A 70,779-nucleotide genomic window follows, 5' to 3' on the forward strand; every position below is an offset into this window, starting at 1 on the left:
AACGGGGCCATTTTGGCCCTGATTGGGCCCTTTTTGGGGTGCTGCAGCGTGCGGGAGCTCTCCTGCGCACTGCAGCGTCCCAAAATGGGCCTGATCTGTACCAAAATGGCCCTGTTTTGAGGTGCTGTGGAGCAGAGGAGTGCTCCTGCGTGCCGCAGCGCCCCAAAATGGGGCCAATCCGTGGGAGCGCACAGCTCCGCAGGGGAGCACGCACAAAGATTGCACGCCCCCCCACTGGCCAGGTAATTGGGGGCGTGGTGTGGGGGGCAAGGGCGGGGTATCCCCCGCCCCCACCAGGGGTCAGGCACCCCTATCTGGTGCAGGGCCTTAGAAAAGCCACTGTCAATGGAGATCCAGTGGGCTGACAGCATAAAGCAGCTTTAGATTCCGTCCCTGAGGGCCTCCGTAAGTGGTGAAAAGCAAAATGCCTTCGGGATTCAGAGCTTCCTTTTTGTCCGGCTCATTCAGTCATGGCCGGTGCGTTCATTGAGGCAATGCTGGCAGCCACCTTGAGCGCTGACCAGGGGCGAGGGCGCGCACTGCGGGGCTGGCGGTGGCAGCGCTAGCAGCTGAATGGGAGGGCTGGGAAGCCACTCCCCTCTGCCACCCCGGCCACCTCCTGTGCCTGGCCCGCAAGTGCCCGGCCAGGAGCATGTGCTGGTGACGGCAGTGTGGGGCAACTGAGCAGGCAGCCTCCAAGCCCTCCCACTCAGTTGCCCCATGCTTCCGCCACCGCCGCCAGCACACAGCTGTGGGCCAGCCAGGCACAGCAGGTGACCAGGGTGGTGCGGGGCAACTGAGCAGGAGGGTGGGAGGCCACCTGCGTGCCATCTCAGCCGCCTGCCTTGTCAATGGGGTGGCCGACTTGCAGCGGCACGCCCTGCATGATGACGTCAAGCACAGTGACATCTTCACGCAGTCTGGGTGTGCACGTGCGCAAAGCGTGCACGCACGTGGGGAAGCAACACCCCTGAAGCTGCCCTCCAGGTGCAGGTATCTGGCCTCAGGTGCCAGAAAACCTGGCACCGGCCCTGCATTCAGTCGTTTGCTGAGTTGCAGCCCAAGGCTGGGGGGCGCAGTGAAGTCACATAACTTCCCAGCACCGTCTCACAGTTCCACACTGTTGGGAACGAAGAAAGAGAGCCCTTTTTGGTGACAGTAAATGTTTCTGTAGCACGGCGACAGGGACAAAAGAAAGACTCCTTCAAATCCATTCATTTCCCAGCAGTTTTCATTGACTGTTTTGTTCGCTGCTCTTCAACCATTGAGAATGGGGTCCATAGAGTGTGGCTACAAAGAACAGACCAGGGCGGGGGGAACCCACCCCAGGCTGGCAACTGCATTCAGAATTGCAGGACGGAACATTAGCGGTGGGCTCAAGGCTTCCACCTCAATAAATTCCTTGATCTTTAAGCTACTACCAGACTCTTCGTTAGTTTGGCTGATGAATATGGTGACCCCCTCCCCCCCTTGGGAATTAGCAACTATGTGGACCTTTTAATGAGTAATCAAAGGTAAATTGCAAGAGACAAAAGCAGACCCTTAAACTTACCCAGTATTCCAAAGCACCTTAAACTGAACGCACTGGGCTGACTTCTATACCCTTATGACAATTCAGCCTGCTTACTGTTTATATGGAGTCAGGGCTTTTTTTCTGGGAAAAGAGGTGATGGAACTCAGTGGGTTGCCCTCGGAGAAAATGGTCACATGGCTGGTGGCCCCGCCCCCTGATCTCCAGACAGAGGGGAGTTTAGCTTGCCGGAGGGCAATCTCAACTCCCCTCTGTCTGGAGATCAGAGGGCAGGGCCACCAGCCATGTGACCATTTTCAAGAGGTTCTGGAACTCTGTTCCACCATGTTCCTGCTGAAAAAAAGGCCTGTATGTACTTAGATGTGCCACCTACCCCAGCCTGCAAAGCTGAACAAATAGATAACCAAATTCATTGACAGACCTCTCCTCCTCCCAAAGGCCTGCCCAAACAGTTGATGTCTTGCAAAGTTTCCAAAAGATGCACAGGTTTGGAGTTTGGTCAAACTGCAGGGTGGAAGAGCAACACACACAGCTCAAACATACTAGCATGGAGCATGGGCTGTGTGTGTTGCACTTCGCACTCTTGTTGAATGTGACACGCACAGTGAAGAGGGTGTCCTTAAAGTGGTACAGAGATCACACACAATACAGGGGTGGGGGGTCTGAGAGATGTTGGGATTATGGTGTTTGTAGGTTACAACCTTGAGACTTGCAACCAAGATGAAAACAACCAGGCAGCCAGGTTGGAGGACGGAGCGCAGTGCTGATGGTGCGCTTCCCCATTAGAAGATGGGCTACCACATTTTGCACTACCAGATGCTTTTGAACCATTTTCAAGATTGGTGAGCGGCACGGAGGGCAATCTAAACTCCCCTCTGTCTGGAGATTAGGGGGCGGGGCCACCAGCCATGTGACCATTTCTCCGAGGGCAACCCCCTGAATTCCACCACCTCTTTCCCCAGAAAAAAAGCCCAGCTTCCTCCCAATGTACCCTCAGCTGTGGTGCTGCTAGAACTCGGACTCACTCAGATTTCAACATTAGCATGGTACCAAACCATTAAATTCAGATTGTCACTCCGTCAATCTAACACTTTACCATCTCTACTGCTACTAGTAATAGCCGATTCTTGGTTCAAAATCTGGTTTAGCCCAATTGATTCAAAGCTTGCTATATTAAACCCAAGCTTGATTCATAGGGTTTCACTGAAAAAATCTCTGCAAGATGTACAAAACTGATTATTTAATAAAAGACTAGGCTACTTTAAAAGTCAAAGCTGATTGGAAATGCGCCCCAATTTATTTTCACCTATCCTATCAGAAAATGTTCAAACTGGCTAAATATTTTTTTCTATTTGACCATGCCAAATATTGACGTTCTTTTATGCTACTCAGATGCAACGCATTATCTTCCACTGAGATGTTTTAGGAGAATTCCCGTGAGAAGCACTATTGTATTCATTGTACAGACCAAGTTGATTCAACTGCCCACATTATTTTTAGCTGCCCACCCATACAATTTACCCAGTAATCAATATATTACTCCCCGATCTGAACGTCTACAGAATACTTCTGAACAGCAGAAACTAAAGATCTTGCTGTCAGGCAAAAAAAAAATGTGCATGTGATCTAGCCATATTTATCTATGGAGTTATAAATTGCTTGTAAAATACTTGACATATGTCTTGTATGCTGTTAAGTTACACGGAAAGAGTCCAGTAGTGCCTTTAAGACTAACCAACTTTATTGTAGCTTAAGCTTTCGAGAGCCACAGCCGTCTTCATCAGATGCATCGTCTGCTTTTAGAACCACAGCTCTCTCCGTCAGATGCATCTGACAAAGAGCGCTGTGGTTCTTAAAAGCCGACGATGCATCTGACGAAGATGGCTGTGGCTCTCGAAAGCTTATGCTACAATAAAGTTGGTTAGTCTTAAAGGTGCTACTGAACTCTCTACTCCTTTGCTACTACAGATTAACACGGCTAGCTCCTCTGGATCTATGACCAGGGAAAGGAAAGGTTCTGAGGCTCAAGCCCAGCCAGGAGGCTTCCCATTACCAGGGCCAAATGCGGGGCGTGGAGACTGGCCCCTTTGCTCTCTGAAGGAAACTCTGCACATGTTCAGAGCGGCTCTTTTGCTTCGCCTGTTCCAAGGCTGGGGGGGGGGCGACCCTCCTCCCCCGTCCAGCCCGAAGGCGGGGCTGCATGGAACTCGCGGGCCAGCCAATCGGCGGCGGCCGCCTCACAATCGCCCGCCCATTGTGGGCGGAATGCGGCGCCGCCGGCGTTCTGCTCAGCCCGGCGCTGGAGCTGCTCTGCCGGCGGAGGGCGCGCCGCAGGGGTCGGGTTAGGTAGGGCGCCGCGCCGCGGGGCTGGGTTGAGGCTGGGAGGCGAGAGGGAGGCGCCGGCTCCGGCCGAGCGGCGCCCGCAGCACCTGAAGGGGGCCCCGAGGGCTGCGGCGGGAGTCCCTGGTCCGGCCGGGCTCGGCTCTTGCGCTGGCAAAGGGATGGGGAGCCCCCCACCCCCGGGGGCTTCGCTGGCCAGCAGCCCCCCTCCGCCGCCTTCCCTCGGCCCGTGGATTCGGAGAGGCAGCGCCGTCGAGGCGCCCGGCTCTTGACGCCAGCAAGAGGCCCCTGCCCCGCGGGGTTTCCAGGCTGAATGTGGCCGGAGGGAGGGGAGGAGGGCGGGGCGGCTGCCCAGGGGCGGGTGGGGGCCGCGGCGCTGGAGCAGCAGGGGCGGGTGATGGAAAGTGCCGTCAGGTCGCAGCCAGCTTACGGGGACCCCGTCGGGTTTTCGAGGCCAGCTACGTTCTGCCGTGGTTTGCCATTGCCGGCCTCGTAGCGACCAAGTCTCCCATCCGAGCACTGACAGGGCTCATCCTGCTTAGCTTCCGAGATGTGACAAGATTGGCTCGGCACACAGAAGGGCCCAGGGCACACCTTGGCCACACCCGCTTGGTTTTTTTTAAAAGGAGAAGCTAGTTTAGGCGGTCAAGGGAAAGCGCTCCCAGAGGGCAGCTGTCAGGCAGAGGAGACCTTGATCTGCCAGGGTCTGGATTTAGGAGAGGGCAGCTTTTGTGGAAGCAAAATGCACTCCTGGGGACTCCAGAGAGAGCAGGTACAGAGGAGGGGCCTGAAAGATAACTGGAAGAAGACCAACCTGTGCATTCTCTCCGTCCATCCTGATGCAACCGAGGCCAGCGATGTGAACCAATGTGCCTTTGCAGAGGAGAGGGGGGGATGGGATGGGAGAGTTAAGCAGGGGGAGAAGTGTGGCTGAGGGAGAGATGAGGAGGGGGGTAAGAGAGCTAGTTTGGTGTAGAGGTTAAGAGCGTGGGACTCTAATCTGGAGAGCCGGGTTTGATTCCCCACTCCTCCACTTGAAGCCAGCAGGGTGACCTTGGGCCAGTCATGGCTCTCTCAGAGCTGTCTCAGCCCCACCCACCTCACGGTGTTTTATTGCAGGGATAATAATGGCATACTTTGTAAACTGCTCTGACTGGTCATTAAGTTGTCCTGAATATAAATCGAATGTTGCTGTTGTTGTGAGACATGCAGCTATGAGGGGCAAATCGGGTAGGTTAGGCGGAGAGAGAGTGACTGACCCAGGGCCATCCAGCAAGCTTCCATGGAAAAATGGGGATTCGAACCTTGGATGGTATCCCAGATCCTAGTTCCCATACTGTAACCACTACACCACCTTGTTCCATTCAGAGACTGACTCTCTGACTGTATTGCAGAGCATCTCAAGCACCACTCCAGGGGCCAGGATGAGGTTGGAAAAACGGCAAAGGGGTGAAAAATTCCCTTCCCACAGCCGTGTTGACTAAAACAGGGCTAGAAATTCAGTCTCAGAATACTGAGGACTAGTAGGGGTGGGAAAGCTGAAAGGCAGCCTGCTCACATCTGCTGATCGTGCCTGAAGGCACATAGCAATGTGGGACTGAGCCCAGCTCATGTGGGATAATACTTGCTTCCCCATGGAGGCTCTGTGCTCCAGTTTAACATTCAAACCTGAGCTTTTCTATTTATTCCCATGACCTCATACCCTAACTGCCCAGTCTCCAGTTTTCTCCTGCTTTGTTCCAGTCTTTCCCAAACCTGGCTTGATAACATTCTTTGGGGGAAAGATTGCAGTGAATACATGTTAGTACTCCATGTGGACTGGAAGTGGGGCGTTACTGAAAGTCCTACTGACGTGGGAGCCGTTTCCCTTTCCCTAGCCTCCCTGTGAGCCAAGCTACAAGTGACGAACTACACTTGCCTGGCAAGTGAACAGACACGTGTATTCCTCCCTGTTCACTTGCCATTCACTTGCTCTCCACTTGATCAAGTGAAGAGCAAGTGAATGGCAAGTGAACAGGGAGGAATACACGCGAGTCTGTTCACTTGCCAGGCAAGTGTAGTTCATCACTTGTAGACTCTCAGTCTCCATTCTCTCTCCCACAAGTAGTGGGCTTAAAAAAAATAGTAACTGATGTATCGCTAAGACTAACCAACTTTATAGCTTTAGAGACCCACAGCATCAGATGCATCGTCAGATGTATCTGATGAAGAGAGCTGTGGGTCTCGAAAGCTGACGCTGCATCTGAGAAAGAGAACTGTGGGTCTCAAAAGCTGATGATGCATCTGATGACGAGAGCTGTGGTTCTCGAAAGCAGATGATGCATCTAATGAATAGAGCTATGGTTCTCAAAAGTTTATGCTACAATAAAGTTGGTTAATCTTAAAGGTGCTACTGAATTCTTTACTACTTTGCGAGTTAGACGAACACGTCTAACTCCTCTGGATCTATGACATATCGCTGTAGCATTAAGCTACAGCAATACCCGATTTGCTAATTTTGAGCTATTCTCGTAGGACACTTACCAAATGGGATTGAGAAATCGTTAAAATATAAATCCAAAGCCACCCCAAAGAGTTTGGGGCGTGGCCGTGGGGGCTGAGTCCAGCAGAGGGCAGGTGAAATGGTGCTTGGCTGATCGATTCCCCTGTAAAGGCTTCTGCACACCCAAAGGTCATGACGGCTACCTGGAAGCAGCCAGCGAATCTAATAACAAAAGGGTGTGTGGCACCACCATGCCACCCTCTCATTATTTCTATGGAAACCCCGGTTCTGAATGGGCTGGGTAGAGATTTAACCATCTGTTCCACCCCCTAATTATAAATCAGAGGGGGGAAACGTGGATTGGGGCGACTTCATACTCATGCTCTCCTCCTGAAAGCGCTGGGGGGGGGAACCATCTGGTATGTTTTTTCACAGGCTTAGTAGAGGAAGAGAGGAGAATTTAGGAGGAGGAGAAGCAGAGGGAGGGGGGCTTGGTATGTTTGGATGGGGAGTCGAAGGGGAGGGTTTGTTTGACCCCGGCAACTTTCGATTTCTTGTTCCTTTCAGGTCTGGGGTTTAGCTTGGAGAAGAATTAACCCCATTTGCTCAGCTGAAAGGTCTTTAGACACCCTGGAAAGATGAAGACACTGGAAAACATGGTTATTGTCATATGTACTGCGGTATCTTCTAGATTAGGCTGCTCCAATGCTCTCTGTGTGGTGGTTCCTGAAGATGGTTCAGAAACTTCATCTGTTCTGGAGCGCCACTGCCTGATGACTGACTGTCAGAAGTCAGCTGGTTGATACTCCTGTGTGGAGTCAGCTGTGTTTCTGAGCCAGATAAAAGTCTTCTTTGCCTCAGGGAGCACCTTTGCCTGTATAAATCTTCCAGAAACGTAAACCCAACAGGTTCAGTCTCAGGTTCCACCTTATATAGAGGTTGTCTGGTTTTCCACAAAAAGCAGGACCTTTTTGGTTACAGCCCCAGGACTCTGGAATACCCTTCCAGAAGATGTCTGCTTATCTTTCTCTTCCTGTTCAGCAGACAAGCAACAACCACCTTGTTCCCTCAGGCTTCGGGGGATAAACTCCCCCCCCCCATCCTGGGCTGTATTGCCTTTCTATTGCTGCTATGGTTTGAAAACCAGCCAAACTGACATCAAAAATGATGTTTCAATTGTTTTGATTGATTGATTTAAAATGTTTATTAGCCATCTTTCTACCATGCAGGAACCCAAGGTGGCTTACTATATAAATAAAATAACAGTCGTAAAATGAATAAAGCAAAGTTTAAAATCACAGTTTAAGATGGCCAATAAGCATAAAAACAGTTAATTAAAAACAGTCCTAAATAAAAACATCTTCAGCTGCTGCTTGAGGTTCAGAGCTGTGCAGAATCCAGCATTCAGAGAATCTCCCCTTTTGACTTAAAAACAAATAAACGTATGCCCAGCCCTTGAGCTTGCAGGGAGAAGTCTGAATGTATGAGGTCAATGTCTGGTGAAATCCCAAAGTCTCCACCTGTATTCTTATATCTTGCCTGTCCATGTGAAAAGTAGTCTGTGTTGCCGTTTTGTATGGAAAATGGAGCGTAGAGTGGGGGGCCACTTAATCCAGCCCCTTTACTTCCTTGTTTTGCTGTCCTGTGTTGTTAGTGAGTCAAGATGAAAGGCACAAACACTCCTATAGAGTCCCCATATATCTGGTTTGGCTTTAGAAGCCAGCTGAGGGGTTGGACTTACTAGCTAGTGGGCGGGGCTTTCTTGTTTCGTATTGCTTTTCCGATGTTGCAGAATTTCCCAGCTCAGAATTTCGGTTTATTTGTTTAGTGCATTGATTATTTTTCCTGGAGGTTGAGGGGAGAGGAGTTATGAAACTGGAAGGGCAGGAATAAAAGTGGTGCCAGAATAGCAGCACTGTATGTATTGAGCCGGCTAAGTGGAAGCCCCACCGTGTGGGTCTTGGTTCTGAATTGAGGAGGGTGCCCCATCTTCCTTTCTCTTGTAAAATCCCTTGGCTTCAGGTTTGTAGCTGGGTGCATGACCCTGGGGGATCCTTTGGCTTGTGTGTTCCCCTCCGTTTCCCCCCTCCTTCTTTGAACAGTGAGAGAGTTCAAGATTTCATCTTTTCTTGCAAGTTGTGCCAAAACGATCAGCTCTGGTTCTCCTTCTTCCCTGTAAACCAGGACTCCGAAAAAGTTCCAAGATCTTCCTTTGGAACCCTGGTTTTCAGGGAAGAACAGTTGTAACTCTGTGGAAAGGATGGGAAAGGAAGGCCCCTGGCTGCTGATTCCACACTCATTCGAAGCATGGCTTGCTATTGTCTCTGAACCATGCCACCGGGGCCAGCATCAGTACATAGCTAGATGGGGCAGTTGCCAGAGCCTCTGTGGGGCCCATTGCTGATGATGTCCTACCCACACGTTTCCTCTGATGCCTGGGCATGTGGGTGGGAGGCAAGAAGGAGAGCCTAGAAGTGAGTAGATTTGAGCACTCATTGCCCAGGGCTCCCCCAAACTTGGAACTGGCCCTGTGTGTTGCTGTATGATCCCTTGGAGCAAGAGAGGCAAACAGTAGCCACATTTTTAGCTGTAGCTGGAAGAGAAGAGACTATTCAGCCTCTATGGTCCCAACTCGAGCTCCCCCCCCCAAAAAAGTCATGCTGGTACTCTTGATGTTCTTCCCTCTCAGCCCAAGTCCTGAAGGCACTGGTACTGTATAATGAGGAGCTGCAGCAGGTACTCCCTAAAAAAGGGGCCCTGTTCCCAACAATATGGTACACACACACACCCTGCCGTGTCCTTGTGTACTTTGTTAGCAGAAGTTACATAGAAATCCCCCAGAACAGCCTTTGGGTGTTCCGAAGTCGAATGATTTTTCCCCCCCAATCCATAGCGCAACAGAGGATCCCACTCCAGGAGTGAGATCTCAGAGTATACCGAGAAGGAGAAAGAGATGATGGCCGAGATGGAGCTGAGGAAGCTTCAGCAACAGTTTCGGATCATGGTGGAAGGCCGGAAGTCTTTTGGGGTCAAGACCCAACAGCACCTCTTCAAGCAAGAGTAAGTGGGGTGGGCTTTTAAGGGGGGCTGCCCTGTGCAAATGGCCTTGCTGAATCAATCAGGCTAGAATCCTCTCGTCCAGCCTGTGGCCAGCCAGGCGCCTCTTTTGGTGCTTGCAAACAAACAAAGTATGTTGTCGAAGGCTGTCACGGCCGGAGAACGATGGCTGTTGTGGATTCTCCGGGCTGTATAGCCGGGGTCTTGGCGTTGTAGTTCCTGACGTTTCGCCAGCAGCCAAGACCATGGCTATACAGCCTGGAAAATCCACAACAACCAAACAAAGTATGGTCCAAGCACCTGGTATTCCAAGGATACTGTCTCTGTATATGGAGGTTCCATTCTGCATTCAAGTCGCATTCCACTTCTTTTCCTGGTGTCGTCCCATCCTTTTTATAAATCAGATTTGTGACTTTTAAAAACAAGATCTAATAGCCCTTGAATGACTTTTCTTTATGAACTTGTCTAGTCCTTATTTTTAGATCTAAACTGTCACCATACAGCATGTGGCAGTCAGTTCTATAAGCAGATGTCATGGGTGGGTGAAGAAGAACTTCCTTTTTCTTGTGTCAGCCTTGCAAATCAGTTTCTAGCCCAGGAAAATAGTTACTAGTCTGCTTGTCTGCGCATACACCATTTTGGTACTTTGTGACAGGTCTGCTGGGTGAGGGAGGGGTGTGTGTGTCCAGTAGCACCTTTAAGACTAATCAACTTTATTGTAGCATAAGCTTTTGAGAGCCACAGCTCTCTTCGTCAGACGAAGAGATGCATCTGATGAAGAAAGCTGTGGCTCTCGAAAGCTTATGCTACAATAAAGATGGTTAGTGTTAAAGGTGCTACTGGACTCTTTTTCTTTCTTTCTTTCTTTCTTTCTTTCTTTCTTTCTTTCTTTCTTTCTTTCTTTCTTTCTTTCTTTCTTTCTTTCTTCTTCTTCTTCTTCTTCTTCTTCGACCTATAAGTCTGAAGTAGTAACTAAGAATATGAGCAAGGAAGGAAGAATTCAGGCCAGAGAAAGCCAGTCCATAAGCTACAAAAAGGCTACTAAAATTCTGGCTAAAATGAATAAATTTTCCAGTCTTGAATTTGTTAGCAATTTAAGGACTAAAATATCTGGTGTAAACTCTGTCCAGTGTAATGTCAGGGGTTTGATCCTTTTTTGTCTCGCCTTGCTGTCCCAGGGACATTCAAATAAAATATGGGTTACAGATTTGATAACACCCAGACCAGAGCCGCCATATCTATTTGAGAAAAGTATACCCAAAATGCGGCCTTCAGAGACTGCAGAAGGTAGTGCATTCAGTCTTGCAAGCATAATTGCTTGTCAGTATTTAGGAACTGCTAAGCCAAACAAATACATTGGAATCGGAAAACGTGTTCTTCCCTTTACTTGTTCCCATGTAAAGGGATGAACAGATCCTTACATGATGGGTGGTGTGAAGCGGATGGGGAGCTAGTGGCCGTGCTTGCTCTAGGCAGCTTGTCTTCGTGGTACAGAAAGGTACATACATTACTTTAAATGTTGGAGGGGGGCAGAGGCCCACCCCTCTTCCAGGCTTACCAGCGTTTCCCCAGTTGGTTGCCTGCAGGTGACTGGATGAGTCACTGTTTGCAAACCTGCACCAGGTCTATGGAGGGACAGATGGACTTTTAAATAAAATCTGCTGAAATAATATAACTCTCTGTTTTTTTTTAATAAAATTTTTTATTAGTGAGTGGTAAAACAATGAAAATTGTGCAAATTTGACACAAATAATCCCATTTTGCCCCCTGCTCTAACCCCCACCCTTTTCCTCCCCCCTCCCTATTGACTTCCAACAGCTTTCCAACCCCTAACCCTTCTTATTACTTAAATCTATTTCATTTATATTTCCCTACCAACTCTAATTCAATATCTCTTATTCTAAGCACATTCTTATTTTTACATAACCTCTATCAAACCTACTATCAATATAGTATATCTCAACTCAATATAACATACTAATATAATACAATATATAACAAAGATCACCCTATCTCTTACTTTAAACTTATTCTATTTCTTTTCTTTTCAACGTATACTCCATCAAATACACTATCAATATAGTATATATCACAGTAATATATTATATATATGTTGTATGCTATGCCACCAATGTAGCACAGCACACATCACCACACAACACAGCCACATATCATATTATATATAGAGTCTGATCTACTAACCCGTTGTTTTATGTCATATATCATGTATAGTATACCTCATCGAGATACCTGTTTACCCCTTCTCATTATCCCATATATTCAATGTAAAATCCCCTTAAACATTATATAAGCTTAGATTATAATTACATTCCCCCTAAATGGTAAGATCCCTTCTCTCTAAATAACACAACTCTCTGGAGAGTATGGGAAAGGAGGGACTGGAGTGCCTGATTCCACACTCATTCAAACTCTGGGTTGCTTTTACAGAATGCTTTTTCTGTTCAAAGTACTTGATGTGCATTTTCAAAGTAATCTTTCTACAGTGACCCTGAAAGATCGTAGAGACCAGTAGCACCTTTAAGACTAACCAACTTTATTGTAGCATAAGTTTTCGAGAGCCACGGCTCTCTTTTGTCAGATGCATTGTCAGATGCATCTGACAAAGAGAGCTGTGGTTCTCGAAAGCTGGCGATGCATCTGACGAAGAGAGCTTATGCTACAATAAAGTTGGTTAGTCTCAAAGGTGCTACTGGACTCTTTACTATTTTGCAATTACCATCCCCCTGACATACAAGTTTAAGTGTTCAGATGGACTTGCAAGTGTTTTGATGAATAGGCGTACAGTTTCCTCCTCTCCTCCTCTGCAGAAAACAAATCAGTGGCCTGAAACAAGAAAATGAGGAGATAAACTTACTCTTGGGTCTCTGCAAGTCACCCCGGAATGTTTTCATGGATGACCACAACTGCATGGAGCTAAAGTTTCTTCTGCAGAGCAAAGACGATTACGATGCTCTCATTAGAGCCACCAAAGCCTTAATTGCTGAACTGGATGACAAGGTAGAGGGTGTGAGACATTCGCCAGAGAAGTGCAAAGGGTGACAGCCGCACTGCAAATATACTAATCGCAGCATTCCTTCTCTCCCTCCCCTCTCCATGAGTGCACCACAGTTTTCTGGGCGCTGCTTTTGGGGGTAGAAGTCACTTTATCCTTTGTGCAATTCACGTGGCAATATTTGAAGGGAGGGACTTGCAACAGCCTTTAGCCAAAGTCCTTCCCATTTAGACCAGGGGTGGGTGGGTGGGTGCAGAACCTTTACGTAGTTCAGGGATTGTTGGGTTGCTTGTGTGTATCTGCAGCTCTTGGGTCCTTTGTGAATGTGTACAAGTTGTGCAGTTTATTCTTTTCTACGGCTAGGCAAGGTTTGAAGAAGCTTAATTCTACCATCATTCCAGAGTTGTGTTAGTCTGTTGCAGCAAAAATAAACGGGATCCCATCCTACCATAGAATGCAAACAATATAGCAGGTGGAAGCAAATCATAGAGAACTGGTCAGAGTAGGGTATGGTGGGATCTGAGTAGCTGAGTAGCTAGTGAAGAAGCAACTAGTAAAGAAGTTGCTTCTTTGTTAGATGTTCCGTCTGAAGCAGACATCAGTTGTTCACTCAGTTTGTAAGAAGGAGACAGATACGGAGGCCAGCCTGCCGCATTCCAGTGTTTTTGCTGTTTTTCTTGCATCTTTTTTCAGATCTGATTTGTGGCTTTTTAAAAACTTGAAATGCATTTGCAACACTGCCCTGTAATGGGAAGGTTTCTCAAGGCTACTGGCCCTTTAAATTTTGTTCCTTTATTTTACAACAAATTCCTCTCCCTTGCTTAAATAGTTACTTCCTGTTCATTGTCATTCTAGAGACAGTCTCTGTACAGGAGACCTCTTACAGGAAGACCCTCAAGGGCAGGGAGTCGCAATGTTAACCAAGAAGCATAGTTTTAAAAGACAGAGCCGGCAGAGATCGCTCCTCAGAGAGTTTGTTAATTTCATCTTCACCTCCTGAAGGCTCTGTTAATTTCACCTCCTTTTTGGAAGGCGAAGATGAAATAAACAAACCCTCTGAGGAACCATCTCTGCTGCTCTAGACACTTCCTGGCTAACATTGCATCTCCCTACACTTGAGTGTCCTCATGTAAGTGGTCTTGTGTAGAGAGACTCTGAGTTGATCCCCTTAGAGACTCATATGTGGCTACATGCATCCTCCCATTGGTTAAAACTCATCTTTAATCTGATGGGTCTGGTGCCCCTTATCCTTGCCGATAGTCACCGCTCAACTGGGCAAAGAGCAATTGAAGGAAAACTCCAGGAGCATGGCCTCTCCCCCCAAGTCTTACTGCATCTTGGGTACCATAAAGCAAAAGAACCAATTAAACAGTGGCTCTGGGATCATGGTGGCTCAGTGGTCAGATAGAGCACAGATACAGAAATATCCAATTATCCTGCAGTACGCTAAATGTTTTCAACCAGCAGATTCTCTTAGATCCCTTGAAATCTCCGAATACAGGAGAATCTCTACCCTTGCATGCTTCAACGTTCTCCCTTCTGCCTTCCTGAAAGGCAGATCCCATTGTGTCTCACTCCCTCAATGGCTCTGCCCATGCCATACAGGGAAAATACGGTCTATTGAACATGTTCTGCTGCAGTGCACATTGTGTAACAACATCCAATATAGCTCCAATCTTGTCAACTTTACGAGGAAGATCTGAACACCATTACGCCTCCCTCCTCCTTGCAGACTCTTCCCAGGAGATAACTAATAAAGATGCTAAATTTTGCCTTCCGGCGTGTGGGATATGCAAATGGCTGATAGAGCCTCAATAAGTTTACTCCTTTGCTAGAGGAAGGTATTGTCTCTCCATCTCCCCTATAATACGCATTCCCTGTTTTGTGCTTGTTGCACTGTCTATGCTTTCCCTGTTTCTATTTCTATTTTATTTTTCTTTATTTCTTCTTCTTGTTGTTGACTCTCCAGAGTTGATCATGTATCGAAATAAACGTTGAACTGAACTGTTGATTGTCATTAGCTCAGACATTCTTGAATTGGTTCTTAACAGGGCTTTTTTTCAGGGGGAACGCGGGGGAACGGAGTTCCGGAACCTCTTGAAAATGGTCACATGGCTGGTGGCCCCGCCCCCTGATCTCCAGACGAAGGGGAGTTGAGATTGCCCTCTGCGAGGGCAATCTGAACTCCCCTCTGTCTGGAGATCAGGGGGCGGGGCCACCAGCCATGTGACCATTTTCGCCGAGGGCAACCCACTGAGTTCCACCACCTCTTTTCCCAGAAAAAAAGCCCTGGTTCTTAATTACCATTTTTTCCTCTGGGTAGGTGCTTTAATTACTGCTTTTTTCCTTTTCAGCCAAAGCAGTTGCTTGTTAATTTTACTCATTTCTATCATAATTGCAGTGCTAGAATGTTCTAGCACAAGAGCAACTCAGGTCCGAAACCGGTTGGACCTTTTATAGCCCAAAGCCTTCATGAAAGATTGCTAGAGCCCCTCCCCTTGTGGGAGGAGTCCAGGGATTTAAAGGGACAGTGCTTTCAGTGGGAGCTATGCACTGTAGAATGGCCATGAATTTGTCCGTGCCTTCTGTCTGTAGCGGACGCAACAACTTGAATGTTTGGCAGCTTGTTTTAGGCGCCTCACGTCAAAGGTTTTTGCTACAACTTGTAGGATTGGGGCCTGGGAATTCATCCTTCACCTTCTCGCCCTTTGAAGAATCGATGAACCTCCCACTCTGACAACATGGATGTTGATACATATTCCTTCCTTCCTTCTTCCGTAAAGATAGCCGAGATGGAAAAAAAGATCGCCAAGCAAAAAGTGGTTATAATTAAGCTGAGGCAGGAGTTTGATGGGAAGTGGCTGCAGAGGCAGATACACCTCCTGGAGAACCGCCTCAGTCACGTAAGTCTCTCTCTACTTCGCAAGCCTGAGCTCCGCTTTGCACCTTCCCCCTCTCCTGTGAGCCACTGTCTGGCCCCTTTTGGAGGTGGCAATTAAAAACAACGACCTGTTAAAAACAAATTTAAAAACCCAGTTAAAGCTGCTGAAACAGAATCATCCCAAACCCTGTCTCCTGCCCCACTTCCCAGTTCCTCCAGCCTAAACAAGAAGGTAAGGCATTAAGTATGTCCCTCTTTTTGCCTGCTGCTAAGCATGGTTACTTACAAGCAAGCGACTGAGCTCAGTGGATCTTACTCCTAAGTCCGTGTGCCTCAGAGAGCTGCTTAAATGGCTGTCTAGGCCCAGTATTCTGGTTCTGAGTAGGCAAGCAGGATGCCTGTGGAAAGCATCCAGCTCTTGGAGAGCCAGGGGACAGATCTCTTGGGTGGAAAAGCTGATTTGCCTGTGGAAGGTCCCTGGACAAGCCCTGGCACCTCAGAGCCAAGCTACAAGTGACGCCTGACACTGGTTGGACACTTGTCAGCTTCCCTCAAGTTTTGATGGGAAATGTAGGTATCCTGGTCTTGCAGCTGTAATGGAGAGCCGAGCTGTAAACCAGCATGAACAGATGAAGTTGGCCCTTGTGGCAGGCCTTTGCGTCTCCAGTTGAGAGATCTTAGGAAAGACCACTTCTGCTGACCCCAAGAGACCTCTGCCAGCCACTGCTGAGCTAGAGGCACCAGTAGTCTGACAGTAGAAGGCAGCTTTGTACGTTTACCCACGGAGCCCCCCTTTGGCAAAGAGAAGGCTCTGGTTCAGTCTCTGGTACCTCCAGAGTCTCAGGTCCTAAGAGTCTCTCTACACGTTACTAAGTACCCAGGGACGCTCAAGTGCAGGATTGTATGTGTAGTCCTCAATTCACGTGCAGGCTGTTCTTAATGCACGCGAATGCTGATTTCACAGGAGCTCCCTTTGTGTGATTGCATCTGCAAGTGATTCCGAAGGGCAAAGCACTAATTCCACTGTTTTTGCTGCAAGAACAAGTACTGTAGGCTCCTTTGAATTGCCTGTTTGCGTTTCTTTAAGGTGTGAGAAAGTGTCAAGATAGACATTTCAATGAATGGATGTGGGGGAAACTCGGATACCTTTAGCAGTTGACATCAAATGCATAAAAGAATTCACGTGGAGCAAACTGAAGTGTGACTGTGCGAGCGAGGGCATGGAAAGTTGGAGGGGGGGGGGACACACGTGAAATGAGGTTCAACTTGAGCGTCCCTAGGTACTTAGTAAAGTGTAGAGCGACTCTTAAGTACATGCTCGATTTGCCTCATTTCCTCCTCCAGTTCCAGGCTCAATTTCCAGGCAGAGTGGGCCTTCAGATTGGGACCACAGCATGTGGGGAGAGGGGACCGAATCATTCCTCCAGCTGTTTTCCTGACTTGAAACAGCTAGGGGGGATGACGAGGTCATGCTGTTTGCCATGCTCAGAAAGCTCATCTTCATCCTCTAAGTTTCCCTAAATAAATAGAGACACACACACCCCACAGCTGTTTCAGGTCGGGAAAATTATGCAGGGGAGAAGCATAAGCTGCTTTTCTTATGCTGTGGCCCTGATCCAGACTGGTCCCCTTACAGACCTGGGAGTTGATTTCTGAACATGGAAATGTGCACATTTGATCACTAGGACCCAGAGAGGAGGTGAGGAAATCGTGCCGTATAGTTAGGCCCTGCAGCCAGCAGGTTTTAGGAAAGATCTCTCGGTCTGTGTCTCTCTGCCGGAAGAGCCACTGCTAGACTTGGAGGGACCAGCGGTCTGAGGGTCTCACCACACAAGACAAAATACACTCGAATTACGCGGGCAGTTCGAGTGTATTTTGTAATTCGAACGTATTTGAGTGTAATTCAAGTGTATTTTGTCTTGTGTGGTTTGACCCTGACTCACTATTCCCGCTTCCTGCTGTGCGTTCCCTGACATGACGCTGATGTACCGTTTGGTCCTCGGTCTGTCCAGGTAACGGTTTATTTTGACAACATCCTGACCACCAACGCCAAGCTCCGTGAAGAGATCTCGAACCTGCTGTGCCAGAAGTCTGTTTTTGACGGCATCTACTCCAGGCTCCACAAGAAACTGGAGCAGCAGAAGAAGATGATGGACGTGTCTATTGAACAGTCCACCATAGCCTGTGAGCAAAGGTATTTGTGGCGAAAGGAGATTTTTGCAGCCTGCGCCAAGACAGAAGGTGGCCCTACCAGTTCCAAATGGCTGCATGAAGCCCCAGAGAGGTTGAAAGGAATGCCCGTTGACATTGCAGGTGAAGGGTCCGCTGGGCAGCCTTCCCTGCGTTAAATAAAAGAAAGCCCTTGCAAACAGAAAAGTAGCATGTTGGGGTGGAAGGTTCTAACTCAGTCTTTTGCCTGCTGAGCTAATTCTCTATTGGCAGGGAGATTTTTAATGTAGGGATGTTCGAGAATGTCTGAAGTAGCTAAGCCCATTCCATCATTGCAACACTGTACCTGCTCATTCCATCCGGGACCAAGTATTATTGGACAGCCAAATAAGATGGTATAGTCCTGACAGGGTAGAATGGGTGGAAGATCACATTTCCCCATGATTGCTTTGGATAAAGCAAAAAACTCCTCCTTTCATCTATAAAACTAGCTCAGCAAGATGTGCACTGGGCTACACCCTTTCTCTTTGCAATGCTAACTTGTTTTTGTAAAAACGGTATGGCATGATCTGCATAGGGGAGTGTTTTAAAAATGGCACCCCATTTTTGTGAAGTGGTACAGCCCACTGGCTGGGGTTCTGAGATTATCCTAGGGGCTTTGCCTAAAGTAGCATGCCTGGGGGGAGCCAGAGCCCATGATGAAAGACAGAGCAGTGTTTCTTAATGACTGTTGATCTAAGTGGGTGTTAAGTATTAGGAAATGGCTCCGGCTAAGCACCTATCAGGGCTGGAAGAGATTAACACACACCTTTTCAGGCGAAGACAAGAAAGGGCTGGTTCGATTTTGGAACAGACCAAGGCACAAGCAGGCAAGCAGGGCGTGAGGGTGTGGGATTCCCAACTCTCAGGGATCTGATGCTGGGTGGTGGATCTACTGCCACGTAGGAATTCCTCTGTCCCTCCAAAAGTGGTGTATTTTGTGTGTTTATAAATACAGCAAATGATCTAGAATTGCTGTCTCTGGTGACCTTTCCTCCAAAGATCCAGAGGAGTTAGCCGTGTTAGTCTGTAGTTGCAAAACAGTAAAGAGTCCAGTAGCACCTTTAAGACTAACCAACTTATTTGTAGCATAAGCTTTCGAGAACCACAGCTCTCTTTGTCAGATGCATCGTCAGCTTTTGAGAACCACAGCTCTTTTTGTCAGATGCATCGTCAGATGCTGTGGTTCTCAAAAGCTTATGTTACAAATAAGTTGGTTAGTCTCAAAGGTGCTACTGGACTCTTTACTGTTTTCCTTCAAAGGGAATTAACCCAGGTAAAGCACCAGCCCCTAGATCTTCTCACGGCTCAGGGAAGTGGAGCACATTTAACAAAACATTTAAAAAGAATCGTTTTCCTTTGTTCAAAAAAATCATTGTTCAGTTAAGCATGGTGGACCTTTATAGCTGATTAAAAGATTTGTAACTGATTAACCCAACCTGATTAACCTAGAGCCCTGTAGCACAGAGTGGTAAGCTGCAGTACTGCAGCCCAAGCTCTGCTCATGACCTGAGTTTGATCCTGGTGGAAGCCGGGTTCAAGTAGCCAGCTCAAGGATGACTCAGCCTTCCATCCTTCCGAGGTCGGTAAAATGAGTGCCCAGTTTCCTGGGGGTAAAGTGTAGATGACTGGGGAAGGCAATGGCAAACCACCCCATAACAAAAAGCCTGCCAAGAAAACATCATGATGTGACATCCTTCCATGGGTCTGTAATGACGTGGTGCTTGCACAGAGGACTACCGTCACTGTTTAACCTAACCTGTGTGTCAGGGGAAGAGTGCAGCCTGTCTCTTTTCTTTTTGGTGAAATTGAACAGTGTTTATTTTTACCACATGGCTGGTAGACCACCTAGGGCCCAAATTACATTGGTTTGGCGAGTGACTCCGGCCTGCACCTTAAACAGTGGCTTGCGCTCAACTTTTGGCCCAAACGAATGCTGTTGATGTATGCAGGCACACTGAAGTGGCATGGGGGGCCGTGGGTGCAAGAGGAGGCGGGCCTCTTGCCTTCCTTGCTAATGCAAGAGCTTTCTAAGCCTGTAACATCTTGCCCACGTTTAGGGTCGAAGCCCTCGCAAGGATTTCAGCCATGAAGGAAAGGCGCTGCAAAGACATTGCGCAGTTCAATATAGAGTACCGGGAGCTGGAACGCGTCTACAACCACGAGACTAAGCTGAAGGCGTTTATGTTTATCAAATTGGTGGACCGTTCGGAATTTGAGGAGCAGGCCAAGAAGGAAGAAGGTACCGGGGGGGGGGCGGGGGGGGCTCTCTCATCTGCGTTGGTCTTCTTTGCACATGCAGATCACCACAACCCAGCGGTCATAGGCACATTTGCCACCTGAGGACTGCAACTGCAGTTTGTTGTGTCTAATGAGGCCCTGGTTCAGATCCTTACTCAGCCAATGAAGCTCATTGCCTTTAAGCCAATCGCCGTCTGGTCAGTCTAACCTGCTTCACAAGGCTGTTATAAGGATAAAAGGGAGGAGAGGAGAGCCACTTATGCTGCCCTGAGTTCTTCAGAAGTAGAGCGGGATAAAAGTGCAATAGATAAGAGTATCAAGCAATGTTATACGTCAGAACTTTGGCACCTCAGTGGACACTTTTCATGTTCAGACATTCATCGTAATAATAACATTTGATTTATATACTGCTCTGCAGGACAACTTAATGCCACACTCAGAGCAGTTTACAAAGCGTGTTATTATTATCCTCACAACAATCAGCCTGTGAGGTGGGTGGGGCTGAGAGAGCTCCAAGAAGCTGTGACTGACCCAAGGTCACCACCACCGCCAACAACAACATCATTTGATTTATATACTACCCTTCAGGACAACTTAGAGTATTTCATCTGGGAGACCCACATTTGAATTCGCAGTCTGCCATGGAAGCTCACTGGGTTACCTTGGACCCATCACACATCCTCAGCCTAACCTACCTCACAGGTCCAGAGGAGTTGGCCGTGTTAGTCTGTAGTCACAAAATAGTAAAGAGTCCAGTAGTACCTTTAAGACTAACCAACTTCATTGTAGCATAAGCTTTCGAGAACCACAGCTCTCTTCATCTGATGCATCATCAGATGCATCTGACGAAGAAAGCTGTGGTTCTCGAAAGCTTATGCTACAGATGCATCTGGCGAAGAGAGCTATGAAAACTTATGCTACAGATGCATCTGACGAACAGAGCTATGGTTCTCGAAAGCTTATGCTACAGATGCATCTGACGAAGAGAGCTGTGGTTCTCGAAAGCTGACAATGCATCTGACGAAGAGAGCTGTGGTTCTCAAAAGCTTATGCCACAATAAAGTTGGTTTGTCTTAAAGGTGCTACTGGACTTTTTACTATTTTGCTACCTTGCAGGGTTGTCATTGTGAGGATAAGACGTAGGTGGGGAGGAGAAGGCTGTAAGCTGCTTTGGGCCCCCATTGAGGAGAAAAGTGGGAGATAACTGAGCTTTCACTTAAAGTTGTAGCAAGCAAACAGTTGTATGTGTAAACCTGCTTCAAGTGTTAAGTCATCGAGTTACGAGGAACGAAGCAAAGTTCATACACGTGTGCATGGGCCCTACACAAATGTGCATGTGTGAAAGGAGTCATAGCGGGTCTAATGTTTTTATATGCATTTTTAAAAATGCAGTTGGTGAAGGTGTGTTTTTTTTTAAAAAAAAGCCCCCCTAATCTTTTGATTCTAGCAGCCTCCTGCGCCTGGACTCTGTGACACACCTTGCATTTCTTACAGCTATCAAGGCCCGGAAGCGGGCCAAGACCAAAGGCGAGAGCTTCGAGAGCTACGAAGTGGCCTACATGCGCTTGCTGAAACTGACCGAGAACGGCGACGTTGACCAGCTGGTGGATGACTTCATCGAGAAGGAGGAGAAGAACTTTGCCTACTTCAGCTACGTCACAGAGCTCAACAACGACATGGAGAGGCTGCAGAAGAAGATCGAGGACATCCAGGTCGGCACCTGCTTCCCCGTCCCTGCACCTGCTGTTCTGTCACCCACACTGGGCCTCTGGTTGGAGAACCTTCTGCAAGCCGGCTGAGTTCTCCATGTAATACCAGCGACAATTTAAAAGAGAGTAATAATCCTAAGCCATTTTAATAGACAAACGTGCCTTATTGCTGCCACCATGCAGCCAGCAGAGAGATTGCAAGACAGTGGATGTTTAGAAATGCCCAGTTATAACAGCTGTTATTTAGGCCGGGATGAGCTGAGCCATTTGAATTCCGCTTGGAAAATGTTCTTGGCAGGAATCCTGCTCCTCCACGAGCACACAGAGTCCACCCTAGAACTCTGGACTCCATTGAGGAGTCAGAGACAGTCTTGCAACAAATGCATGGAAGTCACAGTTGCATCGCCAAACAGGTGATGTCTTGATGACCTCATATCCTGTCACCTTGGCACATTTGGTACATAGAAGGGTAGTACGAGAATGCGATCGGTGAAAGTGTCAGCATTATTGTTTTCAAAGCAAAATGGCAAAGAGTCTAGTAGCACCTTTAAGGCTAACCAACTTTATTGTAGCATAAGCTTTTGAGAGCCACAGCTCTCTTTGTCAGATGCATGTTTTCAAAGCAGTGGTTTCTGGATACAGTACAGTTAGCAATCACAGCTAGAACTGGCAGTCAGGTAATCAGTTTCTGGGATCCACTTGCATTAAGGCACATGGCACCACCATCTTTGCTCGCTGTCCCAGAGCCAGTCCTGCTTACTAATATTACTCTGTTTTTTTTTAATTGTAAGTTTTTGTATCCCTTGTCCTAATGAAGCTAACAATGAACGAGGTCTTGTGGATATGTTTGGATAATGGTGGTGTTTCCCCTCATGTGATAAGAGAGGCTGTTTGCACTGCAGGATTGCCACTGTTGGTGGAACAGACCTGTCGTCCCTGAAAGCAGGATGCTCTGCTGAGCTATGGCTGAGATGAGTCCGCCTGAAGCCATGGCTGGATATTGATTTTTTAACCATGGTTACTCTTAACTGTGGTTTTATTTGATGCATAGATTTAGGCATCTTGGCTTGAACTCCAGCTGTGGCATCACAGGTGCCCCAGCTGCAGAGATACCTGGCCAGATCAAAGCAACAAAGCTAGCATTTTTCAGGACAAACCAGGATTTGAATGTATTGTCGAAGGCTTTCACGGCCGGAGAACGATGGTTGTTGTGGGTTTTCCGGGCTGTATTGCCGTGGTCTTGGCATTGTAGTTCCTGGCGTTTCGCCAGCAGCTGTGGCTGGCATCTTCAGAGGTGTGACACTGAGAGATCTCTGTCTTTTGGTGCTACACCTCTGAAGATGCCGGCCACAGCTGCTGGCGACACGTCAGGAACTACAATGCCAAGACCACGGCAATACAGCCCGGAAAACCCACAACAACCAGGATTTGAATGTTTGGTTTCAAACTCAAATTTAAAACAAGCCGTGAGTTTGTGTTCTCTCTCTCAGCGGATCTCCGAAAATGGAGGGCGTGTGATGATAGGTTCCCAAGGTGATTTATAGATAATAAAATTCACACAAACAGTTTTTAAACACGGACCATAGTGAAAAGGTCACGGAAACACTGAAAACCCAGAAAAACCGTGATTTAAAAGATCAGGCAGTAAAAACAACCATCAGTCTTAGGCCATTTAAAACAAGAGTCTCAAAACATTGAGAGCGCCAGGCCAGGCCAGTAAAACTAGAAATAAAATCAGCTCACTTTAGAACAAGCAGCTTTTCAGAACCAATTAAAACATCCTTGAAAGCAGCAAAACAACATCTTAAAACCGATACAGAGGACATATTTTTTTAAAAGGCCAGTCCCATAATAAATACACATGCACAGATGGATCAGATCAACAAAATGCCTTGGAAAAATAAAGCCTTCCGTTTCAGTGCCAGGGAAGCACCCAAGAGGAGGGCATTCCACAGGTGGTCAGTCTGGCACAACTGAGAAGGCCACACGCACGGATTGGCGTAGCATGTAGTCAGCTAACTGGAGGCAAGTCACTTATCTCAAAAAGCGTATTATAGTGTTGGCAAAGGTGCATGTTGGAAGTTAGCAGAGTTAATGTAGAGATTGCGCATTGGAATTAATGAGAACAGACATACACTCCAGTGTAGCTCTGTAGGTATACTTTACTAAAGGATAAAAATTAGGGTTCCATTGGAGAAAAATAATACATTGCTAAATTGACTACACCTTGCTAGAAAAGTAACTGAGAGAGTAAGAAAGCAAGCTGAGACAAAGAGCAATAAAACTTCAGTATATAGCATCACTTAATTGCCTCACCCAATAAACAGGTTGCCCAATAGAGAATCCTAATTCTACTTCATTATGCTTAGGGACTCCCATTTCTATGGCGGGAATCCAAATTCGAGGCCTAAGTGGTTACATGCAGATAAGTTTACTAATTCAGTAACACAGTTTAACTCTTTCATGACTGAAATGGAAACACTTGCTAAAGACCCAACAGTGGAGAAAGGCAAACGGGGGTGGGTGGGGGGGAAGCGCCTTCCAAACAAAGAAAGGCTAAGGAAGTTGGGGGGATTTTTTTCTTCCCCCCCTTTAATACTGGAACTTGCAGGTATTGAAGCTGATGCACAATACATTCAGGGCAGGTGAAAGGAAGTAACTCTTCATTCAAAGAGTAGATGACTTGTGGAATTCCCTGCCGCAAGAAGTGGTGTAACTGGCTTAAAAAGGGGGGGGAAATTAAAAAGGAAAAGGAAAGAAAAATTCACGACAGAAGTCTATTAATAGCTATTTTCAGAGATAGAAACCTTCTGTCTAACTGAGGGGCAACAACAGAGGGGCTTTGGCTTGTAGTCCTTCCAGGGCAATTGGGAGGCCACTGTGTGAAACTAGATGGACCACGCATCTGGTCCAGAACAGCTGCTCGTATGTAGCTCACCAGCCATTGAACAATGAGCTTTCCGATGCTCTCTCTGTTTGGTTTGAGCCGCTGAATTCTCAGGAGGTGCAGTGCATGGTTAGTGTGCCATCTTGGGGTGTGCGTCTCTATGGTATGGTCATGAAATCCAACATGAACACCTCAGCATTCCCACATACGTGTTTTGTTCACATGGCCACCCAGGGAAGTCGGCCACATTCTTAAAAGGCTGTCTGGATGAATGAACTGTGGCTGCTCCGCCATTGTCCGTGAATCGACCCGTCAGCTGTGTGCACTTCTGTTTTCTGCAGAATGAAATTTGCGAGCTGAAATCCCAGCAGAAGAAGGCTGAAGATCTCATTTATAGCTCCATGAAGGAAGTAGAGGTAAGGCTGGGGGAGAGGTATTGGTATTGTATCCTGCAGAGCCCCTCCCCTCACAAAACCCCGCCCTCCCCATGCTCCGCCCTCCAGTCTTCAGGTAATCCCAATTCTGAGGCTCCCATCCAGCTACACACGACAGAATCTGAATTGCCTTGACCGTTCTTGTCTGTCCAACAGGACAAGTTGCAGAAGACTATTGAAGATGCCAACATGTATGAGTACAAGTTGAAAGAGAACAGCAAGGTCCTCGACCACCTGAAATCGGCCGTGGACTTCCTGTTTAAGCAAACGGGCTGTGACGCGACCAAGATCAAGGAGCACCTCGGCGAGACCGGGGAGATCACCAACCAGAATCTAATGCAGTATTTCAGTGAGTAGCCCAGGAGGCTGAGGATCAGCCCCAGAGCGCAGGTAGCCTGGGCTGTGCACTGGATGAAAAGGGCACAGGGCGCTGGTACGCCGAGGGAGTTTGTGATCTGCACGCCAAAGGTCCTAAGTTCCATCCCTGGCTTCACTAGTTAGAAAGATCGAGCCACAGCTCACTTCCTCAGATACAGAAAAGAGTTCAGTAGCACCTGTAAGACTAACAAAATTTGTGGTAAGGTATGAGCGTTTGTGAGTCACAGCTCAATTCTTCAGAAGCTCATACCCTACCACAAATGTGTTAGTCTTATAGGTGCTACTGGACTCTTGTTCTTTTGTACTGCTACAGACAACTAACACAGCTACCCATCTTGACTGTAACAGTAGAAAAGAGCAAGAGTCCAGCAGCACCTGTAAGACTAACAAAATTTGTGGTAGGGTATGAGCTTTCATGAGTCACAGCTTATTTATTCAGATATAGTGAGCCGTGGCTCACGAAACCTCATACCCTACCACAAATGTTGTTAGTCTTACAGATGCTACTGGACGCTTGCTCTTTTCTGCTGCTACAGACAGACTAACGCAGCTACCCATCTTGATCTTTCTCTGCCTGAGGCCCTGGGGAGGCACGGTTGGTGTCAGCGCCTCCCAGTCCTGAGCAGGAGGGGCCAGTAGTCTTGACTCTATGTAAGGCAGCTTCATGCGTGCAGCTGATGAAGAGAAAGCATTGGGGGACCTATAACAGGTTTTCCCAATTGGTCCTTTCCGCAGGTATTGTAGAGAAGAAGAGCAACGACCTGCTACTGATCGAATCCTTTTTGCGCTACAGAGAGTTGGAGGGGGAGCTGGATATGGTCCCGCTGTTGAACCCATTTCTGGGAGGTTCAGCCTTGCTGAAAAAGCTGGACACCGTTAAAATAGCCCCGCCGACTGTTTCTGCAGATCCATTTGCAGACCTCTTGGAGCCTTGTAAGTAGCCGGGGTTCCCGCAGAAAGGGGCAAGAGTGAATCTCCAGGCGGCCCTAACCAGCAAACAAGCCCGAGGGCTAGGATCACCGGATGGGCTCTTTTGCAAAGAGAGTTCCTTGGCTGTCACAGACCCGATCCGTTACCGAGTCCTCCTGTCTCTTGCTCATCAGGTGCCTGCCCCTGTCCTGTTGACCAGACCTGCACAGGGACTTTTGTGCTCAGAACGTAATTCCCAGACCTCTGTGGGGCCTGTTTGGGTTTGGGACTGTGGTGCACAGGGAGAGAGGGTTAGACCCCCCCCCACCCCGGCCCATTGCTGTTTTCCTAACCTGAAACCAGGGCTCATTTCGAGGGGGAACGCACCGGAACACCGTTCCGGTAGTTCCTTGAAATCAGGTGGCCCCGCCCACCTCACTTTAAAAGGTTTTGGGCTGTTTAAGCCTCGATTGGGGCCCAAAACAGCTTAGATTGGGGACGAAACAGCCCGGATCAGGTCGTTGCCAGGTGGGGGACGCTTCCTACTCCTGGCAGAGACACGATCCTGGCCGTTTCGGCCCCACTCCTGGCCAAAACGGGCCCCAAAAGGCCATTTTTGGCTGTTTTGGGCCTGTTTTGGCCATGCATTGGGGCCAAAGGGGCCTGGACTGGGTCAGTGCTGGGCAGGGGAGGGTTTCCCTGCTCGACTCTGACCAGATTCGGTCCTTTTTGGCCCCTATCCTGGTCCAAAAGGCCCAAAATGGCTACTTTCGGCCATTTGGGCTATTTTCTGCCAGGATCGGGGCCAGAACTGCCAGGATCTGGTCAGTGCCAGGTGGGGGGACCCTCCCCTGCCCAGCAGTGATCTGGTCCCGGCTGTTTCGGCTGTGATCCGGGCCCAAACGGGGCCCAAATGGCCATTTCCCGCCCTTTGGGGCCCTTTTCTGCTGGGGTCAGGACCAAAACTGCCAGAATTGGGTTGGTGCCTGGTGGAGGACCCCTCCCCTGCCTGATACCAACCCAATCTGGGCTGTTTTGGGCCTGATCCAGGCCAAAACGTGCCCAAAATGGCCATTTGGGGCCTGTTTTGGCCTGGACTGTGGGCAAAACGGCCCTGATCGGGCCACTGCCAGGTGGGGGAACACTCCCCCATCTGGCAGCAGGCGAAGCCTGGCCATTTTGGCCTGATCAAGGTGTGTGGCATATGTTAATGAGTTATGCTAATGAGTTCCTGCAGTTCTTTTTCTACGAAATGACCCCTGCCTGAAACTGTCCTGGGGAGCAGCTCTTTGCTGCCGTAGAGAATTATGTATACTGATGGACTACACACAGGTTTTCCCAGTGAGGTTAATAGCAGCCATTTGGGGCCACTTCAGGTCAGGAAAAGTGCATGGGGGAAAGACGGAAGCCTGCTCTCCCGATGGCCGTGGTCCCGTTCTGGATCGGGCTGCCCATGCGCCTGTGCATTAAGTTTCAACAAGGAACTCCTAGCACATGCGTGGTTGGCAAGGATATGGGGGCAGGCAGCCCTGAGGCTCATTTAATGTGTAGCTAGGCCCTTAATCTTCCAGCAGGAAAGTCCCTCTTTTGCCCAAGCAAATGACTAAACCTCTGCCTGTGACTCCACATAAGGCCAATTTAAGACCCGCCGTGGCTTAAATCCTGACATAGTGTGGTAAAAGCAAGTGGCAGCTTAAATTTGGATTAAATTGCAAAGTTCTGTCTCTTAGAAAATGTTTTAAAAAATAAGCCTCAGATTGCTGATTGGCTCAGAGCCAAGCTACAAGTGACGCCTGACACAGGTTGGACGCTTGTCAGCTTCCCTCAAGTTTTGATGGGAAATGTAGGCATCCTGGTTTCACAGCTTGGCCCTCCATTACAGCTGCAAGACCAGGATGCCTGCATTTCCCATCAAAACTTGAGGGAAGCTGACAAGTGTCCAACCTGTGTCAGGCATCACTTGTAGCTTGGCTCTATCATAGAAGATTGAAAAACAACAGCGGGGTTGTGCAATAGCTTGTTTTTAGGGCCAACCACACTGTGGCAAAAGAGCAGGCAAGCCCTTTGAGTTCTCCAGGAGTTAGGCTAGGGGTTCAAATCCAAAAAACAAAAGGGGAAAGAAAGATGGGGGTCAAGGAGAGCAAAAGACACCTCAGGGCAAGATGGGGGAAATCTTTGAGGCTTTTGGAGTGCCAAGCCTTGAAAAGGAAAGGGGAGCAACCAATGTAATGGAATTGGATGTCACTGGGTTAAAGTGGGCTTTAAGGTGTACCAGAGGACAGAGAAGTTAAAAAAAAACCTGGGGAAGTCTTTCTATCAGCACAGTTGAAGATTAATTTTAGGTGGTGCTTTAGGTGTGGAATCCTTAAAAGCCCAACTGGAAGTAAAACTGCCTGGAGTTGGGGGCCGTGGGGTGGGAATCTGACGCCATAGGCCATGCCCACCCACATCTTCCCAATTCCTGATTTCTAATGGAGCTCCATTCTCTCTTTTTGCAACAGTGGAGGGGCCCCTGGACCACACTGCCTTGCGTGGCATAATATTAGAGAATCAGGAGAAAGAGAGGCTGAGGTCCAGAAAAAGCTCAATAGAGAGGCTGGACTCTGTGAGAGAGAAGAAGAAGAGCTCCCCAGTATAGGAGCAAAAATGCCCCGCTAGGAACTGTGTGAGTTTGTGCTGTTGTTTAACTCCCTTCTTGTTTTTCTGTCAAATGGGATCGGATCCCCCAGTGAGCTCCCACTTCCTAAAAAGTTGTGAATAAAGAACCCCGTTATCCCCATGGATTTGTGCAATCTGCTTCTTTTGCATCCTTGTTTGAGGATAAGGGTTATCTCTTTGGGGGAGTGGAAATATTTCTTGATGCATTTTCGGAAGCCTCCCGCAACAAACATTCTTCTTTGAAGAATCCAATGGGAGCTTAGAAGCTGGAGGAGGGAGGAGCCTTTTTTCCCTTGCCACACACACATACGGACTTCCACCCTGACTTTTAAGAGTCTGAAGCTGTTACTGATTTTCCCCCCCACTGGGTGGATCTTGCACAGTCAGGAAATTTCCTGCTCTTGGCAGGTCCATTAGCTGGGGAAAATAAAGCCACGTATGCTGGTGCTGCCTTGGTCTTTCCGTTGAGGATTCTGATGCAAGCCGGCTTGGGGACAGCCCATACCTCTGGGCCACAGCGCTTGCTTTGCATGCAGAAGGTCCGGGGGTTTGCTGCCAGAATTTCAGTGCAAAAATAGCTCACTGCCAGCTGCTCATTGCAGGCAGAAGTAGGATATCGAAGCTTGCAAAGCATCTGGGAACCGCACAAACACAGCAGTGGAACTCGACACACATACACGCCAGGGCAGTTACAGAGGCTTGAAGCTTAGGGTTGCCATCCTCCAGGCGAGGCCTGGATATCCCCTGGAGATCAGTTCCCCTGGAAAAAATGGCTGCTTTGGAGGGTGGACTCTGGGGCATTATACCCAGCGGAGATCCCTCCCCTTCCCAGGCTCCATCCAGTAATCTCCAGGAATTTCCCAAGCTGGAGTTGGAAGTCCTACTCAAGTTCCTGGAGCAGGGAGGTGACAGGCAAGTGGCTTGCTCTCTTCCATCTCATAATCCAGAATCTGCGATTGTCTGGAGCGATGAAGCAGGGCCTAGGACCGCATCTTGGACGGCAGATGCTTTCCAGGATCAGCATCTGGATTGGGCAGCTGCTGAGCCTCATGGTCTTGGGAGGGCCCTTGTGAAAGAATTGGGCCTGCCTCCCACTCCTTCCTCCCTTTGCATGGGAGCTGCAGGTTTCTCCTTGTCCTCTGCTAGTTAGCAGGCATCTAGTGCAAGTTAGCACTAGTGCTAGTGCTAGTGAGCACTAGATGCCCAGTGTTAGTTAACAGGCAGCAACTCTGCCCAGTGGAGCAGCTGCCAACCAGAGGGAGGGAGGCTGAGCAGTGGCTGCTGCTCCTGCTGCTGGCAGCTGTGCATTTACCTGGGCAGGTGAGCACGAAGCAGCGGTAAAGAGGAGTGGCTGATGCCGTTTGCTTGCCTGACCCCTCTAATTGCATTGCAGCCATGCCTGGGAGGTACCCTGCTGCACAGCGTTTTCCTGGGACCCTCAAAGCATGCCCCTCCCCAAACCTGCCTCATTGCTGAAAAATGGATCCCGGCAGGTCTTGATACCAAATTTTTCACTGAAGCAAAGGCGCCATTTGAAAGCGAGAAGGTACGGAATGTAATTATTCTGGGTTTACTAGCTGCAACGGGAAGCACTTGTCATTTTATAAGCTGCCCATGACCAGAAGCTGCTCTGAGCTCTTCAGTGAAGAAGGAGGATTTATAAACATGTCTGTAGTGGAGGCATGTTTTCTACAACCGATTGTGCTGCAGTAACGTAAAAAAGGCATGCTTCTCTCCAGAATACGTTTTACCTCGTTCAAACATCAAGAAAAGAATTATTGGTTTAAAGCCATTTTAGTAGACAAGCATCAAGAAAAAGGAATCCAGCCCCCCCCCCCCCCAAGATACAGAGCGGTTTCATTTCTCTCTCAGCAATGCCATTAGAGCAGCTTTCTGGTTCTAGAAAAGTTGCATGCAATGCATAAACTGCTGCAATTCCCCACCAAGCATTGCTCTCTCACCCATAGACACCAGGGGGCAGCACCTCTCATCAGAGTAAGCCTTTTAGCTTTTTTTCCCTGTCAGAAATACAAGAGGGAGTGAAAAGGTCTATTTGGGATTGCATCTCAGGGTGGCATGGCACATGGGACGTTCTCACACTGCTTACCGGCCATGGAACACTGCGCCGAGCTCCTGGAACAACAGTGTCTTCCTGACGCAATTTTGTGCGAGAACAGCTGTTCTCGCGTGAAATTGCACCAGGAAGACTCTGTCGTTCCAGGAGCTCGGCGCAATGTTTCATGGCCGGTAAGCAGTGCGAAAATGGACCTTATCCTAACTCCAGCCAGCATCTTACTGGGCCAATTGCTAGACTCAGTGGATGCTGGCACTGATCCGTGAGGAAGAAGCTGGTTTTTCCTGCTCAGTCCGCCTCAGGAGTCCTTCGTGAGCTCATTTTGCCTGCCCGCAAAACACAGTTCAGCCAATCACAATTTGGTTGCTTGGATTTCTCTCTCACCAACTGAAAAGTACTTTAATACAGATGCAACGTTAGAAACACATTTCTGCAGTTACAGCCAAGTTTCCTCTACAAAAAAGACAGACGAGAAACATGAGAATGACGACAACGTTCAGGTGGCAAACACCCCGGATAGGCCCAGAGAGGGGCAGCGGAAGCAGCGCCAGTCAACACGGGGCGCGCCTCTTGCTGTGTGGACTGCGGACTCCGACACCCTCCTGCTTCAATCCTTTTCTTCTCCGTGTGTGATTATGTGGACGATATTCTTATAGTCCAGGTTTCCAGTGACGTCTGGAGGGAAAGCGGCAAACATTTGGTCTACCTGTTACAAGAGAGAGATGAGGAAGGGAGTTCTTAAGTTTTAACTGCATTGTATGGGTATTGCTAGAGCTGCACACTGTAAACCGGCCTAAGGGTTGCATTGGATCTATGAACCTTTTGCTGATTAATTGATGGGGACTTTTTAATTGGCAGGGCTCAGAGCATGTGCATATAACTATTTAACTCTTAAGTTGATGCTGCTTCTGCTGTTGTCTCCTAATGGGTAATATATTCCAGAGGAATTATCTGTCTCAACAACAACAAAAGGGAGTCCTTGTGGCATCTGGGAGATTCATAGCAGCCAATGCTTGTGTGAACCACTGCAAAAGCTCACTTGGGGTCCAACCCACAGTAGCTTCTGCTGCAGCAAATACGTTCACCATGAAGGTGCCTCGAGTCAAAGAGGCCCTGTGGCTCAGGAGTGATGCAGTTTTACAAACTGCATGTATACGGAAATGTCGTGATATTGATTGTACTAACTCACTCCGTGTAATCCGCCTTGAGTCTCAGTGAGAAAGGCGAACTATAAATGATGTAAATAAACAGGGCTTTTTTTCTGGGAAAAGAGGTGGTGGAACTCAGTGGGTTGCCCTCGGAGAAAATGGTCACATGGCTGGTGGCCCCGCCCCCTGATCTCCAGACAGAGGGGAGTTGAGATTGCCCCTAAACTCCCCTCTGTCTGGAGATCAGGGGGCGGGGCCACCAGCCATGTGACCATTTTCAAGAGGCGCCAGAACTCTGTTCCACCATGTTCCAGCTGAAAAAAAATCCTGTAAATAAATAAATATTAATAAAAATTCTCCGGTGTGTGTGTGTGTGTGGGAGAATTCATAGCCTCTCATCACAAAACTTCATATCCCACAGTTCCTTGGAGGAAGGGAGAGGAACTGACTATTAAACCTATTCAGTGCCTGAAGTACAGACATGTCCTTGGTGGGAAAGGATACACTTACCTCGTCCTTTGAAAACCGTTCTCCTTGCGTCATGAGCATCTCTTTAATGCTGCAAACAAAGCACGGGAGAGGGGGTGAAGAGAAGTCTCTTGGGTCAAACAGTCTCTTGGGTCAAACAGTCACTATTCAATGCGCCTACTTTAAACCTGATCTGTGTGTATGTGGGATCAGTGGCTGCAGCAGGACACCATGGAAAAATAGGATACGTCGAGGAAAAAAATGTAGCTTCCAAAATGTGTCAGCCATCAGAGATGAATTTTGTGGGTCTATTCCAGTAACAGCAGAACATTTCCCTGGTGTGGGGAGCCTTCCCCCGATTTATTTATTTAGGATGTTTCTATGCTACCTCATTCTGCCTGTTCAGATAGCCAACTCAAGGTTGACTCAGCCTTCCATCCTTCTGAGGTCAGTAAAATGAGTACCCAGTTTCCTGGGGGTAAAGTGTAGATGACTGGGGAAGGCAATGGCAAGCCGCGCCGTAACAAAAAGCCAAGAAAATGTTGTGATGCGACATCTCCCCATGGGTCAGTAATGACTTGGTGCTTGCACAGGTGCTTGCACAGGGGACTACCTTTACCTTTACTTTTTAGGAAAGAAGATGCTCACCCCAGAAAAGCCCTGTCTCGGGACATCTTAGCAGACCAGCGTTGGGACGAACACCCCCTTCCATGTTACAAGCCCCCCCACCCCCGATGAATCTGCTGGGGCAGCGTGTACCCATCCAGGAGGACGACTTGGAGCTGTGCAGGGTTGGTTTCACACAAACAGAGCAGACTCATTTGGGATCTGGACCCACTGGTTGGACTGGGAGGGTGAGGACAGGATCCTATGCCTGTTTGCTATTTGAGTGACCACCTAGAGTTACCAACCTCCAGGCGAGGCCTGGAGTTCTCCCAGAATTGCAACTAATCTCCAGACTCCAGAGATCAGTTCCACTGGAGAAAATAGCAGCTTTGGGCTGCAGACTATGGCATCACATCCGTGCTGAGCGTCCTCCCCAAACTCCACCCTCCCCAGGCACTGTAACCCTAGGATCCCCTCAGGTTGAGTCTCCAGAAGACACTTACTAATTTGCTTTCAAGCCTTTGCCCTCGGGGTCGAAAACTTTGAATGCGTTCAGAATAGTCTCTTCCGGATCAGCACCTGGAATTTAGAAAGAACCCTGGGAAGTACAAGGCGTTATGGAGGCTTCCCTGAACGCCCCACAAATCAGGGAAGGGAGAGATTTGGCTGAAGCTGTCCCATCTGGGCCGAATTGCTAAGAGAGAAACCTGGGTGTATTCTTGGCTGGGGGTGAGAAGGGAACTGGACGCTGCGACAATGGGGCTTTCAGGCCCTTTCTCTGGTGGGAGGGGGAATGGTCAGGATGCGTCCCTTTCTAAGGGCCCCTACGGTGTCTCTGAAGAACCTAACCTGCCCTCCCCCTCTCAGAGCTCAAAGTTATAACAACAACATTCGATTTATATACCGCCCTTCAGAACAACTTAATGCCCAATAAGAGTGGTTTACAAAGTATGTCATTATTATCCCCACAACAAAACACCCTGTGAGGTGGGTGAGGCTGAGAGAGCTCTGAGAGAGCTGTGACTGGCCCAAGGTCACCCAGGTGGCTTCAAGTGGAGGAGTGGGGAATCAAACCCGGCTCTCCAGATTAGAGTCCTGCGCTCCTAACCACTACACCAAACTGGCAATTACACTTGAAAGTCTTGATTATATCCTTCCCGGTAGCCTTATGTGCCCTGAACTGGATGGTCCAGGTGGGCCTGATCTCATCAGCTCTCTGAAGCTAAGCAGGGTCGGCCTGGCTTAGTAATTGTATGGGAGACCTCCAAGGGAGACCAGGGTTGCAGAGGCAGGCAACGGCAAACCACCTCTGTTAGTCTCTTGCCATGAAAACCCCACCAGGACTTGCCATAAGTCAGCTATGGCTTGAGGGCACTCTCCACCACAGACTCATCTAGCAAGGGGGGGGGTTCTGAGGAGGGCTGAGAGGCAGGAGGGGTCTGGGGAGGATTGGCAGGTGGAGGGGCCGCGGCTGAGACGCAAGGTAGCCCTGTGAACCCTGCTGGAGCCAGGGCGCACTGCACCCCAGCTCCACCGAGAGTGGCGTGGCCCTGCTCCAGCGGGGCTCAGAGGGCAGCAGGCGCTTCGCCTACGCCCCGTTGCCCCATCCCCGCCGAGAGCGGCGTGGCTCCGGTGGGGCTCCGAGGGTGACGGGTGCTTTGCCTCCACCCTGTCCCCACCGAGAGCGGCATGCTGCACCTCCAGCGGGGCTCCCAGGGCGGCGAGGCCCATGGAGAGTGGCGTACTGCGGCTCCAGTGGGCCTCGCAGGGTGGAGGACGCATTGCTCATGCCCCGTCGCCCCGGCTCCGTCGAGAGCCGCACACCGAGGCTGCAGTGGGGCTTCCAGGGCAGAGGGTACTTCAGTCACGCCCTGTTGCCTGGGCTCCACCTGCAGGCACGTCGCTCTTCCTGCACCGCCCTCCTCCTCTGGCTGGGCTACGTAGCCCAGCGGCAGGAAGCCGGGCAGACTCGCCTGACCCTCCGCTGCCAGAGGCGGCGTTCCACGGCGCCCTTTTATCCTCGTGCGCCCACGCAGGCCCACCAGGATAAAAGTGCATCGTCAGAAAGATGCTAATTATATAGTAGGATTGGTTCGATTTATAGCCCTCCTTCCCCACAAACAGGCTTAGCTTCCAAGATTGGGCTGGCTGCAGGCATGGTGGGGAGTGCCCTCAAGTCATAGCTGACTTATGGCGACCCCTGGTGGGCTTTTCAAGGCAAGAGGCTAACAGAGGTGATTGGCCATCTCCTGCCTCTGCATCACAACCCTGGTCTTCTTTGAAGGTCTCCCATCCAATTACTAACCAAGGCTAAACCTGCTCAGCTTCTGAGACCTGATGAGGTCAAGCTCGCCTGGGCTGTCCAGGTCAGGGCACCTTCTCCCTACCACACATAATTCTATCCTTACTCCGGAGGCCCTCCCCAACCTTCCAGACTTGCCCTTCTTCCTTGGACTAAAAACTGGGGAAGCACAGCATCCCATAGGAGCTGCTGGTTCTCTCTCAGCCGGGTCAGACTAAGCTAGTTACTCCACCTGCAAATTCGGCTGGGGCAGTAGTGCCCCTTGGCTTTCCCAGGAGGGGCCGCTGGGCTCTTTGAAAACAGAGGCGCGTTCACACGCAGCAGCTCCTCACTCACCTTTGAGTTTCTCTCCAAACATGGTCAAGAACACAGTGAAGTTAATTGGTCCAGGAGCTTCTTTGACCATATCCTCTAGTTCTTCATTTTTCACATTCAAACGCCCTACCAAGAGAGACGAATCAGCACCACAGAACTCAACGTTTTGTGACTCAATGATGGTTTTTAGACACATCCTTAATGGCGTTCTCCGGGAGGCTCGCTAAAAACGCTTTTAAACATAGTGCACAAATATACTCCAAGATACCGATCTGATCCAAGCCACACAGTCGTGTCTGACCCTCGGCTACTCCGTAGATCGTCCCCCTCCAGGCCTTTCTGTCCTATAGCGCGTCGAGAGAGATCCGCAGAGCCTCGCGGTGAAGTTTTTACAGGGCAGTTCACCATTGCTTTCCCCAGCCCAACACACTCAGCCGTACGGCAGCCACGGATGGTAAGTTATACGTTGCCACCCCCTTGGCACTTTGAGCCGGTGTGGGATAAGGGGGACTCCAAGATACACTGTTCTAAAAATCCAATGACCAATCGGTGGGCTGCTAATCAAAGGCAGGCTAAAAAATCTAAACATTCTGAGGAATTCAATGTGAAAAGTGAGAGCTGAGAGCCAACAAAGGATCAATTAATCACTAATTTAGTGAACAGATCTAAAATTCTGTGTATTAAACACACGTTATAATCAAGCCTGGGAGAGTAGCAACGCCTTCCCCTGGCAGCTGAACCTTGGAAGGGCAGGCAGAGGGTAAAAGAAAGCTAGGAGGAAGTTTCATAGATAGGTTAGGTACCATTACTGAAAAGGCCTCTCTCTTGTGGAGATTCATCTCCTCTTGGGGAGTGAAGACACAAAGAGCTAGGCTTCTAGCAGTTATCAAAAACACACCTGCTTGGAAGTGCTGAATAGGGTTACATGAGTGGAGACCCTACAAACCATCTGTTCCACAATAACAACTTTTGATTTATATACCGCTCTTCAGGACAGCTTAACACCCACTCAGAGCGGTTTACAAAGTGTGTTATTATTGTTCTCACAACAACCACCTGAGGTGGGTGGGGCTGAGAGCACTCTGAGAGAGCTGTGACTGACCCAAGGTCACCCAGCTGGCTTGAAGTGGAGGAGTGGGGAATCAAACCTGGCTCTCCAGATTAGAGTCCTGCCGCTCTTAACCACTACACCAAACTTGCTCTACAGAGTCTGAGAAACTCTTTTTTGGACAGGTTACCCTCCAAAGATTGACTTTGTGGGTGACAGTGTCCAAGTTTAGATTATGTTAAACAGCTGAATGTCCAAATGTCTGCAGCCCAGATCTTTTGCCTCTCAAAGTTTCTGTATATCTGTTACAGAAGTTTTGCAGCAGTTTTTACACCTTGATGTCTCTAACATTCTAAAATTTGCAGAAAATATTTTTCCCACATGAAGGGATTGGAAGTGGGGAGTAGCAGAAGATCAATAACAAGTGAATCTTGGAGGGCGGGGTGGTAGTGAACTTCTCACAAATGATTTTTCTTCTCTTCCCTCCCTCCACATCCTTTTCAGATGCTTTCAGATGCTTTGCAAAGACTTCCTGTTTCCTCTTCGCCTACCTAATGCCGCAAATGTGTCTCTCAGGTCTGCTTTATCAATGAAGCCATCACGGTTCTGATCCATAATCGTAAAAGCCTAAAACAGGAGAAGATAATATATAGTTGGAGTTATCTGTATGTATGCTGTGACATTGTGCCAGGCAGGGCAGAGTTCTAGGTCAGAATTCCAATCTGGAGTTCTGCATTTTTAAAATGTAAGTCCTTATGGTTGTGCGTGCAAGCGCTGCTTGATGAAATCTCAGAAGAGATGTGGCTGAATTTGTAAGATTTCCAGGTCTAATGAGGACGGGGCTCTGAGGCCCAGTAGAACTCACAGCGCGTTACCTAGCGAAACCCGAACAAATTGCCCAATTTATTCTGCAACGTTTGTTTGCAAAAAGAAAATCAAGCGAATCCTCCAGATTTACATAATTTATACAGATTGCACTTGTGTGTTAGTTTTGCACGCAGCCTACTGCTGCCGTTGTGGTCTTTGTCATCCATCGCAATTGGTGCGGCTCCTCTGTTCCAGTGTGAAGTTCAGAAGCATTTACGAACAGGTTCCAGAGCTGAGCCCCGGCTTCACAGTAAGCCCAAACAAAGTCCCTTTTAATTGGCTTTTAGAAGCCTTAATCTCCCAGAATGTGGCATCATCCCAGGTTTGGCTTGCTCCAGGCATGGTAGAGAAACTGGTCAGCATTCTCTCTATGGGGCCCCCTTGAGGCTGCCTTCAGCCTGCCTGTGCTTCCAGAGAGCTGGTGATGTGCTAGGCTTTGTCCTTGGAGACTTGGGGGCTTTTCCTAGGGAGGTTTTTCCATAGTTTGGGTGCCATCCTGGAGTGCTTTGTCTCCCAGCTTCTTCACCTTCTTTGTACTTTCTCAAATCAGACCAAAGGTGGTCTGAGGAAGCACACAGAAACAACTAGGAAAGCACAGGAAAACAACAAATGGAAATGGAGGATGTGAGGAAGCTTGGAGGAAAACCGGCCTGGGAAAAGCCCCTCGGTCTTTCTGTTCACTGGATGACCTCGGGCCTGTCAGCAACTTATCTTTCAGCCTTGCCTACTTCGCAAGGTTATTATGACGAAAGGAGGGGAGACCAGGCATATTGGCCTGAGCTCTTTAGAGATGGGGGAGACACAGGGTGTGTGTGTGTGTGTGTGTGTGTTTGGGTTTAGTAGATGTGGGGTCACTTCGTGAGTTTGCGGTAGAAGCCAGATTTGCATCAGAATCTCCCCCCTGCTTTGCAGATCACACTCTTAATCGTTTCGCTGAAACAACTTTATTAGATAGTTTCAGGCGGACGGCTCTGTTGGTCCGCAGTAGAACAGCAGGATTCTAGCCCAGCAGTACCTTCAAGACCAACTAGATTTCCAGGGTCAGATTTCTAGTCAAAGCTCCCTTTGCTACAAAAGCTCTACCCTGCACTGTCACAGACAGCATATATACAGATAAATTCTCCTGTTTTAAGTATCTGGCAAAGGGAGCTTTGATGGTCGAAAGCGTCTGCCCTGAAAATCCTGTTGGTCTGTAAGGTGCTGCTGGACCCAACACTTTATTAGAGGAATTCACCAAAACTTTGGGGCCTGCCCTTCAGGCATCACATTTGCCTTTGAATTCTCCACGTCTCCCTACGTACCTCTTTGAACTCCTGGATCTGGGCCTGTTCAAACATGGAGAAGACGTTGGAGTTGGCTCCTTCGGACCTCTTCTTAGCTTTCTTGGGTGCCTTTGAGGAATTCAAATAGGATGCTATTATTTGGGGAGAGGGGGGGCGTGTTATTTATCAGATGAATTCACAAAATCATTTTACACCGAGTCAGGCCCTGGCTCCATTGAGCTGCCAGTACCATTTACAGCAGCTAACCGAAGACTCAGAGCTCGGTCGGCTAACGGAGATGCTTTCAATTGGACAACAGGGTGAGGACTTTACCCAAGACCTTCTGTGTGCAAAGCAACTGCTGTGCCCTCGAACTCCGTCCCCTTCCCGTCTTTGATCAAAGGGCCTGACAGAAGAGGACAGCAGTCGTCTTGCTTTCTCGCAGACGGTTGTTCTAAGTGTTGCAAAAAATCCAGAGAGCCCACTCTCTGGCTCAACAAATTAATCACCTGCATTTTTAACTAATGGTATGATTTGCATTTTGGCATACTGTCCGTGTAGATTTTGTGAGAGACCGAAGGAAATTTCAGATCGCCTGCAACTTAATGGACAAACATAATCACTCATAGTTAAAATGCGATGCTACTGTCTGTATTTTCTTGGATATTTTTTATTTTAAAGACACACCAGAGTCATACCCACTTAAAGACAGCAGGGCCGTTTTCACACTTCTTACTGGCCGTGGAACATCACACAAAGCTCCCGGAACAACAGCGTCTTCCTGGTGCAATTTTGCACGAGAACTGGAGTTATGATGGGAAATTGCGCCAGGAAGACGCTGTCATTACAGGGGCTTTGTACAATGTTCTGTGGCTGGTAAGAAGTGTGAAAACACCCCAGGTTTACAGTTTGGGGGGTGCTATTAGATCTGAGCAGGGCTTTTTTTCAGCTGGAACATGGTGGAACGGAGTTCCGGCACCTCTTGAAAATGGTCACATGGCGGGTGGCCCCGCCCCCTGATCTCCAGACAGAGGGGAGTTTAGATTGCCCTCCACGCCGCTCAGCCACCTGCCATACGACCATTTTCAAGAGGGCAATTTAAACTTTAAAAAACTCCCCCCTTGTTCCAGCTGACCCAAAGTGACGTCATTGTGCAGTCCTGAGTTCCACCACTGAGTTCCGCCACCTCTTTTCCCGGAAAAAAAAGCCCTCGATCTGAGCCTACAGGTGGTAGTACAGCCCCTTGGGCCAGCTTTGGCACAGCCCTTCCTCAGAAGGCAAGATCTGACCACGCTTGTTGCACTCAGGCTAGACTACTGCAACGTAATGTCCACGAGTGCTGCCTTTTAAGGCTGTTCTGAAGCTCCAGTAGGTGCCAAACACAGCAGGAGGACCGGCAGCTGGCATAAGAGACGAGGAAAGCACCTCCCCAGTTTCAGCAAAAAAACCCCACTGCCTGTCAATTAACTTCTGGACACAATTCAAAAGCAGCCGTGTGGGTTTTCAGAAAAATAGGAATTGGGAAAGGTTCTGGTAAATCTTCCAGTGCTCAAAATAGAGGAGGATCTGATTCAGCGTGTTTATTTTGATTTATAATCAGTAAACATTTAAAAGTACCCCATGTTAATTTTACGTCTCAGTAGCAACAAATGTTTGAACTGACTCGACTAGGAAGAAAATGACTCGGTGGTACATGCAGTCTATGTCGGGCAGTCCAGAAGCTACCATTGGTAGAGAATGCTGCAGCCGGAGAGTTGGCTGGAGTGGGTCGTTGGTACCATATCCTCCAGTCTTGTTCCATCGGCTCAGCTCCCAGTTTGCTTCAGAAGCAATTCAAGGTGTTGGCATTGACCTTTAAAGCCTCTTACAGCTTGGGGCCAGCATACTTGAAGGACGTGCCTTCTTCCATATGATCCTACCCATCGAATCTGGTTATCTTTGGAGGCCTTGTTTTGGGTAGCCCTTTGGTCTGAGAGCAGAACTACAAGTGACAAAAGGCACAGGTTGGACACTTGTCAGCTTCCCTCAAGTTTTGATGGGAAATGTAGGCATCCTGGTCTTGCAGCTTGGCTCTCCGACTGCTGTCCAATGGACTTTTCAACGGTCACTTGTCCAACATTCTGCCAAGCTGCCTACATTTCCCATCAGAACTTGAGGGAAGCTGACAAATGTCCAACCTGTGCCTTTTGACACTTGTAGTTCCGCTCTGAGAGTAGACGGGTGGCAACCTGAGAAAGGTTAGTTGGGTAGCCGTATTGGTCTGAAGTAGAACAGCAGGATTTGAGTCCAGTGGCACCTTAGAGTGTCTCTACACAAGACCTCTGACACGTGTTCTTCACATGTCAGGAGACGCAATGTTAGCAGGAAGCATAGTTTTGAAAGAGTTGGCGGAGATTGCTCCAGAGGGGACGGATTCTGTCATAGCCCTCCACCGCCTCTGGTATGCTGGACTGTCTCCTTTTCTGGACCTTTTACCCTGACACCCTCACTGCTTAAAACTTTCAATTAACTGAGCCTCAGCAAGGCAAAGGCTCTGGAGGGGGAGATGCCAGAGCCGGCGGAGATCACTCTGGAGGAGACAGATTCTCTCACAGCCCTCTGCGTCTCCCTACACTTGAACATCCCTATGTAAAATGTCTTGTGGCCCCTGTGGCCTTTCTTGTTAGTTGCTTATCAGGGTAAAGGTAAAAGTAAAGTCCCCTGTGCAAGCACCGAGTCATTACCGACCCATGGGGGGATGTCGCACCATGGCGTTTTCTTGGCAGACTTTTTACATGGTGGTTTGCCATCACCTTCCCCAGTCATCTACACTTTACCCCCAGGAAACATATCAGGGTAGGGAAACATATCAGGGAAACAATATCGCTCCCATCATGAGAGAGGAAAAGTGGAAATAAGAAAAAAATAAGAAAAAAAGTGGAAATAAGAATTTAGCTTTGGCTTTGATTTGACCCGCACAACCAATCAAATGAATTCATAATAACCTGATTTTTAAAATTTGGATTCTTATACATATATGTAGTTTTACTCGTCTCCTTCCATTTATAAACCAATAAAATATGTATATACTTTCCTACATGCTCCCTTTCAATTTTGAAATAGTAAAGAGTCCAGTAACACCTTTAAGACTAACCAATTTTATTGTAGCATCAGCTTTCGAGAACCACAGCTCTCTTCATCAGATGCATCATCAGCTTTCGAGAACCACAGCTCTCTTCATCAGATGCATCATCAGCTTCCGAGAACCACAGCTCTCTTCATCAGATGCATCTGACAAAGAGATCTGTGGTTCTCAAAAGCTGACGATGCATCTGACGAAGAGAGCTGTGGTTCTCGAAAGCTTATAGTACAAAAAAGTTGGTTAGTTTTAAAGGTGCTACTGGGCTGTTTACTATTTTGCAACTACAGAATAACACGGCTAACTCCTCTGGATCTATATCAGTTGTGAAGTTGCCAAGCTTGTCTAACAATGTATTGGCAGGGGCCTTCATTTATTGATATCAATTTTATGAAACAATCTTTAGAAACGGAAAGTTTTCCACAGGAAATTTAAGAAGCAGAGTATTTTCCAGCCCGCATCTCTGCTTCAGAGTGCTGGTGGTTAGCTGCAAATCCTTCAGTGGACTTTCGCAATACTGATATAACTGCATCCTGCTCTCCATTAAATCAACTTCGGACTAGGTCTTGCTGACAGAGATTGAGAGGGCTTGCTTCCTAGATAGCCTTTTTTGCTATGACACCTTGATGATGGAAGTCCCTCCCCACAGTGATTAATCTGATACTGTGCCTGATGAGCTTTATGTACCAGGTGAAAACGTTTTTTGTGTTTCTCCCAGGCTGTTTGTTGATTGGATCCCCTTTGGCTGAACGGTGTCCAAGTTGAGTTTTTAAAAAAAGGTTTGGCTGCTGATTTTGTTTGTCCTGATCTCTTGGCTTGTTTCTTTTATCGCTGATTGTTGTTTTTTGTGGTTGGGGGAGCATTTAATGAAAGAAGGCTGCTTGCATTATTTATTGATATTACTTTATGATGGTTTTATCATTGATCTCGTTGTTGGCTGCTGAGGATTATTGATTGAACTTCTTTATCTGACAGCTACGTTAGGAATGCATGCCCTGACCTGGATAGCCCAGGTGAGCCTGATCTCATCAGATCTCAGAAGCTAAGCAGGGTCAGCCTTGCTTAGTAAATGGATGGGAGACCTCCAAGAAAGACCAGGGTTGCAGAGGCAGGCAACGGCAAACCATCTCTGTCAGTCTCTCGCCATGGAAATCCCATCAGGGGTTGCTATAAGTCAGCTATGACTTGAGGGTACTCTCCACACACACACACATTAGGAGTGTATTTGCAAAGCACACGGATGCAAATATCTTAAATACTTTTTAAAAAACCTTGGCTGAGAATCCCCGCTTCTCAAGCCTGGATCCCAGCAAAGCATCTACAGACCACAGCTTATTTATTGCCCATTTTGTGGACTCTAGAAACTTCTGGCCAATAGAAGGTGGCCCACAGTTTCATTTCATGTCTCTTGAGGATTGATGGCTGGCAAAGATACTCCCATCTTTACAAGAATCATCCATTTCTAGATTTCTGCTGATTTCTGCTCAGCACCATCTAGTATTTGCCCCCTCCTCCAATAACCTTAGATCCCTTTACTCACCATTGCTCAGACCAAGTTGCGTAGCCCGCGATATTTCTGCGAGGAGAATCTGGCAGCCGCTGCCCCTGGGGCTCTGGTAGCCCAGACAATAAATACAGCCCATCCCCGTTTAAAAATAAACCCATGTCCACTTTTGGCTGTACTAGGTGAGCTTCACCGCCCCCCTCTGCTCTCCTTTCTTGCTTCTTAAATAACAACAGTTCATTGTCATGTGGTGACATGTGAGACCCGGGGCCTCCAAGGTACTTAGAGTCGGCATACCAGGCAGCTTCTCCAATACCAGGCAGTGGTCTCCAATGAAGATGTCCAGGCAATTTCTTTCTGTGAAGCGGTCAAAGAATAGCCAGGCACCTGTGGGTGTCAGTTTGTCCCAAACGTGAGTGAGGGTGGGGCAACAGGACCCAAAGCAAATTTAATAACCTGTTCTTGTGTGTGTGTGTGTGTGTGCGCGTGTGTGCAGATATGAATAAACTACAAACGAAGCCCGTTGTGTGAGAAAAATACAACAGGCTCTAGAAAACTGGTTTTGGTCATTTTTTAAAAAATGTCATAAAACATAACAATCAGCCATCAATGTTGAAAGATTTCTTTGTATATAGCATTTTTAATAAAGATTTTGTTGGAATTGGGAAGTAACTTGGCCGGGGCTTCCGCCCTCGCCTCAGCGACCCTCAGGTGAGGTGCGGGGAGGAGCGCTTAGGCTGTCAGTTCGGCAGGCCTCCTCTCGGCAATGTGCCTCTGCAAAGATTAATTTGCATTCTGCTCTTCTTCCCCTCAGTGCCATCTTGCTCTGGCCTCCAGGACGCTGCAAAGCGCCCGCTTGCTGCCGTGAGGGGACCTGGCTAATCCACAGCCTAAGCGCTCCTCCTGGCAGCAAGTGGGCACTTCACAGCGATCTGGAGGGCAGGGCGGGAGGGTGCCGAGGGGAGGCATGGGGAGGAGTGCTTAGACTGTCGATTCGCTGGGTCCCCTCCTGGCGGCAAGCGGATGCGTTGCAATGGCCTCGAGGTCCGAGTGCACCTGCATGTGGATAAAAAGTGAGTTGTCACAAATGCAGCTTGCCTTTTATGTAGTAGGATGGTTTCCAATGGTCTGTCTAGGGTTGCCAGCCTCCAGGTGGTGGCTGGAGATCTCCCAGAATTACAACTGATCTCTAGGTAACAGAGATCAGTTCCCCTGGAGAAAATGGCTGCCTTGGAAGGCGGACTCCATGGCATTATAGGGTAGCTAGTTGAAATCCCTCCCCTCCCCAAACTACGCCCTCTCCAGGCTCCACCCCCCAAATCTCCAGAAATTTCCCAACCAGGAGCTGGCAACCCTAGGTCTATCTGAACATTCTGTCACCCCCTTGTGTGACAAAAGAATGGAACCAAGGATGGAGCTACGAAAATGAATGGAGGGGCTTTGCAGGAGGCTTGCTCCACAAAGCCTTCACCCCAAGACTGCCCTTCCTCTTCCTCCTATATGTCTGGTTTCCGGTCAGCTCTGCGTGGAAAGATAACAAGGGGTCTTCTTCAGTGAGTTTTCTTCAGTCATTGCCTCCTCTCTTGTGGTCATTGGCCTGGTTCTGGTAGAGAGGCATCTCTGAGTGCAAAGTAGTAGCAAAGTTGTTCTTCCACAAATGACCCACAAATGTTATGTCTGGGAGCACTTGGGGAAGAGCCAGTCTGGCATGGTGGTCCACATGCCAGATCAAGGGCTGGGCTTAAATCACCCCTGTGCCAAAGACCTGAGTTGGGGCCGGTCACACTGGCTTAGCTTTCCTACACAGGCTTGCTGTGCGGCGATACAGCTGGGAGCAGGGGGACTACGTATTCTGCCCCGAGCTCTTGGGAGAAAAGTGGCCATTTTAAAAGTGCAAGGATTTATCCATTTTGCTTCTACATAGGCTGGGGCCCAAAGACCCATGATAGTTCTGTGTACTGAAGGAGACTTCTGGCTGCCATGTTTTTAACATCCAGAGGAGTTAGCTGTGTTAGTCTCTAGTAGCAAAATAGTAAAGAATCCAGTAGTACCTTTAAGACTAAGCAACTTTATTGTAGCATAAGCTTTCGAGAACCACAGCTCTCTTCGTCAGATGTGTCATCAGCTTTTGAGAACCACAGCTCTCTTCGTCAGATGCGTCGTCAGCTTTCGAGAACCACAGCTCTCTTCATCAGATGTGTCATCAGCTTTCGAGAACCACAGCTCTCTTCATCAGATGTGTCGTCAGTTTTCGAGAACCACAGCTCTCTTCATCAGATGTGTCGTCAGCTTTCGAGAACCACAGCTCTCTTCATCAGATGTGTCATCAGCTTTTGAGAACCACAGCTCTCTTCGTCAGATGTGTTGTCAGCTTTCGAGAACCACAGCTCTCTTTGTCAGATTCATCGTCAGCTTTCGAGAACCACAGCTCTCTTTATCAGATGTGTCATCAGCTTTTGAGAACCACAGCTCTCTTCATCAGATGTGTCGTCAGCTTTCGAGAACCACAGCTCTCTTCGTCAGATGCATCTTCTGCTACAATAAAGTTGGTTAGTCTTAAAGGCGCTACTGGACTTTTTACTATTTTGCAACTACAGACTAACACGGTTAACTCCTCTGGATTGATGGAAACAGGCAGGATAGAAACATTATAGCTAAGGAAGCACTTTTACTGCAAATGTTTTTTAAAAACTGGATTCGGAGAAAGAGCACGTGTTTGATGGCTAAGGTGGTACAGGAGGAAAAGGACAGGGTGGAGACTACAGGGACCATATTCTCAACATTATTAACTGTACAGAGTTGGGGATGGAAACTTGTCTTCTTGCTTTCGTTCTCCCTTTCGAAATGCTACAAGCCAGGACTGTCCACTGAATTTGGCTGGCCGTACATTCTCGGCAAGCAAAAGAAGGAAGCGCTTTTTCTCAGTGATGTATTTAATTTGTGAATCTCACGGTGGTCGCTGGTTCAGATGGCATTTTTTTAAGGATCTGGCAAATGCATGGTGGAGAAGTAGCTATTGACCTGGGTGGCTCAATGGAAGCTCCATGTTCAATCTACAACAGTAAATAATCAGGTACTACGGCTACGTGGAAACATCACTGAACTTGAACTTGAAGAGCTGTCCTGTGTAAGAAGCAGAGTGCTGACTTAGCTGCACTTCGGTCCATCACTTCTGAGCATTTTCATGCACCTATTAGGGTTGCCAACTCTGGACTGAGAAATTCCTGGAGATTTGGGGATGGTGTCTGGATGGGAGGAAGCTTGGTGGAAATTTGATTGCTCTAGGAGTTTAATTTCTCCTTGGCTCTATGGAATACCATAGAGCCCAATCTCGGAATCTGCCATTTCTTTCTGGGAAATGAATCATTATTGTCTGGAGATCAATCGTAGTTCCAGGTGAACTCCAGGCCCTACCTGGAAGTTGGCAACCCTGTGTACTTTTCAAATTCCACTCGTATAAGTAGCTTTGAAAGGTTTAGAGAGACAAAGTATTTGAGAGGCAGGATTGGTTTTCACTGGCTATGATTTATAAAAGAAAAGCCTCCATGTTTAGATGCAGCATACCTCTGCTGGGGAGACAGAAGAGAGGATGGGTCTCCTTACAGAGCTCTGCTTGCAGGCTTCTCAAAAGCAGAATTCTGGCTGGGCAAAGTTGGAGGCAGAAAGCCGCATGGGGCAGGCGGGCCTTGAATCTAACTGAGCAAGGCCATCTTTGTATTCTTCTGCTTATATTTTTAGCTCGTCTACCGTGTCCCCGAGCATCTCCTCCCCCCATATTTAGACCAGGCGGTAGGAGAAGGGGGCTGAAGGTGACACCCGTGGCAAAAACAATGCCCTTTGGTCCCATCCTTTGCTTGCAGCTGTCTCAGAAGAAGCACGTGATGGGAACGAAGGCACGGCCCAACAGCTGCTGCTCCGGCTGTACCCCCTCCCCAGTCTCTTCCTCGCCATTGAAGAGGGTAGCTTTCGAGCTGCTTCTGTTCCTGGGCCACTGTCTATATGAAGGCCAATTCCTCCATGGTCACTCTTCTCCTCCAGACATACGAGATGGCACATTGCACAATGCCCAATTGCCTTCTTCCAGTACTGAGCTTGCTGGATCTGATGACGGGGGAGCGGTTACAACTGGCAAGGGCTGGAGCCTGGTCCGGTCGAGCCATAACGAGGCTTTCAAAAAATGGGCTCCATCTTCCAAAGGAGAGGCATCCTGTCCGCTGCTTCCTGATCTGAGCAGACCTGATGATGTTGAGGGAGGTCTTGAAAAATCAGAACTGTTGCCTTGGTTACAATTAGGTTCAGAGGCAGAATCTAAATAAATAAACTGTCCCTTGATATAAAAGAAGGAAGCCATCTTTTGCGATAGTGCCTGGAATCCTTAAAAAGTATAAGGAATTGGGCGCAATTGCAATAATTCTTACAGCAGCCTTGTAAGGTAGTTTCAGGCGGGTAGTCTGTAGTAGGAGAGCAAGATTTGAGTCCAGTAGCACCTTAAAGGTGAACTTGATTTCCAGGGTATGAGCTTTCGAGAGTCAGAGCTCTTTAGAAATCTAGTAGGTCTTTACGGCGCTACAGGACTCGGATCTTGCTAGATGGCTATGAACCAGGAAAATTCTGAACTGTGCGGTTTGTGGTTCATCACGTTTCACGAACCACGAACTTTCACAAACTTGCCCCAGTTCGCAAACCGGTTTGTTCGGTTTGTGAAAATGTCACTTCCAGGTCAGCAGAAGGTCAGCAGAAGGTCTGCAGAGAGCCCACCCCGCCTTTGCCTAGGAAACTGATTGATTGGCGCCAGGCTGTCTGCAGCAACGAACCAAAATACGAATCAAACGAACTGGGCTAAAATTCGTCAGAACTGGGCTAAAATTCGTGAGAAATGAGCTCCCACGAACCGCTGGTTCGTGAACCGCCTCTAGACAGCACCATTACTGCTGTAACATGGATTGCAGGTTAATGCTATAAGATCAGCGATTTAGCCAAGGGCCAAACAAGACTATCTCAGCAAGGGCAAAGTCCAAACTGAGTTCATACAGGGGAAATGCCTGGTTTGGGAGAACATTTGCACCACTGCATGGGAGGGGGCACTTCCTTCACTCTCCTGCCCCAATGTTCCTTGGCAAATGCCCTCCCAGCTTCCCATAACTAAACAAGGGGAACTGAGGTTGTGAATCTTTTCCTTGCGACGTTTAATTCTATCCCAACTTGATCAGTTACAAAAAAGAAGAAAAAAACAGGGATAGAGGTAGTGGAAATTGGTCTGCTTGGAGCTTTAGGCTTTTTTGGGGGGGGGTGCTTTCTGATTCCTCCTGGGCTCAAAATTTGTTTATCATATTAAGCAATTTTGACCCTCTTTGTGTGTCTGAGGCTTTTGAAAGCCAATGGGGGCTTGAAAATAAAACAAAAAACAACCCCCCCCTTACGTGATGGCATGCTGTACATAAGAATCCTCTTAAGGTGACCAGGTATAGGTACTTTAAGTGCTGTTCTGGTAGGTCACAAATGGTTTAACCTAGATATGCATGTGCACAGAAGACTACCGTATGCTTTTTGCGGCTTACTTACTTCATTGGAATTTCACACACACACATTATTCAAAACGGCTTTCAGACAGAGTGTCCTTCCCGATGGGCACTTCGGATTTTTTTTGCAGTCAAAAGAAAATTTAATCTCACTTTTTTTTCAAATATAATTTTTAATATCCTGAGCAGCTGCCTTTCCTTTGGACTGGATCCCTCCATAGCTAGATGCGAATTCACAGGGGCTTTAGAGGCCTAGCCAGCCATCCTAGCTATCTCTGGGCTAAAGCTCGCCTTATGCTGTACAGGAGCAGGCGGGGGGACAGGAGCAGGTGGCTGCAGGTGGAGCAGGTTCCCGGCTGCTGCTGCTCCCTGCCAGGGGCTGAAAAGGCGCAAGGGGGTGGCTGGAAGGGACAGCTGGAGAGGGAGGGAGAAAATATGACATGGCCGCGTGTCACCTTCCCAGCAGGAGAAAGGCGCAGGGGGAGGGGGCCCAAACAAAAGAGGGAGGGAGAATATGCCAGCTATTCCAGGGCCAGAGCCCAAGCATTTTAAAAGGGATTTAAATAGAATGGCGGCTGAGCCTGGAAGGACAAAGAGCCAAGGATAAGAATAAACCCCAGATTTGGGTTGCTCATTCCAAACCCAGGAGCTGGTTTGACAGATCAGACATGGTCGGGGGGGGTGGGGGGGTGGGGGGCGCTCTGTGTTTCTTCATTGAGCCTAGCAGATGCCTTCGATAGCAGTCCAGGACTGTTTTGCAGATTGTATATTTCCTCACTTCGTTTCAGTTCAGGAGCCGTGAGAAGCTTCTGATATGTGTGTCTGGCAGGAGAGTATGTTTAATTGGCAGAATAGTACAGAGTCCAGTAGCACCTTTAAGACTAACTTTTCTGTAGCATATGCTTTTGAGAACCACAGCTCTCTTAGTCAGAGCATCTGATGAAGAGAGCTGTGGTTCTCAAAAGCTTATGCTACAAAAAAGTTGGTTAGTCTTAAAGGTGCTATTGAACTCTTTACCATTTTGCGACTACAGACTAACACGGCTAACTCCTCTGGATCTTTAATTGGCAGATGACCCATAGCCACACCTGAAGACAAATCCATGGAGGAAGGGTCTCCCAAAGGCTAGGACAGCTAACTAGAACTTCCATATTCAGGGGGAGTATACCCCTGGAGAAGCAGAGGGCAGGGACTGGGGAGGCCTTTGGCTTTCACAAGGTGCTTCTGAACTTCCCAGCGTCATCAGTCTGTCATCCTCTGGTGAGAGTCCTCTTTGGTCCCTCCCTCTGGGCTTCACATATCCCCATTGTGGGATAACCTTTGATATTATTATAGTCCACACAGCTTCAGAAGGGAGGGACGGATCAGTGGGGAAGAGAAAGGACAGCCCGGGCCTCACCTCCCTAATCTGTCTGCTGAGAGAGCCAGTTCTGCTCCGTGCCTAATGAGGCACAAGCTCAATTATTTCGAGGCATTTGCATCGGAAAAGCCAACGAGCTGTCATTTGCTAACATGGACCTCTGCTTCTGCACTGCCCTTAAGGCCTTAAAACTTTTCCTTAACCATTGGAATTGAAGCACAATAATAACCAAGAGCCAGTTTGGTGTAGGGGTTAAGAGTGTGGGACTCTAATCTGGAGAGCGGGGTTTGATTCCCCACTCCTCCACTTGAAGCCAGCTGGGTGACCTTGGGTCACTCACAGCTCTCTCAGAGCTCTCTCAGCCCCACCCACCTCACAGGGTGATTATTGTTGTGGGGATAATAATGACATACTTTGTAAACCGCTCTGAGTGGGCATTAAGTTGTCTTGAAGGGCGGTATATAAATTGAATCTTCTTCTTCTTCTTCTTCTTCTTCTTCTTCTTCTTCTTCTTCTTCTTCTTCTTCTTCTTCTTCTTCTTCTTAACGGGGGCTGTCAGCCATGTAAAACCTCTTTTGTGGAGTCACCCTCTGCTTTTTGACTAATTCCAGTGTATTACTCAATAACTGGAGCTAATTTTCAAAAAACACCATTTGATAATAAAGAAATGCCCCTGTCCTTGATATTTTAAGTTCTCCAGCAAATATTTCAGTGCCAAGGTCCATGCAGCCTTGGACAATCTGCAGTAAGAATAGATCCTAAGCGGTGCAGAGTGCATTACCTCTAATATGGGGATTCCAGGGGAGAGCCGCAAGATCTAAGGACAGTATTTTCAGATGTTGCTGAAAATGCAGCATATTGCTAGCAAGTAATGGGCAACACTGAACGTTTGTCTATTTCATCTTTTAGGCCAAAAAGGGTTTCGGGGACCGAAATATTTCCCAAATCTCAGCCTCCCCTTATGCAAACATTGACCTGGTTCATTGTCTTCTTTCTTCTTTGTTGCCTGAAACTACTGCTGCTTAAGCTCTGTTGTTATAAAATAGTATTTTCTTCCTGGGAATAATTAGGCAAGCCAGGCCAGCTCATCAGGGATCACATAGTGAATTGGACGATGTTATTATGGCTTATGTGCTAATGTCAGTTGAAGGGAAACAGCTCAGCCTTTGGGAAGAATTGACCTCCCTCTCAAAGAGACGGTGTCGTTTAAGGGCTCCTTCATGCAAGGTGAAGTTCTGGCACAGAATTTGTGCTGTGAGAGTAACACAACAATAGATATTTCTGTCCTTATCCATGAAATATTTATTAACCATTAATCTGCAAAATCCTGGCAAAATGTAGAAGGTGTTTAAAAAAGTTCCTTATAGCCGGATGTTCCTTAATCCTTACAGACTTTGATTGTGAAGCCTCGTATATTCCTGTGTACTGCAGAGGATTGTAGCTAATTGGCTGGAACGGCTATCTCGGCTGACACACAATGTTGTAAATGGCTGCAAAGCTGCCACAAAGCAATTGCTACAAATAAGTAAGGCACAGCAGAAATCACTTGCGGAGAGGGTCAGGTAGCAGCCGTTCCTTATTAGGTGGCCTTAGACCAGCCTTTCTCACACATAGCTTTGGCCCACCACCTGCAGTATGAGGGTTATATTACTGGCCTACCTTACAGGGCAGTTACAGAGATGATGCATGCAATATGCATGCAATATTACTCCCATCTTGCAGCAGCTGCTGCACTGGCTCCCTGTGGAGTTCCGGATAAAATTCAAGGTGTTGGTTCTGATCTTTAAAGCCCTTAGCGGACAGGGACCGGCATACCTACAGGACCACCTTTCACCATATGTGCCCTAGAGAATGCTGAGATCAGCCAACAAACATCTGGGGGTAGTCCGGGGGCCCAGGAAGGCTAAACTGGCCTCAACCAGAGCCAGGGCCTTTTCAGTCATGGCTCCGACCTGGTGGAATGCTCTGTCAGAGGATACGTGGGCCCACCAGGATTTCTTATTGTTCCAGCAGGCCTGAAAGACTGAGATGTTCCACCAGGCATATGGTTGAGGCATATGATTAGCAGTCATCCATCCGGAAAGCCTCCCAACCAGCCTTCTGGCAGGGAGGCCATGTGATCATCTGTCCCCCCCCCCCATATGAGTTACCACCTGATCGAAAAGGCCTGTTCCCCCTCTTTTTACCCACCCCTCTGAGTTTTACTGGCTGGGGGTGGTTGCAAGGCCGCTGTCTGGGGGTGTTGTCAATGGGAATTCCACTGTTTTATCGATGTTTTTAAATGTAAATTATGTTTTATTGTTGGAACCCGCTGTGAGCCTGCTTGCGGGGCAGGTGGGATAGAAGTCCAAGCAATGAATGAATGAATGAATGAAATAATATGCCTTAAACATTGCAAACATGCTTTAAACATTCCAAAGTGCCATAGGTATGGTACATATTACCGTCCCATCCCATGTGAAAGTGTTTTGCCACATCTCCATGCTGCAGGGACCTGTTCCTAATCAGGACTTTGCCACATGTGGAGAGGGTGCAAGCAGGCACCATATCAGTTAAAGGTCAAGGTAGTCCCCCTGTGCAAGCACCGAGTCATTTCTGACCCATGGGGGGATGTCGCATCAGGACGTTTTCTTGGAAGACTTTTGTTACGGGGTGGTTTGCCATTGCCTTCCCGAGTCATCTACACTTTAACCCCAGGAAAATGGGTACTGCAGCCCAAGCTCTGCTCATGACCTGAGTTCGATCCTGGCGGAAGCCAGGTTCAGGTAGCCAGCTCAAGGTTGACTTGTACCATAGCAGTTAGGGTCTTACAAAATAAAAATAAGCTTTTATTGCCCTCTCTTGGCGACAGTAGGTAATAGCACCAAGGCTTCAAGGAAGGAATGGACAGGTTGAAAATCGGGGGAAAAAACCCTTCCCACTTCTGGAAAAATCTTCTTATTGAGGTGCATTTAACTTTACTTTACATTCCTAAAATAGTAATAGCTTTAACACTCCTCCTAGTACCAGAAGAGTTAGCCATGTTAGTCTGTAGTTGCAAAATAGCAAAGAGTCCAGTAGCACCTTTAAGACTAACCAACTTTATTGTAGCATAAGCTTTCGAGAACCACAGCTCTCTTCAACAGAGCTGGCGAAGAGAGATCTGGACGCTTTACTATTTTAAAAATATGCAAGAAAACCTTCATAGAAGGGGAGATATTTGTTTGGAAAGGAATTACCTAAGAATTGATCTCCCCATCCTCTGTAATTCCTTGTGGGCCTCCGGGTTCTGAGTGATTCTACTAGTGGCCTGATTTATTAGCTATAAGCAGGGCTTTTTTTCAGCTGCAATGTGGTGGAACAGAGTTCTGGCACCGCTTGAAAATGGTCACATGGCCAGTGGCCCCGCCCCCTGATCTCCAGACAGAGGGGAGTTTAGATTGCCCTCCACGCCACTTGGCACGGAGGGTAATCTAAACTCCCCTCTGTCTGGAGATCAGGGGGCGGGGCCACCGGCCATGTGACCATTTTCGCCGAGGGCGATTTAAACTTTTAAAAAACTCCCCCCTTGTTCCAGCTGACCCAAAGTGACACCACTGAGTCCACCACTGAGTCCCACCACCTCTTTCCCCAGAAAAAAATACCTGGCCATAAGGCATCATACTCATAATGAAACACTTGCACATTCAAAGTGGTCATGGTCTCCCTCAGAAAGCATGCCCCTAAGACACACATTCTTTTATAACATTATAGAATATTCTATTTATATACTGCCTTTCAGGACAACTTAACACCCACTCAGAGCGGTTTACAAAGTGTGTTGTTATTATCCCCACAACAATCCCCCTCTGAGGTGGGTGGGGCTGAGAGAGCTCTGAGAGAGCTGTGACTGAACCACGGTCACCCAGCTGGCTTCAAGCGGAGAAGAGGGGAATCAAACCTGGCTCTCCAGATTAGAGTCCTGCGCTCACACTATGTCATCTGCCTTGAGTCTCAGTGAGAAAGGCAGACTATGAATGAATGAATGAATGAATGAAATCTGCCCCAGACACTCCTGAGACTGAATCAAACCAGAGGAGAGGTGAGACCCAGGCACGGATCTGCGCAGTACGTGTTTTATGGCTTAATCTACTACCCCTTCATTGAGATCAGGGCTGCCATAAGGAGGTGATGGGGAGTTAGCTCTCCCCCTTGAGCTGGTTTCCCAACCCCAAACATTCCCCTGATGCTGCCACTTGTCCCACTGGCTGAAACATTCTGGTAATGTGTATGTTTTGCCCATTGGGGCAAAATGTGTTGGGGAGTGATGTGGGGAGGGCTGTGGCTCAGTGTTAGAGCTTTTGCTTTGCATGCAGAAGGTGCCCGGTTCAACCCCTGACGTCTCCAGCTAAAAAGATCTGGGAGTAGGCGATGTGAAGGACCTCCGCCTGAGATACTGGAGAGCTGCTGCCCGTCTTAGACAAGACTGACTTTGATGGACCAAGGGTCTGATTTGGTATAAGGCAGTTTTCATGTGTGCACAAATCCTGCAGCCAGGGAGAGAGGGCAGTTGTTGTGCAGGTGCTATTTAGCAGTACATACCGGAGGTCCGCTCATGGATTTCCCAGCGTCTTGCCTAGTTTGGTCCTCCCATCTCTTTGGTCTGGCCTGGCCGATCCCCTAGCAATGTTCCCTCTCCCCCACTCCCCGCCTCACTGCCAGCTACTTCTATAGGATTTCTGGCTCAAGCCCTCCCTCTTCCCCTTTAGGACATCCCGAGAAGGAGAATGTGTCCAAACCATCCCAGCTGGTTCAGCCTGTGCTATGTTCTCCCCCACCCCCTGCCCAGGAACAGAGGGGAATGGCACACACAGTACCATCTCCACACCCTGCCTCGTACAGCCAGCTCGCGGCATTTTGGGTGAAATGGACCTTACTGGGTGAAAGCGGCTCCCGGTTGGGTGCTCTGGTGCCCAGCTGGGCACACTAGCAGCTGGCTGCCTTGGGAGCCCTCTCAAAACCGGGAGCTGTCCTTAGTGCTGGATTGTTCTGCCTCTCGCCCCTAATGGGCGGGCACCTTTCAGCTTCCCCAACAGAAGACGGCAAGTTTAAGAAGGCCTCCTGCATCAGATCAAAACAAGAACGGCTGCCAGGCCTGCCTGCTTTCTCCCAGGCTGCTCCCTCCCTCATTTTTAGCAGAGTGTTGATTCTCAGTCTGATCTAGAAAAGGAAGCAGGAACAGATTCCATAGCGTTTTCTCCAAGCCTCAGTTTCCTTTCTGTAAAATGCATTAGCAGGCAGCCCACGTGGGTGGCTAGCATGTTGAGCTATGAGGGAAGAAATCTGCATTCAGAGTCCCCACTCTGCCAAGAAATTCACGGGTGACCTTGGGCCAGTCACATGCTCTTAGCCCAACATTACAGGGTTGTTGTGTTGACAGAATGAAAGGTGGGGACTGTGTACACTGCCCAAGGAGAAGGGATGGAAAAAAATCTGAATGAATAAGAGCAGGTGGTGACATTGCCGGTTCTGAGGCTTTGGGGATTGAATAGGATAGCAAATGCCCTACCACCACCCATCTTTTGGTGACCAGCTGGGTGACCTTGGGCTAGTCACAGCTCTCTGGAGCTCTCTCAGCCCCACCCACCTCACAAGGTGATTATTGTGGGGATAATAGTGACATACTTTGTAAACCACTTTGAGAGGGCATTAAGTTGTTCTGAAGGGCGGTATATAAATCGAATGTTATTATTTTATTTTGAGCTGAATCCAGCATGCATGTGACATCGGCTTTTACTTTTTAGTTGTCGTTCTAGTATAAAGGAGATATGAAAAGTATATTCTGGGAAGAGGGGGCTAAAATACACACTCAGCAATGGAAGGGGGGGGAGATAATTGATTTATTTTATTGTAAACCGTGTTGAGCAATGAGGAAAAGCAGTACAGAAATATGGTAAATAAATAAGGCCTCATGGGTTTCCCTTCCTCTGAGTCATTCTTTCCCTTGCCCAAGTAAATAATGGTGAATTGCTTTGAAAGACTGAGCCTAGGGAGAAAAGATAGGCAACACGGCAAACGTAGTCTAGCTGCATAATTCCTGCAGAGAGTTGTGTAGTGGGGCTTTGCTTAACATTTTGAAGATCCGGGCCTTGTGGCTCAGCCTTCCTGGGCTGAAGGAGGATCAGAGAAAAAGGCCTGCCTGGCAGAAGCCAACCCCCAAACCTTCACTTCCAATCAAGCTTCAGTGGCTGCCTCTCGCTCTCCTCCAAAGTTCAGAGAAATTAATTGGCCCCGGGTGCAATTACCTTAATTTCAAGCATTAGGTAAAAATCTATAAACGTCAGGAAAGAACCTGCAGCTGCTTAATGTAAGCTGTCATACCTGCTACTTGCTGAGGCCCCTCGGCCTTCCTTTTGAACCCATAGCAGGTAGCTGAGAGCAGCGTGGCAGAATAGGGGAGACGGGCGCTTGAGCCCCCCCCCCATTGGCAAACAGAAGGCAGCTGCAGTAAATAGAGGTTGTATCCTGCAGCACGGAGCCTGGCATCCTTTCTACCAGGGGCTTCGTTCCTTGTGTTGCTTTGGAGGCCCCTCTCCCTGCTTTCTGCAATTGGAATGAAGTGCACTTTCAAATCCCATGTACGTGTTTGTGTTTGTATGTGTGGCGGGCTGTTGGTGAAGCTTCGATCTATTCCGGTCCCTCCAGTGTGGGCTGTATTTAATGCAGGACTTAGCTTATGTAGGTAGAATGCTTCCTCCACCCAGCACAGTGTCATAAGCCCCTTTGAGAGTGGCCCTTCCCTGGAGAGATACCGCTGACCCTGGAACGTCTGCAGCTTGCAAACCTCTTGGGAGGAAATGCACTGGAGCCTCTCAGAGGAAGAAAGGTTGACTGTGGCTGGATCATGCAGAGGCATTCGCTTTCCCAAATGAATTTTCTTTCTGTCCTGAGGAGCAGACTTTGGGGGCGCTGAAGAAGGCTGCAGCCTTTAAACTTGCGCTTAGGTGGGGTGGTCCTGCCAGGGGACAGAAGGGCTTTGCTGAAATGTTGTCCTTCCTGACCTCGGTGTTGGCTCCCATCACTGCTGTGCTGTGAACGCCCAGCAGACCCTTACACGGTCTTCCTTATGAAGGGTTGCCAACTCCAGATTGGAAATTCCTGGATATTTGGGGAGTGGAGCCTGGGGAAGGTTGGGTTTGGGGGGGGGGGCTCAGGGGTGTATAATGCCATAGAGTCCACCCTCCAAAGGTGCCATTTTCTTCAGGGGAGCTGATCTCTGTCCTCGGGAGATCAGTTGTAATTCTGGGAGATCTCCAGCCAACACCTGGAACCTGGAAGCTGGCAACCCTAAGTGATGCTTCAGGCTGTCTGCTCTGGTTGGCGGACGCTGCTCTCCAGCATCGCAGGCAGGAAAAGGCCTTCCCAGCACACAGAACCTGAGGAACTGGAGTCGCAAGGGATGGAGTCGGAGACCTTCAGCATGCAAAGCTGGGCCTCTGCCCCAGAGCTCTGCCCCACCCCGTGCCTTTCCTATGGCATTCAGTAGTCACAGTTGGGCCACTAGAAGAGACCTGGTGACTAAGGGCTGGGTGTGCAGGTCATTGTGTGGAACTTACAGCTGGAGCTGAGCCCCAGCATGTGTTTTGTCAGCTTAGCTTCTCTTGCCGCCCATGCCCCGATGTCTCTGCCGAGTGGAGGCTGCTCTGCCAGAGATGCAGTGGCCGTGAGATTTCGGTGGGCCTGCAGGGACATTCCAGGCCCTTCCTCATGCCTGAATGTTCAGCTTTCACGAACCAGGAAATGTGCAGGCAGAATTCTTCCCAAAATCTCAGTGAGAACTGGCACGTCTTTGCCCTGCTTTTCACCATTGAAGTCAAAATCCCTGCTAGAGAGGATGATGGAAATGGAGTAGAAATATCCCTTGGCAAGGGAGGCACTCAACTAGATCTAGGCAGGGTGGCCGGGGTGGGTGAGTGGGCTGCTTTTTACCCCTCCCCTGTGATGGCAGCACTGACAGCCCTTGGAAGCTAGAGGCGGACGGGCTCCAAGCTGGCTTGGAGGAGGATCCTGGCCAGAGAGTGCAAAGGCACAGGGTGGCTGCAAGTGTGACCCCTGTGTGGTTAATTGGTTTAGCCCAGTGGGGTGGAGTCAGAAGCTCGAGGCAGGCTGCTGAGGAGGAGGCTGTTTGCTGGGGAGCTTAATAAATTATAAGCTCTTATCACCTTGAACAAGGTAATCAAATGTTGTATGTGAACCATATGATTTAAAGTGGTGTTTGTGTATTGTGTGTAGCTGGTGTTACTGGGATTGTATTATTTTTGCAGGGCTGTAATTCCCCAACAGGAGGCCAGAAGCCTGGGGTACAGCTGCTTCGAATGAGTGAAAGAGGTTACTCATCACTTCGGGGAATATTGAACTGTTTTACCTTTTCCAAAACATTGTTGATTTAAAGTTTTCTGTATGGTTGCACATACGAGTTAGTTTTTTTAAAAAGTTGTATTTTATTAATTGTTAAAAAGTTTAAAAGAAATTCTTAAAATTGTGTGAAAGTTGCTTCGTAAGCCCCATAGAACCCATGAAAAGAGAAGTTACGCAAACACTTGGCCATGTGTGTTTTTTAAAGCTTGTAAAGCTATTATATCCATCCAAGGAGGATTTTCCAGTTTTGCACTCTGACAATCCTGCCCCATCCCAAATGTCTGGCTGTGGGCTCAGCTTGAGTAGCTGCCCCTGAAACTCTGCACGAAGCACCAGTGGGCTGAAAGGGTCTTGGCCCACCCAGAAGGCTTCTTGAGGCTTCCAGGGATGAAAGCCAATTTTGAGGGTTTTTTTTTTTACATTTTTAGTATTGGAAGGCGTGGATTGCACTTCTCTGCCATGAGACGAGGAGCAAGACACGATCAGCCCGGCTTGGATGCTGCAACCATATGATTGCATATGGAGAGCTCAAGCACAAAATTTAAAAGAAATCCTGGCTGGCACCCGGGTGCAGATGGCAAGGGATAATTCCAGGGTAATTTGCAGACTCTGCATCTGCTGCGTTGCTCATTTCTCGATTGTCAGACATAATCCCGAGCATCTTGAGCATGGCAGGAGGTGGGGAAATGGGAGAATTTGCCAGGGAGCTGAAAAATTCAAGGAGGGTAGAAGGGAGCCCTCCCTCTATTTGTGTGAACCAGGGAAAGAATCTCGGCAGTTATTGCTAAGGAAAGTCTGGGCCTGTCGGGGCTGATCACTCCTCGGACTTTGCCTGGAATAAAGGGGCTAGTTACTGGTTTGCTCTGGCCAGAGAACGGCTAGACCAGTTCAGTCTTGGCCATGCCCCCCCCATCTCCTGCCACATTCAGGACCCACGGCTTTTTTTCTGGGAAAAGAGGTGGTGGAACTCAGTGGTGGAACTCAGGACTGCACAATGACGTCACTTTGGGTCAGCTGGAACAAGGGGGGAGTTTTTTAAAGTTTAAATCGCCCTCGGTGAAAATGGTCACATGGCCGGTGGCCTCGCCCCCTGATCTCCAGACAGAGGGGAGTTTAGATTGCCCTCTGCGCCACATGGCGCAGAGGGCAATCTCAACTCCCCTCTGTCTGGAGATCAGGGGGCGGGGCCACCAGCCACGTGACCAATTTCAAGAGGTTCCGGAACTCCATTCCACTGTGTTCCAGCAGAAAAAAAGCCCTGGTGAAAGCTAACTACAAACAATCAAGGAATTGTCAAGAAAATTTAAATCAATTTATATATATTTTTGCTAAAGCGCAAGGAAAAATAAATATATTTGATTTAAATAAATATGTATGATTTTTGTACAATAATTTCATAAGTCACAATTCACAATTCCACAAGTCTCATTTTCAGTAGAAGACAGACAAGAACAAAAAAGTCAATGCTAAATAGCCGAGAACCTCAAGTGTCTATAAATAACCTTACCATATATTAAATTTTACTTCATTTAAAGTACTAATGCCAATGATTCATAAATAAGTTTCAAAAAACATTTGCAGATGGACTGGGTCTTCCTCATGTGATTCTTGGACCCTTTGGATTATTTCTTGTATAGCAGGACTTTATATAAATTGATACAAATATTTGTGACAATTCCTTGATTGTTTGTAGTTTAGCTTTCATGATGTTCTGTTAACTATAGCCCTTGTTCTGTGATACTCTCTGTTGTTATACATTCAGGACCATTGCAGGAGTCAATGTGCACTGAAGACTCAAATGGGGGGGCTGTATTGTAGGGAGGGGGGGTCTCAAATGCTTCGCTAATGAGTTAGGGACCGTAGACTTCATTACTATATTGCCTTACATATTATCTGCTGCTTTAAATATGTACTTCTATGTACTACCTGTGCTTTATGTGTGCTTTAGGTTGTCTAATGTCAATCCTAGAAGTGATTGCGTTCTGTTTCAGTATTTTCTTCTGCTTTGTATTGGATTCTTGCTAACGCTATGCCTTTTAAAACGTGTATCTATTTACCCTGTGGCATTGTTTATGGAAATGTCCTTGACACTGTATGGAAATGTACTTGATATGAATTGTACTAATCTCATACCGTGTAATCTGTCTTGAGTCTCAGTGAGAAAGGCGGACTATAAATGACATAAATAAATAAATAAAAAGCCAACAGAAAAGGCCCGAACATGAATCCAGTATAGAGCATGTGAAGAGAATTCACAGTCACCAGACATATTGGTGTGCTAAAGGAAGAATTACCTGTGGTTTCCAGCACAGGAGACCAGCAGCTGCCCCCCCCAGCCTCTCTTTGGACACCCCAAATGTATATTCCCAATCCCACTTTCCTCGTGGTTCACCAGCTTCACCAGCAGAGGGCATCCTTTCTAGGTTGAAGGGTCCAGGCCCCATCTCTGGTATCTCTTGGGTAGGGGGCTGGGAAAGGCCCCTCCCAGAGCTTGAGCTGGGCTAGGTGAACCAACAGTCTGTTTAAGGAGAAGGCTGCTCCCTGTATCCACCTGTCTGGCTTGCTTTCTGTGTCTGCGTCATGCGGTAGCTGTTCCACAGTGTTCTGAAGATGCCCTTGCTGAGCACTTTGGGTGTCCAACTTGGTTGGGGCCCTACCCTGTGGTTTCCCTAATGCAAGAGGAAATCTAGATCCGCCGCGCCTGCCTTGCTTTTCATGTGGCTAAATTAACATGCAATCAGGCAAGCTAATTAACCTTGCTGCCTTTCCAGCGTGAGGCTCCGGTGTGGAATTCCCACTTCTGCAGCGCAGAGGGATAAATTGCTCTTTTTTGCAAAGGAGAAGAATGTTATCGGCCCTCGCCAGAAAGAGGGAGCGTCCTCTCCCGTCACAGGCTGCGTGCCTCGCTCGGCAGAACAGAGAAAATTGAAAAAAGAACCTGGGTTAATCAAATCTTTTCTTCCTTCCTCTTTTTATCAAATGCAAGAGGGGCTGGCCTATTAATTAGAAAGTCTTTTTTCATGTAAAACACGGCGTCCTTTGCAGATAAGGAGAGAAGATACTTGATTCTCTTGCCGTTACAGCCATGTTTCTGTTGTTTGGTTACATGCCTTCCCTGTAGGGCAGCCACACCACGTGAACGCTGTGCTTCACTTTGAAATTTCATTGCTGTCACACAACTCAGCCTCGGGAGAAACTTACAGGGTGACTGGTTGTCATAGGCGGGAAGAAAGGTCCTTTCCTGTAGATTTAAGATAGCACCCTCTGAACGCACAGCACTAAAACTGAGTAGCAAAAAAGACATGCAACCCCTGATCAGAGGAGTGTCTTTATTTCTTTAACATATTCATGTTTCATCTCTCCAAATGTTAGGAGGTGTTATCCAATAAACTATTTATTATTTGTTTGATTTGATTTATACCTCGCCCTCCCCACAAATGGGCTCAGGGCAGCTAACAACTTTCACAAAACACAGCAAATCAATCATAAAACCATAAAATCAATAATAATCTTAAAAGAGTCATTAAAATAGTCCAGGTGCAGGCTATTTAAATAAATATTTGGGAGTCTGTATATGGGCATAGCACATGGCCAAGGGCAGTCCCAGAAAAAGTGGTGGTCTTAGGTGGAAGAAGGGGGACACCTGCAGGCACTCAGCCAAAGACCTGGCGGAACATCTCCGTTTTACAGGCCCTGCGGAACTGTAACAGGTCCCGCAGGGCCCGGATCTCCAGCAGGAGAGCGTTCTACCAGGCCGGGGCCAGGGCAGAAAAAGCCCTGGCCCTGGTTGAGGTCAGATGGATGTCCTTTGGGCCAGGGACCACCAGGAGTTGCTTGTCTGCAGAGCACAACGCCCTGCAGGGGACGTAATGGAAGAGGCGGTCCCACAAGTATGCAGGTCCCTGTCCATGAAGGGCTTTAAAAACCAACGTTAACACCTTGAATTGGATCCAGAACTCCATTGGGATTATAAAAAATTATAATCATACAAACTGACAAAGCACCAAACAGCATAAAAAGCAGAAAACATCAAAACTAGGAAGCAGGCTTTAAAATATCTGTGGCATGAGGTATTTAAGACACAGCTGAAAACTAAAACAAATCCTGCTGCAGGCAGGCTAACTCTGAATTCAACCACCTGCATTTCAACAAAGAAGGAAGATAAAACAAAGTTGTTAGCTTTGGATATGAGACACTAACAGGAGATACCTCCGGATTTGGGAGAATCGTGAGAGTCTGTGAAAAAAGGGGACTTTTTGGCCACCAGTCTCCTATGTTGATATAACAGCATTGTATTTCTATGTTGTTTTCTATGTTAATATAACAGCATTTATTGTATTTATAGTTGATATATTTATTGTATTTATGAAGAATATTTAGGTGCACTTGGAATGTTTTAGGGAAGGGAATACCTTGTTGGAACTTATTACTATTTATTGCACATGAGCACTTTGACTCCACCACATAATATTATACTATATATATATATATATATATATATATATATATATATATATATATATTTGAAGTTCTAGTTAGAGTAGTGTCAATTGAGTCTTTAACTTTGACCACAGGAGGGTTGGAGACCCTTTAGGTTGCATTTCTGTGGAGTCTCAGGCAAAGGTCTTTTACATCATTTACTGGCTCGTCCTTTAAAACAGAGAAGGGATTGAACCTGGGACCTTCGGAATGCAAAGCAGAGACTTTTCCTCTGAGCCACAGCCCCTATCAACTGCAGAGGAATGCATTACTCTGGCTTCATTTCAGTGGGAGATAAGGACCGTGAAAGGTGCCCTGCTGGAGACGTGGCTTGCCTTCTCATCAGCCTCATGGTCAACCACAATAACATTCATTCGACCTTCTTCTTTGTCCAGAATTCTTCAGAGGCCCTGTTCTCTGTGTTCCCATAAACGCCTGAAATATGATCCCCGTAATCAACACACTACACAACCTATCATGCAACAATATTAATACGTTACTAAAGTGCAAGTGCAAAAGGTAAGTGCAAATTCACAGATACTTTACAACTGTTCGTGAAAGGGATAGGTGGATTCTCATGCCTATTCTGGTGTAACGCTGTTTCCGCTACTAATGCTGTAGCGGAAGAACATCTTTCACCTCCATCACCCCTCTTCAGAATTGTACAGTTCCTGGGACTTTTTAAGCATTATTGTGTATTTATTATGAAATTCTGTATACCCTGTATGATTGGTTCTTTGATGAATATATACTATTGAGCTATAGCCAATAGGATGACTTGTATCGATTTCCTTATATGCTCCGGGTAATATGAACGGTTGTAAAGTATCTGTGAATTTCCACTCACCTTTTGCACTTGCACTTTAGTAATGTATTAATATTGTTGCATGATAGCAATTTGTGTAGTGTGTTGATTACGGGGATCAGGTTTCAGGTATTTAGTGTTAACCCGTAATTGCCCTGTTTGTTAGCACAGTGTTTTCCCATAGGATGCCAACCTCCAGGTGGGGACTGGGGATTTCCTGGAGAAAATGGCTGCTTTGGAGGGTGGGCTCTTCAGTATCATACTCCGGGGTGGTCCCACCCCAGCTTTCACCCCCTGATCTCCAGGAATTTCCCAGTTCAGAGTTGGCAACCCTATTGATCGTCATTTGAAGTGCTGCAGCTCACAGCAGGGCTTCCTTTAAATTGGTGCCAAAGCTCGGTATCTCCCTCCCCAAGGCAGTTTGCTCTGGAGGGTGCTTGGAACTTGATTCTGTTTTTTTCTTTTTGAGGTTTTGATGTAAATATAAAATTGTCAAGCAGAGAGGCCATGAGGAACTGCTGCGGTGGGGGACAATATGGAACTCCTCCACCCCGACTCTTCCTCTTCAGGATTATATGAGGGGCTTGAGCTAATTTCTCTTCCCCACCCCTCCCCGTCAACTGACTCTCGCCTGCTCCCTCCATTCAAAGTCTCCTAGCGCATACTCACTCCTCTCCTGGCTGTTTTAAAAGGTGTTTTTCCTTCGGTTAGTTTATGAAGTTATATTTTTCCTGCATACCTGTAGAGCCCCACCAAGTATTTAGAAACCCCAAGTTTCTAAATATGTTCATGATCCAAACAGGATATAGCCACTTTACTATTAGGAGGAGTGTTTTTTTTATTTTGTAGGCTGTCTGAAAAACTGTAAAATTGTAAAGGGTCCAGTAGCACCTTTAAGACTAACCAGCTTTACTGTAGTATAAGCTTTCAAGAATCACAGTTCTCTTCATCAGATGCATCGTCAGCTTTCGAGAACCACGGTTCTCTTCGTCAGATGCATCATCAGCTTTCGAGATCCACAGCTCTCTTTGTCATAGATCTGACAAAGAGAGCTGTGGTTTTCGAAAACTGATGATGCATCTGACAAAGAGAGCTGTGGTTCTCGAAAGCTTATGCTACAGTAAAGTTGGTTAGTCTTAAGATGCTACTGGACTCTTTACTATTTTGCTACTACAGACTAACATGGCTAACCCCTCTGGATCTATGAAAAACTGTAGGCATTTTTTGCCTTGCTCCAGGCCTCCCTGCTGTGAACTGTCACTTCCCTTTTGTGTCCCTAGATAAACTTCCCCTTCCTGTCCATGGATGGCACCTTGTGTACATTTTGCGGGTTCCATTCTGGCGGTGCTTCTTATGAGAGGATGGTCTCTGACTCATTCATAGCAGGCAAATATTTTCTTACAAGAAAATTGTTCTGTAAATAGCTGCATAATACTATGGGCTCAGATCTCTTTATTTGCCATTTTCTCCTTCATTGGAATCCTGGGAAACACATTGCTGGGGGAGGGGTCTCCACATCAAAAGACAGAGTTGCAAAATGACACTTCCCCCGTATTCTTTAGAGGAAGTTTTTATAACTTGGGCCAGACCCTCTGCTCTTGGCCCGCACCTTCAGATAGTAGCACATCGGAGCATCTTGATGGCTTTGTTTCCAAATTAAAAGATGAACCTGCTCATTTTGGGCCTAAATGTGTCTGCAGCTGCCGCCACAGCCAACTGCTGGACCCCAAGAAGATGCTCTTTCAAATCCAGCTGCTGCTGTTTTGTTTCTAGAGCCTCTGATTCCATCTGTAGCTTCAGCTGTTAAGATCTCATGGGACCCGGACGGCTGGAGTTGTTAGGAGCGTTGAATACAAAGCAATGGCAACAGCAGTGAGATGCCAGATGCAGAAGCCGAGATTGTCAAGGCCTGGACTCACGTTTGTAGGCCGCTGGCAGTCATGATAATAGGCTGCTTGGGAATATGAGGACCGGGGGTGGGTGGTATGTCGGATGTTCTTCTATTTTTTTTTGTAGCTCTGTGGGTTGGTGAAATATTGTCCCACTTCCATTGACCACCATTGTTTCCCTCAGTGGCTGCTGCTTACGAAGCACTTGGCGCTCTTCTTCTTGGGAAAGGGGTGATCCCAGCCAATCAGGGATCACAGTTATAGGCTGCCATCATGGTGATGTGTAGATAGAATTGGCTATATGTTGACATCACTGAGCCAAATGAAGCTGCCTAGGGGTTCTTGATGAGCATTTTTTAAAAACACAAATGAGACCCACCCCCCCAGCACTCAGAGCTCCGTTGGACGTCGTTGGGTGAACTTCTTGCTTTCCCCGGGAGCTGTCCCTGGTCCTGAACACCTTTAATTGTCTGACCCGCCTCAGGACCTGCTCTTTGCTGCTGCCTGAACATGGGAACCTGCTGGTTGGTCCATTTGGGCCAATACTGACCAGTGTTACTGGCAAGCAGCTCCCTAAGGTCTCAGGCAGAAATCTCTTCTAGCCCTCGTAACTTACTCTAATACAGACTGGAACCAGGATCCAAACCAGGTGCTTTGCTACCAAACTACAGATAGGCCTAGGACTACACTTAGCAGGTCTTCCCATACCTTGCTCATCAATCTTTGGATTTTCACTTGGCTTGAATGGGGCAATAGGGTGATCCTTATACAATCTCTCTTTCTTTCTCTCTGTGCTGTAAGCTGGACCATTTCCCCATCACTGGTCATTTGGGAATCTGGTGGTTTGTTACAATAGCTGCTACATCTAAATGGAATCTGACTTGCAGTTGTCATGGAGTCTGTTACCCCATGAGATGGAAGGCAAATTCTCTCTTGTTTTTGGTAATTCCTAACTAGAACTGTTCTCTGTCCTCTGCTCCCTGTGCTCAGAAGAATATTTACCTTATTTGAAGATGTAATTCCTCTTCTGAGCCAGGTTTTGTCTTGCCAAAAGGTCTTATCAAAGCCAATGTATTGGGGGGGCAGTTTGCTTATCTCCCTCTTTTCTAGCTACTTGGCAATATATTTTACTCTCTCTGGTAGATATTGGTTTGTATATAACGTGTACGTGTGAGTTTTACGGGCGACTGCATTTGACTAAACGAATACATATGTTTGTGAGAAAATGGATACATTCCCGTTCTGCCCAAATATAACTTCCTTCTGACCAATTCAATTTCCCCGGAAATCAATGCATTTTAACATGAGCTAATATTTATGAAATTGAATTTTGCAGGGCAGCTAATGTAGTCCTATTCTACTTTATGCATTTTTATTAAACTAATGCATTTTAAATTTAACTGTCATATATTAACGACAACAAACCTCTGGTACTTACAATGTAAAATAATATATGTTTGCAAAAATCAATACTAGACCAAATGGCAGAGACTGTGCCGAATCAGGGCAAGCTGGGAGTGACAAATTTGTGCAGGTACTTAATTTGCTGCTTATGTACATTAGCCAGTTGGTTTGTTTACCGGTAACGATTATTCTGTTTGATAAAAAGTTATTAAAACATTAAAGGATGGCTTCTCGAAAGATACTGTGTACTGAAGATGAGTTTCATAGCTGAATATACATGACCTCTTTTTTGTTTCCTCTGAGGAACAAAGGCAAATATGGCCCTGCCCTGATTTGTGTGGGAAATCCAATTGAAGTGGAATTTTATTTATTTATTTACTTAAATTTATAATGATTTTCAGACTTCATTCTGCAGTCTGGTGGGTCCCAGGCCCATTTTAAATAGGAATATTCCTCGGTTGCACCAGTTTTCTGCAAATGCATGGAGTGAGTTCAGGAACACAATCACGACTCCATAACTCGCATAGATGTTGAGGCAGAATGGATTGCATCATTACCTGGAGAAGGTAATGGGATGGAGGGGTGCCAACAAACTGAAGCTCAGCCTGGACAAGACTGAAGTTCTGTTAGTTAATGACAGGGCTTTTTTTCTGGGAAAAGAGGTGGTGGAACTTAGTGGGTTGCCAGCACAGGGGGCAACTCTTGGCGGGAGGTGGTGCCCCTGGTACCACATGTGCGCACACAAAGTGCGTGCATGCTCCCAGGGCCAATGATGTCACTTTAGGTCAGCTGGAATAAGAGGGGAGTTTTTAAAAGTTTAAATCACCCTTGGTGGAAATGGTCACATGGCTGGTGGCCCCACCCCCTGATCTCCAGACAGAGGGGAGTTTAGATTGCCCTCCACGCCACTCAAGCGGCCTTGAATGGCTTGGGTGCTTGAAGGACTGCCTTTCCCCATATTGTACAGCCTACCAGTTAGGATCCTTTTCTCACGCCCTGCTCTCTATGGCCTGCATTTATTTTTTATTTATGTATAGTCCGCCTTCCTCACTGAGATCCAAAACAGATTATACATCGCAAGTGAAATACAATGTACTCAACAAGAAGGACATTCACTGAGCAAGTACAAAAATGAACAACTCTTAGGACATTCAGTGAAACAGATACAATAGGGTATAGTAGCAGAAAAAATTGAAAATAAGCATGAAGTTGAGCATACAGATGAAATCTTTCTGAAAACTCATAACTCTTTTACATGGCATGTTAAGCACTATGCAAACTCCCTTGTGGTGCCTATCTGCATCAGCAGAAAGTATCCAGTAGCATAACATGTAGTCCCTTTCCATACCAAAGCATCTCTCTGAGCTATTTCTTATGACACAGCCCTGTCATCTGGGTAGAAAGCCCTCCTGAATAATGCAGTCTTGCTTAGTTTGCAGAAAGCCAGGAAACGTGTGGCAGCTTTCCTGACTTCCCTGGGCAGGCCATTACATAAGGTGGGGGCCGCTACAGAGAAAGCACAGGTTCAGGCAGCTGTTGATTTTGCCCAACTGCAGTTCAAGTCCTGGTACTTCCCTATCAGGCCTTGAATGGCTTGGGTGCTTGAAGGACTGCCTTCCCCATATTGTACAGCCCACCAGTTAAGTTCCTTTTCTCAGGCCCTGCTCTCTATTCCTCCAGCCTGCAGGCATTAGGCAGATGTTGACTAGCACCAGGTGGCACCTCACCTTTGGAATGCCTACCCTATGAGGCTCACCTGGTGCAACTCAGGTGCTATGCCAAAATATTTCTCTTTATCCATGCTTTCAACAAAGCGGTTCCATCTTTTTCAGCTGTTTTGTGGTCTGCTCCTTGTCTGAGGATTGTTTAATCAATGTATTTTTAGACTGCTCCATTTCACACACTTTTGTGCCCTGGCTTGCTTTTTATTTGCTGTTTTAATTGACTTGCATTGTTTTCTTGTTTCCAGTGCCTTGCGCAAGCAGAAGTGTGGGGGGGGGGGGGAAACCCCTCATGCTAGCACTATGGCCGTTTCCAGACGGCTTACATGCACCCGGGACGTCGCGCCACGTTTCGGATCGTGCTGGGGAAAACGCGAAATATCACATTTTCTCGCGCGAGTTTTGCACGACATTGCGCAAAACTCACGCAAGAAAACGCGATATTTCGTGTTTTCCCTGGCACGATCCAAAACGTGGCGCGATGTCCCGGGTGCAGGTAAGCCGTCTGGAAACGGCCCATGTTAAAGATAGCATATCCCAAACTGCTTTTCTGCTTGCACAAGACATTCTACAAGCAATTTCTGGATGTTATAAGATATAGGAAAGGAAGTACTAGGCACTGTTTGAGATCTCATGCCAGCAGAACTGCACTATTTATGTTTCCGCTTGGGCATCCCTGGATCCCAGCCGTTGTCTGGTTGGTCTCCTTTTATTGGTTTGAGCTGCCTCGAGTAGGTATGGAGAGGAGGCATACACATTTTCTGAATTCTTGGTTCCACCAAATCCTTTTGTCGTGGAACCAAATGGATTTTCTCAACTCCGATGGCCAGCAACCCTGAGAATGGCCAGCAACATTTCTGCGGCCTGCACTACATTTGAATGCCAAATGCATAGTTTATACTAGTAGCAGGACTTGGATCAAGCAGCTGCCCAATCGCATTAAGAGAGGGGTGGGTCTTCCCTGTTTTCGGAGTCAGGCCATTGATATATGATCACTTCTACAGCGACCACACAGGCAGTGCTGGTTCTCTCCAAGAGGGAGCACTCTCAGGAGATGGCCGGCTCTGGCCTTTTTCGGCATAAGGAGTTGACTGCTGACTCTCTTTTACCCACCCGTTTAATCCTTTCCCATCCCATCTTTTACTCCGTTGTGTGGGTTTTCTGTGTGAACACATTCTTGTTGTACCTGAGGGGTAAAGGCAGGCTTAATTTAACAGCTTTGCATGACTGAGTTCCATTTTCATGCAAAGAAATATCACCTCTTGTAATAAAAATAATTATTTGCATATCTTCCATTTTGACCTGCAAAGAAATCCTTGCTTCGCTAAAAAACTGTTCTCTCTCTCTCTCTCTCTCTCTCTCTCTCTCTCTCTCTCTGTGTGTGTGTGTGTGTGTGTGTGTGTGTGTGTGTGTGTGTGTGTGTAGGCACAAAGATGAAATGTATCTCTGGGTAGAAACTGTAGGAATATCTGACTGTTCAGTGCAGTGCTGTGAAGTAATGAAGATAGATCTAGTTTTGTGTTTAGAGACAAAACTTTTCTTCCAAAAAGCTTAATGGAAGACAACGAGAAAGTGGGAATTTGTTTCCAAATTAATGGGAAAAAATGAACCCCCAAACTCCATTCATTGATAACTGGAATGAACAAATGTCATCAGTTTCCAATGTTTTGTGTTTAATGTCGATGTGACATGTTCTCTGGAAGCAGGGATTGGGGATCCATTCTCCTATCTGTTTAAACGTTCCCAAGGAGGCTCCACTGAGAGCCAAACTACAAGTGACGTCTTA

General features: G+C 47.6%; 2 protein-coding genes across 2 annotated transcripts; one reads left to right on the forward strand and one right to left on the reverse strand.

Moving 5' to 3' along the window:
• The first annotated feature begins 9,339 nt into the window (after positions 1 to 9,339).
• On the forward strand, positions 9,340 to 28,797 carry CCDC63 (coiled-coil domain containing 63). The gene is made up of 10 exons (XM_054996872.1): positions 9,340 to 9,413; positions 12,239 to 12,428; positions 15,207 to 15,326; positions 17,317 to 17,498; positions 19,573 to 19,754; positions 21,248 to 21,465; positions 24,691 to 24,765; positions 24,940 to 25,132; positions 25,897 to 26,094; positions 28,572 to 28,797. The coding sequence occupies exons 1-10, from the start codon at positions 9,355 to 9,357 to the stop codon at positions 28,706 to 28,708; spliced, it is 1,554 nt and encodes a 517-aa protein (XP_054852847.1). The 5' UTR covers positions 9,340 to 9,354; the 3' UTR covers positions 28,709 to 28,797.
• Positions 28,798 to 31,169: 2,372 nt separating this feature from the next.
• Positions 31,170 to 43,569, reverse strand: MYL2 (myosin light chain 2). Its single transcript, XM_054996270.1, has 7 exons — positions 43,477 to 43,569; positions 38,858 to 38,947; positions 37,241 to 37,316; positions 35,663 to 35,767; positions 33,528 to 33,603; positions 32,461 to 32,509; positions 31,170 to 31,508 (listed from the first exon to the last, which is right to left on the reverse strand). The coding sequence occupies exons 1-7, from the start codon at positions 43,477 to 43,479 to the stop codon at positions 31,410 to 31,412; spliced, it is 498 nt and encodes a 165-aa protein (XP_054852245.1). The 5' UTR covers positions 43,480 to 43,569; the 3' UTR covers positions 31,170 to 31,409.
• Positions 43,570 to 70,779: the final 27,210 nt, after the last annotated feature.

The sequence above is a fragment of the Eublepharis macularius genome, chromosome 13, assembly GCF_028583425.1.
Source record: "Eublepharis macularius isolate TG4126 chromosome 13, MPM_Emac_v1.0, whole genome shotgun sequence".
NCBI classification, from domain to species: Eukaryota; Metazoa; Chordata; class Lepidosauria; order Squamata; family Eublepharidae; genus Eublepharis; species Eublepharis macularius.

Coding starts and splice junctions, on each gene's coding strand:
- MYL2 (XM_054996270.1), bottom strand. Junction 35,768..37,240: donor AGACACATTTGCGGCATTAG/GTAGGCGAAGAG, acceptor CTCTCTTGGTAG/GGCGTTTGAATGTGAAAAAT. Junction 33,604..35,662: donor GTTTGGAGAGAAACTCAAAG/GTGAGTGAGGAG, acceptor TCTAAATTCCAG/GTGCTGATCCGGAAGAGACT.
- CCDC63 (XM_054996872.1), top strand. CDS start 9,355: ATGGTGGAAGGCCGGAAGTCTTTTGGGGTCAAGACCCAACAGCACCTC. Junction 12,429..15,206: donor TTGCTGAACTGGATGACAAG/GTAGAGGGTGTG, acceptor TCTTCCGTAAAG/ATAGCCGAGATGGAAAAAAA. Junction 25,133..25,896: donor GAATCTAATGCAGTATTTCA/GTGAGTAGCCCA, acceptor TCCTTTCCGCAG/GTATTGTAGAGAAGAAGAGC.